Genomic DNA, 69,587 nt, shown 5'->3' with positions numbered 1-69,587 from the left:
GCAGTGTTTATTTTTAGCGAACCGCTATTTTTTCTTTCTCGCAGTCTTTATTTTTAGCGCACCGCTATTTTTTCTTTCTCGCAGTTTTCATTGTTTGTGTGCATGAAGCTAAGTTGGACTTTCCGAAGACAATAAAGCTATGTGGATGTTTTTAATGCACAAGGTGTGCCTCGCTTGTATCTCAAGGCGCTGATGAGGCCCGCACGAGTCACGAATTCGTTGTCGGTGCCGGGGCGTGACCTAATCGTGTTTCCAAAGGGTTTGAAGTCGCTCCACACCGTGCGATGCCGCTCAGTTACCGTGCTCCTGTACCGCTACCTCCTCAGCAGCCGCCGCTGCCTGATTGGCAAACCCTTCCGCTGGGGCTCGGCTGGCTGACAGGAAAGCACTTTCGGCGCACTACTGTTTGTTCTGCACTCTTCCTCATTTCAAGTCATTCTTGGCTCCTGTTTGCTCACAAAGCTTCAGGCTGTGCGTGTGCGTGCGTGCGTGCGTGTGTGCGTGCGTGCGTACGTGTGTGTGCGTGCGCGCGCGCGTGCGGCGCGCCTGCCGGCCACACCTTCCTCCTTGGCCCCACTGGAAGTACACGCACAAGCAGACGTCAGAATAGCAGCTGGAGATCACTGACAAAGTGGAGAAAGAGACAGAAGAAAGGACTTGACAGAGAAGAGGGCAAGACGTTCGTGAAGAAGAGTTGGAAAAGTTGCGAGCAGAATACAGAGGAGAGCCCATTTCGGAGGAATTAGAGAAGTGAGGAGAACAAAGTTGTGAAGTAGAAAAAAAAGTTGTTGAAAGTGGCAGAGTCAATATTGACGTGAAAAACAAGGAAAGAAGTCATTGTGGAGGAGGAGGAGAGGACGACATGAGAGGGGCGCCCAACTCGACTGCGGTGCCGTCTTCAGATTTTGAAAGTAGGTGGAGCTTCTGATCAGGTAATCTTCAAAACGTCCTCCGTCTCTCAAAGTTGTTGAACTCAGTAGTCACATGCTCAGGTACACCTGCCGGTCCAAAACTGGTCTCCTTGGCGACAACAACCGTGGGCCTCGCTCAAACATGCATCCATCCATTTTCTGAACGGCTTTGTCACCACGGTGGTCGCGGCCGTGCTCGAGCCTATCCCAGCCGTCATCGAGCAGTAGCCCGGGGACACCCTGAACCGGTTGCCAGCCAATCCCAGGGCACACAGAGACGAACAACCATCCGCACTAGCACTCATACCTAGGGACAATTTAGAGTCTTCAATCGGCCTACCAAGCATGTTTTTGGGATGTGGGAGGAAACCGGAGTGCCTGGAGAAAATCCACGCGGACACGGGGAGAACATGCAAACTCCACACAGGGAGGGCCGGAGGTGGAATTGAACCCACACCCTCCTAACTGTGAGACGGACGTGCTACCCAGTGCACCACCGGTGGAGCCGCCCTCGCTCAAACATCCCTATTCAAATCTTTTTGTGTCTCTTACTCTTTCCGCCACTGTTTTCTGAGCTGAAAAAGTTTTAATTTTCTTCTGCTTTCTGTCGGCCATTTGTTGTTGTGTTTGTGCGTGTGATACGCCATGTGCGTCCGCGTCTAGGTTGTCTGTTTGTGTGGTCTGATCAGTGTGTCATTGTGTGTCCCCTCTTCCTCTTGCAACCAGTCACGGCGGAGGCGGTGGGCTTCCTGTCGGCGGTGGGCATGTTCATCGTCGCCCTGGCACTCGTTTTCCTCTTCATCAATAAGATGTTCTGCTTCTCCAAAGTGGGCGGAGCTCTGTGCATTGAGCAGCAGCAGCGCCGGCGCTCAGGGAGCCAGCGTCCGCCGAGGGTCCGGCGCGGTCTCGGTGAGATGCACAAACACCACGTGGCTTCTCATCTGCTGATTTCTTCACGTCTTGGCATCATGCAGACTCTGCAGCCGACTCCAATCTGCGCCAATCCAAATGGCTCCTATCAATCCCTTCAAATAGAAATAGATGTGAAATCACGTGATATGTTTTGGTGTCATGCCTCAGTGACCAAAAAAACTTTAGCACCGGTGACAACCTTCTATCTTGGAGGACTCTAGTGATTTTGCTTGCTTGGCAAGGAGAAGACAAAATGCCAAAGAAAAGATTCAAAGAATAAAAAGACTGTATGAAAGAAGAAGAAGAAAAAAGACCTTTGTTGATGTTTTGATCCTGACGTGGATCAACATGAGCCGTTGTTAAAGTCAACAACAGGTTAGAAGCAAACACGCTGCCAAGACACGCCAAGACCGGTCCCAGCTCAAACATGACACTAGCTGTTAGTTCGCGTGTTAGTTAGCCGGATTTCCCATGTTTGAGCTAACAAGACTTCTTGTTGGCAGGCGAAGCTCTCATCCGCGTGAGGCGTGGTACCAAAACGGTTCCAATCGTTTTGTGTTTTGTGTGCAACCAGTCAAGAGCCGGATTGTGGATGGCAGCCAATCGTCCTCAGACAGCGACAACGAGGTGATGAAGCAGTTTGAGATCTCTGTGTCACGAGCACACAGTTTGCGTTCGGAGCGGCTGCCTCAAAGAGCGGCCGGATGCCGCGACAACTTGGCCGGGTCGTCGGAGCGACGAGATGCCAACTCTCGCCTGTCCGAATATGAAGGTAGACGCTTGCCAAATTGTGTCCAGCTGAGGGGGGGGGGGGGGCAGGATGACGTAAAAAAGATGCAGTTGTAGACCAGGGGTGTCAAACTCGTTTTTTCACAGGCCGCATTGAAGTCATAGCTTCTTTCGGAGGGCCATTATGACTGTCAACCCAAATAAATGTATGAGCGAGCACCTCATATATACAATAAAAGCCACAAAACAAACTGACAAATAACTCGTTTTCAAATATTTAAAAAATATATATTATTCAAAGTGAAGACAATTTGCAATTCTAGTCATGACACACGAATTTGATGCACAATTTGTCTTCGTGGGCCACATAAAATGATGTGGCGGGCCGTATCTGGCCCCCGGGCCTTGAATTTGACACCCGTGTTGTAGACGATTTCCCATCGGCTGTTACGGCGGCGACCGCTCAACGCAGCTTTCAGGAGGTGACGCCAGATGGAACTCAGTCACCACTGCGGCACTCAGAGAGCCCAACCGTCTGTGAATCGTTCATGTTGGAGGACGTGCAGGTGGGGCACCGGCAAAGGTCCAACGGCTCCACCGCGTGGATGCCTCAGGTACTTACAACTTGCCGTTGCCGGGCAGACTCAATCACTCTGGCATAGCTCATTTGTGGACAGGCCTGAAGCCATCATTGCGACATGTGACAGATTGTTTATGAAATGTTCGTGTGTGTACTGCGCATGTCATCTTTGATGAACGGAATGTTAAGCTAATATTGAGCGTCCAACATTGAAGGTCCTGTCGCGGTCAACCAGAGAAGAGCCCCGTCCGCTAGGGGCCGGTCCAAGTGTCAGCTGCGGTCCCTTTGTGTTGCCCGCCCAGGACGAAGACACCGCCCCGCCACCGCCCACCTGGCCATCCCCTCCACGACGCGTCTCCAAGTGCTGCGACCTGCTGGTCTCCCTGGAGTACCGAGCAGCCGGCGAGAAGCTGCTGGTCACCGTGGTGTCTGCACGAGACCTTCCCGCCCGACGGCGGAGCGGGGCAGACAACTGGCAGGTGCACGTCGTCCTCATGCCGGCCAAGAAGCAGAGACACAAGACCTCGCTCAGGCGGGTGGGCTCCGACTTTGGTCTGGACTTTGGCCAGACCTTTGCCCTGACGCGGGTGGAGACCTCCCGGTTGGCGGCGTCGGCGCTCCGCTTTCGCATGTACGCCCTGGAAGGCAGGATACTCCGGCGGCGGATGATGGGCGAGAAGCTTCTGCCCCTAGCCGGCCTGAACCAGATGACGGGATCTGTTGATGTGCAACTGGTGCTGGTGCCTCGCGGCAACATGGAGGTAGCCTCTGGCCGTGCTTGCGGGACCCTCTGGCGCGTTTGCTGACGTTTGCTCTGGCCAGAGCGTGGACTCGGAGCTGAGACTGGCCGGCGATGGCGCCTCGTCCTCGCACGAATGCGCCGAGCTCCTGATGGGCTTGTCCTACAGCACTGCCACTGGGAGGATGTCGGTGGAGATCATCAAGGGCAGCCGCTTGGGGAGCATCGCCGCCGGCAGACCTCCGGGTATGTTGGCCTCCTCCTTGGCCTCCCTGGCCTTGCTCTCTGACCCCTTTGTCTTGTTTTTATGCTCCGGGTCACATCCATCGTCACGTTCTTCACGGTGGTCTCACGGGTGTCGTCGGTGATGGCGATGGTGTTATGACGTTGTTCTCGTTAGACACGTTCGCCCGGTTGACGCTGCTCAACTCGGTGGGCCGGGAGATCTCCCGCTGCAAGACGTCGGTGCGGCGCGCCCAGCCCAACCCGTTGTTCAAGGAGACCTTCGTCTTCCAGGTAGCGCTCTTCCAGCTGTCGGACGTCACGCTCATGGCATCTGTCTACGGACAGCGCAGCCTCAAGCGCAAGGAGATGATCGGCTGGGCCGCCCTGGGCCAGAACAGCAGTGGCAAGGAGGAGCGCCTTCACTGGAGGGACATGAAAGAGGCGCGCGGGACGCAGGTGTGCAGGTGGCACGTCCTTCTGGATGCCTGACCAATGCAAGCTCCTTGCCTTTTGTGTGCTGAATGTGCTCGGGTGGCTTCGGGCCAAGAGTAAAGTTGCACTTGCTCAAGAATCCTCTTGGATATTTAAAACAAAAACAAAAAAACAAGCTTTTCCACATTCGCCATGGAGTGTATTCCGATAAGAATGTTTCAAAAAGCCCAAACGGAGCCAAAATGCCGCAAATCAATCAATCAATCAAGTCAAGTTTATATAGCCCTAAATCACAAGCAGTCTCAAAGGGCTCTGTCCTCTGCATTTAACCCATCCCCATGTGATTTTGATCCATCCCCTGGGGGAGAGGGGAGCAGTGAGCAGCAGCGGCGCCGCGCTCGGGAATCATTTTTGGTGATCTAACCCCCCAATTCCAACCCTTAAATGCTGAGTGCCAAGCAGGGAGGCAATGGGTTCCATTTTTATAGTCTTTGGTATGACCCGGCCGGGGTTTGAACCCACAACCTTCCAGTCTCAGGGCGGACACTCTACTACTAGGCCACTGAGCTGAAATATCCTAATTTCCAAGCAAACAATGCCAAGAGAACGCTAACGTGTCATGCATGTGTTTTGGACTGGCAGGACGTTTTGTATTTGAACAAGTATTGCTGGGAATGAGCGATCTTGTGCAATCGTTGTACATATGAACCACTTGACTGGGGCCTAATTCTTGTTTCCTGTTCAACTGCCCCAGAGGCAAATATTTCAACTGTAGATAGTATCATTTTTCTATACAATTGTAAATATACCTCTGCATGACATTGTATCCCTCATTGACATGAAATGAATCAAATAAAATAGAAGACTAAGACTGCTAAGAAGACCTTTATTCACCATTTTTCGACTCGCTGCCTTTCTTTTCATTCCTGTTGATTTCTCCGCAGTGTCTCATCTCCTGATCTGTGTTGTGGTTGCACACCTCAGTGCGAGGAGGGATAGAATCCCCCTGCTCAAGGATAAGTGTAGCTCCGCCACTGGTAGAGAGGGTGAGTTGGAGAAAGAGGAGAGCGAGAGAGAGACCGAGGTTTGCGAGAGAGAACGCGAGAGTGAACGCGAGAGAGAGAGCGAGAAAGAGAGCGAGAAAGAGAGCGAGAAAGAGAGCGAGAAAGAGAGCGAGCGCGAGAGAGCGAGAGCGAGAGAGAGAGAGAGAGAGATTCGCCACTACTGTTGTGCATAGGTCCCTTTGACGTCTGGCACATCCCCCGTGTGGCCTGTGGGAGGCCCAGTCGACGTTTCGTCGGACGCAGCAGCATCCGCAGCAGTTCAGGCCGAGCGAGTGAGCCAGCTAGCGAGCGCCACCCCCGACGCCCGTCACTGCCCCCGGGTGGAGCGTACGCCAGGACAGCGCCGGACGTGGAATGAGTGGCTCGAGGACGCGCTTTTTTGGTTATTTTATTGATTTGTTTTTCATTTTCCGCGGGGTTGTCTCTCTCCTCTTTTGTGCTTTTGACGTTTTTTCGACGAGGACGCTGGAGCGACCATGTTGTTCTTACTACTAGGTGGGTACGGAACGACGGGAATGTCTCCTGGCTGGGATTTATAAAGCTTGGGGCGCTGGGCTGTCCGGGCCGGGCCGGGCCGGGCCGGGCCGGGCCGAGCTCCTCTGATGAGCCGTGCCGAGCGGCTCGAAGTCGATCGCGCGTCGTCGTCGGACTGCTGGAAGCAGCGGCAAAACGAGCCCCGGGTCGACGAGCTCGCTTCCTAGGCTCCTGCTAAGCTAACAAGGTTAGCAGCTAGCGCCTTGCTAATGTTAGCTATTCGCCATCGCTTGGAAAGGTTTCCACTGCCAGCCCGCGGTTTGTTTTGGCCACGTTCGCGTGGTAAGAAGGAACTTTAGGAGCAGGATCGTGATTTTTTGGGGAGGTTTGTTTGTCCGTTTGATTGTCGGCTGCTTGAAGGCTGCCCCGACTGTGCTTAAAAAAACAACCTAAGTAGGACATGATGGAAGCTTGTTCGCGGTGTTTTGACGTATTACCGGTGTCGCCCGAATTCTGCACCTCCTCAAATTGTCCCCGTCGCATAGCGTTTGATGTCATTTGTACCAAACCTTGTGGCAGCCAGGAAACATTTGGCCATTTTGTGCATTGAAAACATTTTGCACATTGACGACCTCACGCTGAGCTCGTCGTCATCGGTTGCCTTTGGTGCTTTTGGGGCTATATGTACCCACCGACCCTCGAGAGGTATCATCGGTACCGGCACTGTAACTGCGAGGCCTCCCACATTCCAGGGAAGCAGGAAGTCACAGTTTTGCCCTTTCCGAGTTGGTCTTTGAACTTTTGAAGCGCGATTAACATATCTGGCATCTTCTCATCACTTTGAATTTAGATGTCCAAGTTGGGGACAAAAAGTAGGAAAGTGGGCTTGCAAAATAACAAATAGCTTTCGGCCATGGTTAAAAAAACGACTTGCATTGTAACGAATGTGCAATTGATCCCAATACTCCATAATTTATTTTTATTTCAGGCGTGGCGCCAATGATGCTTCGGTAACTGTCTTTTTTTTTTAGCTTCCGCACGGTCCAACGTTTACCGATAGCCATACTGGGGAGGAAGTGTTAGGCTACCCAAGGCTGTCTCCTACGGACGCTGGCCCAGTACAGTATACAAAAAAGGAAAAACAGATGCCAGTTTGGAGATGCTAAAAGGGTCGCAGAGGTTTTGCGGCTCTACCTCGGCCGCGATTGAGCTTGGTGCGATCTGAAGGGCACCCACCGGTGATTGAGTGGCTGATTGTTTGCGTTGAGCTAGCTCCAATGCTCCAATTGTCTTCCAGGCAGTTGATAGGAGGGGAAGCACGCCAGAGGACAGGAAAGGCGGGCGGGAGCAGCCGCTCGTCCAAAGCCACGCACGAATGATATCCTGAGCTCTGAGCTGGCGGCGCGCCAGTCGGTGACTAAGATGGCCAAAAACAAGGAGGCGCGGCCCCCAAGCTTCGCCGTCAGCGTGGTGGGCCTCTCTGGGACGGAGAAGGACAAGGGCAACTGTGGCGTGGGCAAGTCATGCCTCTGCAACAGGTATGTGCGGCCCGACGCCGACGACTACTACTCGGAGCACACGTCTGTGCTGAGCACCATCGACTTTGGGGGCCGCGTGGTCAACAACGACCACTTTCTGTACTGGGGCGAGGTGGCCCACCGAGGGGAGGAGGGGCCCGACTGCAAAGTGCAAGTGCTGGAGCAGACGGAGTTCATCGACGACCAGACCTTCCAGGCGCACCGCAGCACCAACATGCAGCAGTACGCCAAACGGGCGGCGGCCATCAAGCTCCAGTCAGCGGAGAAGCTCATGTACATCTGCACCGACCAGCTGGGCCTGGAGCAGGACTTTGAGCAGAAGCAGATGCCGGACGGCAAGCTGAGCGTGGACGGCTTTGTGCTGTGCGTGGACGTTAGCAAGGGCTGCAACCGCAGGTTTGACGACCAACTCAAGTTTGTCAGCGGCCTCTACTCGCAAATGACCAAGTCCAAGAAGCCCGTGGTGGTGGCCGCCACCAAATGCGACGAGCTGGTCGAGCAGCACCTGCGGGACCTCCAGGCCTTTGCAGCCGGCAAGAAGAACTTGGTTCTGGTGGAGACGTCGGCCCGCGCCAACGTCAACGTGGAGCTCTGCTTCAACACACTGCTCCAGCAGCTGGACAGAAGCCGGGCCAAGCCCAAAGCCGTGCCCTATGCCGAGGCCCACAAGGTGCAAAGGCAGGTGGTTGCCGCTGTGACGGACCGGTTTGAGAAGCTGGTGGTGCAGACAGTCAAAGATTACCACAGCACCTGGAAAGGCGCGCTGAGCGGCGGCCTGAGGGGCCACTCCGACTTTGAGGACTTTGTCGCCCTGGAGGGCTCCAGGAAGGCCCGCAACGCTTTTACCAAACACATTGCGCAACTCAAGCGGGAGCACGTGGAGCGCCGGCGCGAGGAGTACCTGGCCACCCTGCCCAAGACGCTGAGCCACCTCCTGGGCCGGTTGGACGAGGTGGAGCACCTGACGTGGGGCGAGGCGCAGAACCTCATACGCCAGCGCCCCGACTTCCAGTGCTGGTTTGTGGCGCTGGAGCGGACGCCTTGGGACGAGTCGGAGCACGTGGACCACAGCGACCGGCGGATCCCCTTTGACCTCCTAGCCACGCCTGACGCCGAGAGAATCTACCGCAACCACGTGCGCCTCCTGCTGTCGGAAAAGAGGAGGGCGGACATGAAGGAGAGGTTCAAGAAAACGCTGGAGAGGCTCCACTTGATTGGCGCCGGGCAGCCTTGGGAGGAGGTGGCATGCTTGCTCGCCGAGGATGAGGCCTACAAGTTCATCACAGAGTCGGACAGGAGGGACGTCTATGGTCGCCACCAGCTGGAAATAGTGGAGCGGGCCAAAGAGGACTTTCAGGAAATGCTTTTCGAGCACGCCGAGCTCTTCTACGACTTGGACTTAAACGCCACACCCAGCTCCGACAAGATGAGCCAAATCCACAGCGTCCTCAACGAGGAGCCCCGGTACCGGGCGCTGCAAAAACTGGCCCCGGACCGAGAGTCTCTCCTGCTCAAGCACATCGGCTTCGTGTACCACCCCACCAAGGAGACGTGCCTGAGTGGCCCCAACTGCGTAGACCTGAAAGTGGACCAGGTTCTGGCCAACCGGCTGCTCCAGCAGCAGGAGCACGCCCGCTCCGACCTCTACCGCAACGGCACAGACGTAGACAAGGTCAACCTCTGCCTCCTGGGAAAGGAGGGCCTGGCGCAGGAGCTGGCCAACGAGATTCGAGCTCAGTCCACCGATGACGAGTACGCCCTGGACGGCAAGCTCTACGAGCTGGAGCTTCTCGCTGTCGATGTCAACTCCACCTTGCTCTTCAGCCACACCTGGGTGTCCAGCTTCAAGCCGCACGGCTGCTTCTGCGTCTTCAACTCCATGGAGTCCCTCAATTGCGTAGGTGACTGCGTGGGTAGGATCCGAGCCGAGATGGCCCAAAGCAGAAGAGACAAGTGTGCTGCTCCCCTCCCCTTCATCCTCATGCTGGCCAATCCCAGGGATGGCGGCGCCTGCAAGAATGTTCCCATCCTTCGGCACCAGGGCCAGCAGCTGGCCAACAAGCTCCAGTGCACCTTTGTGGACGTCCCTTCTGGCACCTTTGCGCGCAAGTTCACTGAGTTCCAGGTCAAGCAGGGCCTGCGCGGCGTGTTGGACGGACTCAAGCGCCACTCGGACGTCCTGGTGCCACCAGCGCTGGCACCGTTGCTACCCTCCTCCATCAAAGATGCGGCGGCGGCGTCCGAGGCCCACTTGCGGGTGGTCATGTGCGCCATGTGCTGGGACCCTTTCAGCGTCGACCTCATTCTCTCCCCTTTTCTGGAGTCACGCTGCTGCAGCGCCGGGCAACCGGGCCGGGCCAACACACTGCTACTGGACAAGATTATCGGCGAGAGCCGACGCAGGATCCAAGTCACCGTGCTCTCCTACCACTCCGCCATTGGCGTCCGCAAGGACGAGCTGGTACACGGCTACATCCTGGTCTACTCGGCCAAGCGCAAGGCCTCCATGGCCACGCTGCGGGCCTTCTTGGCAGAGGTCCAGGACGTGATCCCGGTCCAGATGGTGGCCGTCACCGACAGCCAGGCCGACTTCTTTGAAAACGATGCCATCAAGGAGCTGATGACGGAAGGCGAGCACATCGCCACAGAGATCGCCGCCAAGTTCACGGCGCTCTACTCGCTGTCGCAGTACCACCGGCAGACAGAGGTCTTTACGCCTTTCCTCAACCAAGTGCTGGAGAAGAAGGCTCACATCGAGAATGCCTTCTTGACGGACGGATCGTTGCGTGAGCGCACCACCGAGCTTTTCCCCAGCTCGCCGCTCTACGACGCGTACTACCCAGAGTCAGACGATGACAACGAAGCCCCGCCGCCATACAGCCCGATTGGTGACGACGTCCAGCTTCTTCCCGCGCCCAGTGAACGCAGCGCCAAATACCGCCAAGTGGACCCGGAGGGCAACGAGTACCCGCTCCACGGTGCGCCAGCCAGCGAGCACGAACGCAACCACAAAGTGCCGCCACCTGTTCGGCCCAAGCCGGCTCTCCCCAAACCCAGCGTGAAAAAGTTGGACCCCAACCTGCTGAAAACCATCGAAGCCGGAATGCGAAGCAACCGTCGGATGCCGCGCGCTCCCACCTCCATGCACCCCAACGACGCCGAGGCCTCAGACGACTACGCTGAGCCCGCAGATGCCCCGCCGCCCAGGGCCTTCCGGCCGGACGACATTTACGTGGAGCTGGATGACTCGCGCGGCCGTCCCACCAAGCTCCGCGACTCAGAGAACGAGAACGGCTACGAGCGCAAGTCCCGGCCCGGACGGCAGCCCTCCAAGTACAAACACCGCTCAAAAATCCTCTTCAGCAAGACCAAGGCCTACCAGAGACGCTTCCACTCAGACAGCGACGGCGAGGAGGCAGGCCCCGCCATGCAGAAGAAGAAGAAGGGGTGGGCCCATCGCGGCAGCGAGGAGGACCCTCTGCTGTCTCCCACCGACCCTTGGAAGGGCGGCATCGACAACCCCGCCGTCACCTCTGACCCTGAGCAGGAAGACAAGAAGATGAAGAAGAAGAAGACACACAAAATGCCAAAGGAAGCCAAGAAGGTGAGTCAGAGGGGTTCTCTGCCAAGCTTTTTCCTTTGGTTTTTGTGCCATCCGTGCCGAGAGCGGGAAACGCAAAACACAACTTTTTGCGAGGTACCCACTATGTCGAGGCGAGGCGCGTAATAGGGAAACGCGATGCTTCCTGAAAGCAAGACCCCTAAATCACACAAATTCATCAATTTGATGACAACAAAATTCTCTCCTTGCTCGTCTCACCGTTTTAAAAACAAATAACAAGAGACGCTTTGTTGGGTCATGCGGTTCCGTACAATAGGCGAGAACTGATCTGGCGACAGTGGACGTGCCGCGCTGTAGTGACCCGAGCCTTGAGTAGCGTGCAAATTGTTGGACAAATTTTGCCCCGGGCGCTTGATGGCCGCCATCAATGAGCTCCATTCCAAATAGCGTCCAGTACATCGGCAATTGTGCCATGGGAGTTGATGCGCTTGTATGGCGGCAGCAAACACTTCACATTAAGTGGCCTTTTTTTTTTTTTTTTTATATAGACCTTGCGTTCTCCAAACCGACCACGGTGCCTTTCCAACGGCCCACTAGCCGGTTAGCGTGACTAGTTGCGAGAGACAAATCGGTGAAGACAGACGCTGACCCCTAATATCAGGACGGATATTAAACAGATGTGGCCTCGTGATTGAAGAAGAAATGCTGTCGACATTTTTTGAATGAGCGGCCCTTCACCCGAGAGAGAGAGCGAGCTTTTGAGCATTTGGTGGCGCAGACAGTAAAAGCAAAGGTGCGCTCGTCTGCATTGCTCTGCTCTTCATCCTGTGGTCCCAAGGCGGCAAGTGCATTTGTTGAGCTCCAAATGGGTCCGCAAGGTGTTCGGGGACAGCCAATCGTATTGTGGTGTCAGCTTTTGGTCATTCTGTTGTCCAGGGCAAGTCGGCCAAGGCCCCCAAGCCGTTGTACCCACCCACGCGGCGAACATGGGAGAGCAACTACTTTGGCGTCCCACTGCACCACCTGGTCAACCCAGAGCGGCCCATCCCGCTCTTCATCGAGAAGTGCGTTGACTACATCGAGCGCACAGGTGAGCCAGAGCCCACTTGAGGACGCCTTCCTTTCTTCACATGAACTTGGCTTGATGTTGAACGCGCACGTGTGGGTGTTGGCAGGTTTGACCACGGAAGGCTTGTACCGCGTGAGCGGCAACAAGACGGACCAAGACAACCTCCAGAAGCAGTTTGACCAAGGTAATGTGCAGGCATTATGTGCACACATTTGGACTCGTGCATCTCGAGCCGAGGCCTGCGTCCGAAGTCGGGCGGGCCCTTTGCCGCCCGCGCGAGTCAATGGTGGCGGCTGCAAGATGTTGAAGGTGTGCCTTTATAGATCAGAGCGTGGACTTGCTGGAGCTGGACGTGGCCATCAATGCGGCAGCCGGCGCGCTCAAGGCCTTCTTCGCCGACCTGCCCGACCCGCTCATCCCGTACGCGCTGCATCCTGAACTGGTCCAGGCCGCAAGTAAGTAAGCATGCATGCTCTTTGGCAGCCACTCAAGAGTTGCGCCCAAAAAGATGAGATGCCGCGTCACATCTTTGTAACCTGGACAAACACATCAAAAGGAAATGCACGTTGATGTGTGAGGGAAGTGCTTCAGATGGGAAATAACGTGAATAAAATGTGTTACCAAGCACTACTGTGCATTTCATCGATTTTCAGAAAAGAATAGAATTGTATTTGCCATTTGCACAGGTCCATTACAGCAGAGGTGCATAGGAAATCTTGTGCGTTTCTCAGAGTCAAGAGTCAGTCATATAAATTACAATCAACATAGTAATACAGAAATAAATGAGCAAAACTCACAATAACAAAATAAGAAGTTAGAATAAATAAAATAATACACAAGACTATCATAATTATTTGATGCAAAAATTGATGGTCAGTGAGTTTTTCATGAATGGAAAATGCAATTTCAAATCATTCTTTGATCAATTGTAATTAAGCTGCAGGTGCAGCAATCGTATTTCATGTTCAGTTTGGGCGCGTTTGACAAAATTGGCATTCCAAATTGTCTACGCGCCACCGAACGATTAGCCTCGAAACGTTCCACCGTCGCTCTCGTCGGCTCCAGATGGGTTACTGCCTTTGAGTCTCTGACCTTAGGGTGTTTGCAGAGCTGACAGACTACGTGGAGCGCCTGCACGTCCTCAAGGAAATCGTCAGCAAGTTCCCCTCCGTCAACTATCACGTCTTCAAGTACATCATTACGCACCTCAACAGGTAAGATGCGCACACAAGCCTTCTCGGACGAGCAGGCAGAGGGCACGCACGTGCGCACACACACACACACACACCGGCGTCTGTCTGTGCAGGGTGAGCCAGCACAGCAAGAGCACGCTAATGACGGCCGACAACTTGTCCATCTGCTTCTGGCCCACGCTCATGCGGCCTGACTTTGAGAACAAAGACACGCTGTCCAGCACCAAGCTCAACCAGGCCGTGGTGGAGGCTTTCATTGTGCAGAGCGACTTCTTCTTCCACGGTGGCGACCTAGCCCGCGACAGCAGCAGCGACGACAGCGGGCCGCCCCCGCCCTGCCGCGACATGGTGGAGGCCCTGCTGCCCTTGCAGCTGCCGCCCCCCCTGCAACCGCAGCAGATCCAACGTGCGCTCCCCCCTGAGCCCCTTGTCTGAGCGAACCTCGAAAAAATTGGTCATGGGTGCTTTTCTGCCGCCGATTGAAAAACAGGCTGCAGGACTGGTCCAATATCAGATGGGCCGGAATCTCGTATATTTTTTATGATTTTAAAACAATTTGAGGGGGGGGGCTGCTTTGGAGCAACATGCTTTGGAGGGGCCAACCCCCGGCTCCGGCAGTGACCAACACCTACTCCCATTCCCCCGAAAAAAGGTTCAAGTTGCCTGTAGATGGCAACAAGGCTCTAGAGTTGCCGAAATTAGGCTCCTCAACTCACTTCATCATAGTTCCTGGGCACCAAGATGACACAAAACAACGCCAGGTTAGTTTTGACTTTTTGGAGAAAAAAATGAAATGGACGTGCAGCTTTTAACACCTGTAAAAAGAGCAACATTGAGATATAGGTGTTCAAAAGGAGGCGGAGCTTTCATTCTTCAAAAGCAAATTTCCCAATATTGGATGTTAAGAAAATTAAAAAGTCAACATAAATGGTTCAGTCGTCGAATAAAAAGTACAGCTGTCAACACGTTGTTGCCAAGGTCTAACATTAAAATGCACGTTGGTACCCGAAGAAGTTTATTCCCATGCATAACAAATGCATGCACGAATGCAGTCTTGTGGCCTGAGTTTCAATTTCCTTCGTTTTTTTTCCTGAAAGGCAGAAATTGAGCCATGACTAATTGAGACTTATTTTCTTACTGAATTTGTGTTTTTCGGGTTTGCTGACGCAAAAGGTTGCAAAGGAACAGTATGTACATGGAGAACAATGACATGACTTCACGTTTTTATTTTTCTGCTTGGGGGGGCAACTATATGACTTACGTAACCCTTACGTCCGCCACTTCTAAAGGCTGAAAAAAAGACTGCCAGTCTTCCTCAAGGTCGTCACATTTCTGCACAAAAGCCTCATCTTCATCGCTCGCGGCTTTTCAATTGCTTTTCATTTTGATATCTTTCTATCTGCTCTTATTTCTACCCTGCGTGTTGCGCGCGGATTTAGGAGGGAAAATGTGACATTCATTGTGTGCTACATGTAGAGAAAGGGACAAACTGACAAACCACTACAGGACACCGCGTCCGCATGTTTTATATCGAACGAAAAGCAGCCAACCATTCATGTTATCGTCAGTCATTCTCTCTCTGACAATGAATTATTTTGTTTCTTTTGCTTAAATGTATAGGTTTCCCCTAAATAGAGGAAATAAGTTTATAAAAGAATCACTATATAATATTCGCTTTGCTCAGCACAAACGCTGCTGGTGGAATTCAGCAACGGGGGGGAAAGCCCGCAATTCCCTACGGTGTTTGGCCGCAGTACGCCGACCGGCGGTGGGGTGTGATGCAGGGGTCGTGAAAGCGGAACAAATGTCCCACGTTGGGGTGCTTGTAGACTTCATTTGCGTTCATTTGGGCAGCAGGAAGACATCAGGTTCATGTTGGAATTTGGGAGCTAGCCAAACGGAAATATGAAAAGGCGGAAGGGCTGATGCGAGGCTGGCTGTTTGGACAACAAGCGGCGCGCCCAAAGTTTAGGGGTGTTGTTGCGCAAGAATGAGTGGCGAGTGAATGTCAGTGAGCCGGTGCGTGTGAACACATCAGAGTTGGAGTCCAAGCGCGAGCGAGTGACGGAGTGGAGAAAATGTGTGTGCGAGGGTTTGACTAACTCGTCGCACGTCCCGTTTTGTTGATCGCATATCTTGATGCTAACAAGGTTTAGAAACAAAACAATTTATCACTTTTTGGGGATTTGCTTTGGACTCAAATTAAGAGAGTGGAAAAATAAGCAAAGGGAAAATGTAGCAATTCATGTGGGAATAAGTCGTGTTTTTTGCTTTGACTTTATTCCAAGTAGTTGTTGACGCGTCTGGCGGGAGGCGAGCGTGGCTGGCCCTTTTCTTCCGAAGGCGTTAAAGGGACAAAAACATTGCCGACTGCATGGCGTCTGTAAAGATTTGGCATGTAGACCAAGAAACCGAGCGTCTACTACACCGAGAGAAAAATAAAAAGAAGTTTGTCGACTTACCTACCACGTGTCAAGCTGCCGGAAACTCCAAAAAGTTTATCCTGTTTCCAAATAAATAAAAAAAATCCCCCAAAAACAATGATTGTTCCTCGTTGCCGTCCAATTTGTTTTTGGTGGGAACCATTTGGTGAGTTGAGCTCATTCAGTTGCAAGAGATAACCAGACTCCATTTCTACTTTGAAATAGTTTTTTTAGTCAGGTGGGAACTTGTCACATGACCATTTCATTCCTGGGGCGGGAACATGTCACATGACCAGTTCGTAACTGAGTGTGGGGGGGCCACCCCCCCCAGTGTGTGCGTATGTGTTGTATTCGTGTTCTGATTGAGCAGTTATGTTTGCATGAAATGATAAAAGAATTGTACATATATGAGCATCATATTGTACTGACATTGTCCACCCTAATAGAACATGTCCACATTCCTGTTGCTCCCTCTTCAGGACCAATTTTCAGCTTTGACTTGCGATCACAAATTACAATTACTCATTACAGTACTCGAGTAGTTGTGCAAATACTCTTGTTTTTTCCCCCTCGTGCGTGCGTGTGTGCGTGCGTACATGTGTGTGTGTGTGTGTGTGTGTGTGTGTGTGTGTGTGTGTGTGTGTGTGTGTGTGTGTGTGTGTGTGTGTGTGTGTGTGTGTGTGTGTGTGTGTGTGTGTGTGTGTGTGTGTGTGTGTGTGTGTGTGAGAGGCGGCTTTTATCCCCCCTCCTCCTCCTCACAGAGTGGAGTGCCGCAGCCTGTCAACCAATCAGAAGGGACTACCACCCTCTCCATCCCATCCTCTTCAGTTACCAAGACAACAAGAGGTACCGTCTCCCCCCTCTCTCTCTCTCTCTGTCTCTCTCTCTCTCTCTCTCTCTGTCTCTCTCTCTCTCTCTCTCTCTCTCTCTCTCTCTCTCTCTCTCTCTCTCTCTCTCTCTCTCTCTCTCTCTCTCTCTCTTTCCTTCTCTGCTGGTGTTTCCCGTCCTGAAGCTGCTGCATCATCGCTGAGCTTGGCTTTAGCATTAGCATCGTGGCTGCTAGCGCCGCAGAGGGACCAACCTGACCACCGAGGGAGGCGCCTCCATCCGTTCGTTCGTCCTTCCTTCGATCATCCTCCATCCTTCTCGTCTGTGTGACCGCAGATGAACATTACTCGTCTTCTCGCTTAGGGTGAGAGGAGCCAGCAGCACATGCGGTACGTATTCCTCGTCTGCCGTATTGGCCTAGGCGCGACGTTGCCTCGGGGAGCTGGCGGAACAGGCGCAGAGAAAGGTCATGAAGGCCGGCGCCGGGCCAAGAGTGGGGTGGGGTGACGCCCTTACTTTTTCCTCAGCCACCATTGTTCCAGCATCACGTTGACAACGCCCGCACGAGGTGACACCTTGCGATTGTGGCCCAGTGCTCTGCATGTGGGGCAAAAGTTTTTACCGCACGCGTTGGCTCCTATCTTGACGTCGCGTGCCGTTTGTCCCTTCTAGCGGTACCTCCATCCGTCCGACTGCCACAGGGTCACATTAGGCCCACTAGGGCGGGGTCGGGGCGCCGGACTGAGGTTATCGTAGTGCAGATCAGAACTTAAACGAAAATCAAAGACAGTTTTCTCAACAAAATTTGACAACAAAAAATGCTTTAAAAGGGAAAACAAATAAACATTTGCGCAAAAAAATATTTAAGATTGAGGGACCATGTATTAGTGTTACGTGATGAGACAAAAACGAAAGCAAGGCGAGATTTTATGGTGTAAGAAGCCATCGGTTGCGGAGAGTTTAGGATTGACATGGGACCAGTCGGCGGGCAGTGGGAGAAACCTTGAGGGGAGGGGTGCGAAAGTGAAGCGGGGTGGAGCGCGGACTCGTTGTTGGTCACTCGGATGACGTGCGCAGACGAAAACGGAAATTGTCTGTTTCCATTTAAGATGCTTTCAAACGTGCAGCCATGAACGGAATCAATGACACAAAATCTGAACATCCCAGATGAAGTCACGAGTAGGACCAAGAATGTCATCAATTGGAGACAATTGGGTCACGTCATTCTCTCATAGACTAGATGACCTTAGTCTAGCCTAGCCAAACCTAGCCTAGCCCACCTCAGGGGTGTCAGAAACAAGTGGCAATGGAAGCACAAAATGGCTGCTTGTGCTTTGTTTACTTGCCGCAGCCGAGCATTAGGGCGTGGCTTGAGGTGTTGACATCATACGACGTCCAGCAAAAAGATGCCGTTAAAGCATCAGCGGTCACGATCTTGGCTGAGCTCACAGACCACTTTTGCAGAGCCGGTCTCCGTTGTGGGCGTCGCCGTGCTTGTGTGAAGTCACGCAAGGTCGAGGCCCAAATTCACTTGACTGTGGTTCCCATCACGCTCAAAGGAAACATCATCATTTTCCTCTCGCTGCTGTGCGTCCTTTTGCGAGATCTCATGCACGTGTGTACGGCTGTTTTTGAGATGACAGCGATGTCACCTGAGACCGCTTGGCGAAGCCCCCCCCCCCCCCCAATAAATGCTGTCATTCCAAATCCTCCTTTGAAAGGATTGGACTGAAGCGACACAGTAGCATGTCATTCATCTGTGACATGGTGTGTTTGCCCGTCTCGCCGTGCCCGCTCACTCTCAGCAGTTTGTTTCGCTGCAGGCCCGCCCATGATCGTCATCCATCCTTGCCCCCGTCAGTCACCTTTGTCACCATGAGCGCGTTGGCCTTGTCGCCTTTGAGCCCAGAGCCGCCATCCTCAATGCTCACCGCAGCCACACCCACTCTGGACCAGGAAGGCCTGTGGTTAGCGAGCCCCGCGGCGGCCAACGTCGCCCACAGGTAAACGAGACTCGAGGGGATGAGGGCGATGAGGATAACTGTAGCCTCCTGATGATGATGAAAATGAAGGTAGTGGTCGGGATGATGAGGAGGAGGGAGATGAAAAAGAAGATGCGATGAGGAGGATGTGAGGATAAGGATGATGAAGGAAAAGACAGTGAATGCAGCCGTGATGATGATGGTGAAAAAGGCAATGCTATAGCAAGGTAAAGGTAGCGAGAATGATGGTGCTGACCCCGCCCCTTTTCCCGCAGGCCCGACGAGAGGCGCCCGCCGCCCGTGCAGGCGTGTGCCGACTGGCAGGTGCTGCTTCACCTGCCGCAGACGGAGGCGTGGCTTCGCACCAGCGGCGCCCGGGTGACGCGACTGACGCGCTCGGTGGCGCAAGACGGGGACAACAGACACGTTGACGCGCACCTGCTGCAGCTCAAGGTAAACAGACTTCATAAGTCTCGGGACTGTCCTCGTGCAGACATGTTGGAGAGCGTCTTTGGGATTTGGTCAGTTCATCCAGCGCAACGTGGAGAACCGACCAAAAGTGTGACGCTACACGACTAAGGCCAAATTGGCTGTTTGGCGCTGCCTGCTGGTCAAAGTCAGAATGTCGCAAGGGAGGGAGCAGAAACCGCTCTGTCAAGCTCGCGGGCAACAAGGCGGCGCCCCATCTTTCATATACACTGAGAAAAGCAGTAAAGCACGGATCGGGAAAATGCTTTGGCGCTTCGTGTACGCTTTGAATTTGACTATAACAATCATCATCGCGACCGAGAGAACAAAATGCAGAGTTGAGTTGACCAGCGCTCTTGCATTAGTCATATGGCGCCGCTTGGTGGTTCTTTGAATGAAATGCCTTTGCTCGTTCCAACAGCTGCATGAGTGAGGAAAGTCGCGGTCGCTCTGAGAGGACGAGGGGTCCCACGGTGACGCAGCAACAATAGGAACACTTTCAACGTCAAAGTTTATGTCCTTCACTTCCTGACCTCGCCTTCTCCACAACTTGTGCGCTGCGTCACAGTCTGTCACGCGCAGACGCTCGTGTTCTTGCTGCTGTTGTGCGAGTGTATTTTAGCACTCGATGTTGTGCTTTGTGTGTGTACTGTACTCATATGTGACTGTGTTTGCGTGTGTATTGTTTTAATGCAATACATTGTGTGTGTGTGTGTGTGTGTGTGTGTGTGTGTGTGTGTGTGTGTGTGTGTGTGTGTGTGTGTGTGTGTGTGTGTGTGTGTGTGTGTGTGTGTGTGTGTGTGTGTGTGTGTGTGTGTGTGCGTGAGTGAGCGAGAGCGCGCTGCAGAGTTTGTGTAGTTTGTTATATTGTGTATTCACGTTGGAGGGGTTTCTGGGTGAGACGGGTCCCAAAATAACTTGCAACTGTTGCCCCCCCCACCACCACACACCCACTCACCCAAAGGCAGAAGCAGGTCAACACGCACACACTGTAACACGGAGTGAGTGCACGGCGGGCACGTGCTCTGCGAGTTTGCAACGTGGTGGCAACTTCTCATTTTCGACGACAAAAAAAAGAAAGGCTCACGGTAAGAAACGCAGGTTGGAAGGAGTCGTTGAGTGGACAATGGTATGAGGTCAAACCTTACCTGACATACCTTGTCAGTATGGAGCCTGGTTGCTACGGTTACGCTGGGAACAAAGAAAGATGCGATTGCCCTTTGGAAATTCCTGAGGCACAACACAACGAGGATTGCATTCTTTAGACGCTTGTCCCTGTGTGCGTGTGTGTGTGAATGTGTGTGTGTGCGTGCGTGCTTGCGTGTGTGTGTGTGTGTGTGTGTGTGTGTGTGTGTGTGTGTATGTATGCGTGCTTGCGTGTGTGTGAAGGTATATGAATGTATGCGTGCGTACTTGCGTGTGTGTGAAGGTATATGTATGTATGCGTGCGTGCTTGCGTGTGTGTGTAGTGAAGGTATATGTATGTATGCGTGTGTGCGTGCGTGCGTGCGTGTCTATGTGTGCGCACACGTAAGCCATGCAATCTGGATATTGCTCGCGTTTGAAAATGTTAAGTTTGTATTAGTTTTAGAATTCGATTTTTTTTTTTCAAATGAAAAATGCTCTCGTTGCAGGCGTAAAGCTCGCGTGTGTGGTGTCAGTTGACGGCGAAGGCAGCACACCTTGTTGGTTTGACTTTCTTTCACAAACATCACGATGCACCCTTTTGGTTAGTTTTTGTGGTTCGCCGTTGAGCCGAGTTCCTGCGTTTTGGCTTTGGCTTTGACCACGTTGGCGCTGTTAAAGTCCAATTTCCAAACGGTTCCAAATTCAACCTTGGGCTTGCTGCCTTTGAAGGGCATGGCGGTTTGAAGCTTATTGGCTGAAAAGACGTCTGGCTGTCTTTGATGTTGACAAGGAGGACGGCAATCGGACCTGAAGTTCGCCCGCCTTAACGCCGTAACGGATGGGTTGCTGCTGTGGCTGTGCAAATGCATGTGCGTGCGTGCGTACATGATGTGATTAGCAGTCAGCAGATATGAAATCCTACAAATGAGTTGCGATGGAATGGAGAGACTCGCTCTTCATTGAAAAGGATTGAAAAGGATTGGCTTCTTGACGTCGTTTTAATGTTTGTCCCGGACCCTGGCGCGCGAGGCTTTGATGCAACGGCTTGCGAGCGCTTTAGTTTGATGCCGTCACAGCCTCCAAATTGGTTTGACCCTGAGCAACGGCAGGCCAGGCTGAGGAGACACATCTTCCGTGACCCACATCCCGGGCTGGCCTGTCTCATGTGGCCGCAAAGGTCATCTAATTTTGCTGCTCGCCTGCCCGCCACAGTATTTTTAGCCGCTTGACCCACTCGGCACTTGGCCAGAATTTCATGAGGACCGTGAGCCTCTATGATTCTGGGGTCTGAGTTGGCCATATCAAAATGAGAGCAAATCTCAACCCCGTGTTCGCTGCACTTCTGCTTGCCTGTCCACGCCAAACTGAGTCACCCTTTGATTTGGGAACAGTGGACACTCATATGCTGACGTGGACGGTTCCGCAGAATGCATGCTCGTGATGACTGACCGTTAATTCTCGTCTTTGTCTCATTCAGGACATCTGCGAGGACATCTCTGACCACGTGGAGCAGATCCACGCTCTTCTGGAGACAGAGTTGTCGCTTAAGCTTCTGTCATACTCTGTTAACATCATAGTGGACATCAGGTAAGCGACCCCCCCGATGCCCCCGACTGCCCCTCTCCCCCAGCCTCGGATATATCTTCTCCATGTGCACTCAGGACTGTGCAGCTTCTGTGGCACCAGCTGCGGGTTTCCGTTCTGGTTCTGAAGGAGCGTCTCCTTCGGGGTCTACAGGACCCCAACGGAAACTTCACCAGGCAGACCGACATCCTGCAGGCATTCAGACAGGACCAGGACCAACACCAGGTGCGTCCAACAGTCTCAAACATGCACTTGTCAGATGTCAGTGGGAACATCCAAAAGGGTTTAGACCACAAGAAAGGAGGCATGGACAGAAAAAGTTGAGGTGGCATGTCCATGAAGGAAGGAGTTATTCAAACAAAATGAACCATGGTAAAAAGTGGCTGAGAAGAGGCGCTGTGTTGTGAACCATCGGTGGCAAAATGCAAGCTCGGCAGTTCGCCCGCCACCTGCTTCTCACCGAGTTGCTCTCATCTTTCAGACTCGGCGCCTTGACGCCCTGACCGACGTGGACGATTTCGGTCAGCTGACCATCCGCTGCAGTCAGGACTACTTCTCTCTGGACTGTGGCATCACGGCCTACGAACTCAGCGACGACAGTCCCGGCAATGAGCCTGAGTCCCGGCGAAAGCAAAAGCAGGACGCTGCCCCGGAGCCCGAGGAGGTCGCCGCAGCGGACGTGCAAAAGAAGCAGGAATCCCAACGGCCAAAGTACCACGACCCGGGAACCCATCCAAGCGAGGCTGCAAAGTCAAAGAGAGCCGTGCTGATCTCGGACGACAGCGGGCTCTCTGAACTACAAATCCAGGCCCGGCTCCACCCTCTCATGGATCTTCTGATGGATCCTCTGGTGGATCCTCAGGGGCATCCTCGGATGGATCCTCGGGTGGATCCTCACATGGATCCTCGGGCGGATCCTCTGCCAGCTTTCCGCACTGACCTTCCGGAACGCTCCGAGCTCTTGCTGGAGCTGGACTCTGTTTGTCCCGAAAATACTTCAGAAGATGTCCAGCACCTGAAGGTGATTGTCCCTTGCAGCTTTTACATGTGTTTGCAATCTGCTGCCGTGTGCCAGGTTTCATCCCATCGCCTTTCGCCAGGTCGTAGACGTCGACAGCATCCAACGAGCTGGCGCGATGGCAAACGGGAGGTTTTTGGAAGTCTCCCCACTTCCACAGAGAAACAGCGTAGACCCTCACAGCGACTCTGATTGCCTGGCGCTGTCCCCCACTGGGGATCGGGTCCTGTCCTCTGAGTCGGAGCCCAGAGCGAAGGTGAGTGACGGTTTATTTCTGAGTGGTCTGTCTTTGGCTCTGTGGATCACTCACGCCACACCCCACCACCACCACCAGGAGAAGCTGCGGGCATCCTCAGAGGCCAGTCCATACAAGGAGCACTGGTACTGCTCTGACGAGTTCCTGGCGCTACCTACTCAGATCCACAAGAGTGAACTGTTGGCCCTCAACCTGGAGAGTCTGTCTCAGGCGCTGGTGTGTGGACATTTCTTCTCTTGGTGCTCTTTTCCATAATCCTCAATTGATTTGTGTTGCTGTTGTTGCAGGGACCCAGTGGCAAGGAGCTTGGCCCCGGCGCTTTGCAGGACGTAGACGACTGGGATTTGACTGAACTCAACCAGGACGCCTGGGATTCAACTGAGAGTGGAGAAGATGTTCCTTCTCCACCGCTGGTATGCTTTTTGCTGGACTCTGGAGTGGAATTTGTTCCGTTGCTAAGCTTGTTAGGCAATTTTCATGAAATCAATTTTGACATCCATGGAAAAATATGAAAGGAAGAGTCAAGAATTTGAGAATTCATCAAATGAAGTCTAATCAAGTCTTGCTGACCCCTCCCTCCATCCATCCTCAAGGGTCCGGGCGGGCACGACCCCCTGGGCCGCCTTAGCCCTGCCTCCTCCGGCGACTCACTGGACGAAAGTATTCAGTCCGGCCAACTGAGCGAGCCGCTGTCCAAAGAAGGGCGGGAGCCCGCGCCAGATGGACGAGGAAGTGCCACTCTGACGCGGCAGCTTCTGGAACACATGGACCAGTACAAAGATCCAGACGTGTGGAACAAGATGGAGGTCAACATGATCATTATTGTCAAATTGTATGATTGTTTGCATGTTCTCCCTGTGCTTACGTGGGGTTTCCTCCCACATTCCAAAGACACGCATGGCAATTTGGTTTCAAAAAGACGACGGCAACAATCGTGATGGATGGGCACACCATTCCCGGACGGTCGCGGGCTAATCCGTCATCGTCATCCGTGTTGGCCGCAAAGGTCACCTTTGATTGGCAGTCACCTGCTCGACAAGGCCGCGCACTAATCGCTTGTATCCGTCCTATCGAATGTGGCCAAATGTCAAAATGCCGAGGATTTACTGCATCTCGAACGAAAGCGTGCTCACTCACTCACTCACTCACTCACTCACTCACTCACTCACTCACTCACTCACTCACTCACCGATTTTCATTTGCCACTCCTTCATATTCAGAACTTCCTCTTCATTTCTTTGGCATTTCACTCCCCTTCAGAAGAAACTGACTTTCTCCTTTGAGCGAATGGCACACTCTCTGACAGTTTTCTTGCTGCTAAAGGATTTGCAATCACTCTGATCATGAGTATTCTCAACATCATCTTGTTCGCCTTGGGCAGTGAAAAAACAAGCAAAGATCAAAACAAAAAGGGCCAGCGCTCAAAATCCGATGAAGCGAAATGACCCGCTTGAGCAAAAAAAAAGATCACGTCCAAAGCAACAAAAGCGGAATCGGCCGCCTATCGTCTTTTTTTTTTTTTGCTTCCTCCGCTGCATCTATCTGTACTTGAGCAATTCTATCGAGCCATTTTAGCTTACTCCTTTGCACTTGGTCAAAATAGATAGGCACGTACAAGAGCACTTGAGCATTTCGCAAAAATCCTCAACAACATTTCTGTCACTTTTGTACTTGCAAACACGCCGTTTCAAGTTACGGGATGAAGCTTCTGTTCGTTTTGTGCCTGCTAAAACGACCGTGCTTCTTCTTCTCAAGTTAGCCAGCAGATGACGCTGCGTGTCCATCAAATCTTCCCGTTTGGGCGCTTGAGAGCCGACTGCTTGCTCTCAGTGAAATTGTGTCTCACTCTGTCTGGTTGTTCGCAGGAGTTCGTGCGACGGCTGGACCGGTTCATCGGCTGGCTGCAGGGAGCGCTAGAGAGCACCGGCGACTGGGCGCCGCCCGCTGCCCGCTTGGACGCGCTCAAGAGCTACCTGGACACCCACCTGGTCAGCACGCACGCGCTCGCGCACACATTTGTGAGACTGCTCAGACGCAACCGCTAAAGAAAAGAAAAGAAAAGAAAGGAAAAAAAAAAAGAAAATGTTTCCCGTAGCCTCTCGTGGCAGGCAAATCAACAGTTGAATCGCAAGCATTTTTGAAGAACAAAAACAAAAGTTTCGGGCTGCATCGACTGATGAACCGGTTTGCATTTTGTTGATGAATCATTGAATGGGATCCAATCCAAACCATCCAAACGTGTTTTCATTTCCATCCCGTGATGACGATACTCAGCATGACAGCCTGAGCGATGTGCCAATCGGAATTCAACAAAAGAGTAAAATTTCCAAGAAACCAATTCGGACGACTCGTCGTCTTCAGCTTTTTGCTTTTCTTATCTTGTTCTCATTTTGTCAAATGTTTCGAATCGGATGATGCATTCCTTTGCACTTTTCAGTGGTGATTTTCTTCTTTGACGTCTTCTCCTTTATCATCTTGCCATCTTGAGGATGGTCATTCTCCCCATTCTCCTTTTGCACACGCTGCTGCGTCACATCTTTCCTGATCACTCGTCTCGCTCTCCTTCAATTTGCATCACGTTCCTCCACCTTCTCTTGTTTCTTTAATGGCACATTTGATCTGCCTATTTAGGGGACCGCCTGAACGCACACTCGCACTGACGACGCTTTCGCATTTGATTTTACTCTATCTTCATTTTCTAGAGAAAAAAAAAAGACAACAATCAGCTACACTCATCCGGACGCACGTCGAAGCAACGACACCAAACATTCCTCATGCAAAATTGGAAACGCAAAAAACATTTTATTTGCATAGTTTAAAGAAAATAGATACAAACAGCCCTGTTTTCAACACAGACACACACGCAGAGCTATTTGCATATATTTGCATGTTCCTGGACAGACTTCCAAATGAGCATCTATCAACGCACCAGAACATCACGCGCGCGCACGCACGCACGCACGCACCCACCCACCCACCCACCCACACACACACACACACACACACACACACACACACACACACACACACACACACACACTTGGCTTACGTGGATGCTTGTTTAGCTGTGCGCATGTGTTTAGGTGTTCGCTTGTGGTGTCTCTGCCCCCGCATGTTGTGTTTCAGCAGCACACCCCGTCAGCGCCGGTTAGCTTTGTTGCGTGTTGTACGGGAGGGACGTCCGTTGTTGAGCCAGGAAAGCAAAGGTGTGGAGTTTAGAGTTGGTTCTTTATTGGCAAGATCTTGGGCTGTTTAATGGCGGCCAATACACAAGGCACGGCAGCAGATGAAACAACAACTTCTCTCTCCAGGTCATCTTGTTTTATACTGTCCGGAAAGGCGGGAACTTGTCACATGACCATTTCATACTTGGGGCGGGAACTTGTCACATGACCAGTTCGTACCTGAGTGTGGGGGGTTACACCCCCCAGTGTGTGCGTGTGTGTTGTATTCGTGTTCTGATGAAGCAGTTATGTTTGCATGAAATGATAAAAGAATTGTACATATATGAGCATCATATTGTACAGACATAGTCCACCCTAATAGAACATGTACACATTGCTGTTGCTCCCTCTTCAGCTTCAATTACGAAATTTTAAGAGCCTAGCTAAACGGCTAGCAGCGCTTTGCGGCACCACGCTGTGTCACTGTGCACGTGTCTGATCGTCACACTTGCGCTTTGTACTCGTTAGCGTGCGCCCGCATGCTTAGTTGCTTGTTTGACTTGATGTCGTGTTTGACGCACACGCCAGCGGTGTCGTCGATCGCAATTTCCTTTGGGCCGTTATTTGTTGGCACAGGGGATGAGCGGCTCTTTTGACCGAGTTGACTCGGTTGACTCATTTGACCCGGTCTCCACGCGCTATGGTCTCTTTTGAGGAGCGAGAGCCCATTTAGCAGAACTTGGTGCAGGATTTGGCGCCTTGCTGTTGAGCGTCTGTGCGTCCAATATCTCTGCCCGTTTTGTCCCTTTGAATGTGGACGGCAGCCTCTCATATGATTGATGTGTTTGCAGACGTTCAAAGTCAACGTGGACAGCCACGACACACTGCAAGAGCGCATCATGGAGGATGGGAGGGCATTGCTTGCCATCATACCTGCCCAACAATCAGGTACACGCTCATAGTGCAATAACGAAAATTCTATTTGGATGAATCGTGATGGCGTTTTTTGCCCTCAGAATTGCGCGGCATCCTGCGCATGGTCTCAGGTCAGTGGGACCAGCTCCAGCTTCAGATCCGCCGCCAGCATGCTTGGATGCTGCGCGCTCTGCGCCAGGTTTCTGCGCACCTGCTGCAGCACGCTGGCCCGTCGCAGCCAGACGACGACCTGCGGGTAAGAACGCCGCCGTTGACAGCCACCGTGCTTTTGTTTGTTTTGCCTTACTGTTTGCTTCCTTGTCGTTGTCTTGCCCTCGTGACTCGCACGGTGAGTACTGTATTGAACGTGACCTCAACGAAACAGCGGAGCCGTTGTCCGCTTGCAGTCAATGTTGGAAATGATCAAAGCGCTTTTGAGATTGAAAAATGATACGACGACTTGCATCGCTACATCTCGCGTTGCACGCAACGCGCGGAAGCCGCCGGACGCGCACACATGAGGATCGACTCAATTAAAGAAGGAACACTTTTCCCTTCCATCAAGCCACCAGCAGTAAGATCTCCGTCCGTCCATCCACAATCTGAATAATGGCCTGGGCACCAAATTGTTGCTTCCTCGGCTCTCGCCGTCGCGGTTGCGTCTCTACCAGCGTTGCTCCGATTCATGTAAATGTCAGGAAATATCACAGTCGGGGTTGTAGGATTAGGCGCCCAGGAGAAGATACACTCATGTCGGCAAATAGAGCGCTCCGACAAGACCACCGATGTGGGGATTAGCACGCACACGCAAGCCATCGACAGCGTGTCGCCGCATTTGAAGGATTTGCTGTGCGTGCGCGACCGTCACCGAGTGACATCTGATGTGTTTTGTTGCATATTGAAGACGTCGGTAAAGGTTGGGTGAGAGTGAGTGAGTGAGTGAGTGAGTGAGTGAGTGAGTGAGCGAGCGAGCGAGCGAGCGAGCGAGCGAGCGAGCGAGCGAGCGAGCGAGGTGTTTGGTAGCCGCAGCGGTCTCATATTCAACAGCTTAGTGGGATTTGTCTGGCAAGGGGAAGGGATGTGCTCGGCCTTCCGAGAGGAGAGCAATGGCTCATCCCTAGAAAACGACGAGCAGGGTGGCGTGATGGCTCCGTTGCAACACATAAAAAAGACACACACACCTGGCTTTTGTTCAACAGTGCACTGTTCTTTGTTGAAGGAGGGCAGCAAATATTGAGGGAAAAGTGACCCCCCGGGGTGGCACTTAACACAGCCTGAGCTGCGTGTGCGCGCTTATCAGTGTAGCTGGTTAAAGACAGCATGATGTCCTTAGGCTTCTATTACCCCACAGACCACAATGACTGTGTGCGCGCACGTGAGTGACTCTGTGTGTGTGTGTGTGTGTGTGTGTGTGTGTGTGTGTGTGTGTGTGTGTGTGTGTGTGTGTGTGTGTGCGTGTGTGTGTGTTTGTGCGTGCGTGCGTGCGTTCGTGCGTGCGTGCATGCCTGCATGTGCGTGTGTGTGTGTGAGCGAGAGAGACAGATACAGTTGAGAATGAACTTCAAACAGGACTGAGTTGACTTTCAAGTGAGGATAAGGCGAAAAGAGTGGCAAGATTGTTTGCGTACGACTCATTTCAGTCATGTCCTGAGGTTATTGCAATCTCCCAAAAACCAAATTAGGTCCCGTCGGACTCCTGGCTGATACCTGCGACAACCAGACGCCGGCACTTCACTTTCCATCATTTAAGATTAAACTTGGAGCTGGGTGTTGCTGTCAATTCGCGTGCGGCGTGTGCCATGTGCTGGCGGCAACAGTGCAGGTATGCATGCGCAGACACGCAAATGAATACGAGAAGGCCATGCATAAAACATCATGTTCAAATAGTGTCACGCAAACAAACCTTTTTACGAAAGATGATTTTAGTCACACTTGACTTTGAGAGAACGCGCTTGAGTTAAAAGCACCCGTGACGCTAAAAAGTGTCATTCGGACCTCGCAAAACAATTCTGTCCGAAGGGCCCGTTCGGACTCGGGCTCCCCTTGAAGCTAACTCGACATGACATCATGAAGTCATAGCTGACGCAACCCCAAGTTGACGACGGATCCCACAAAGCGTCCCGACTCTCACCATCGGAACACGAAGCCTAAATTGGGAGCTGCGCAGCAGCCGGGCTGGGCCGAGCCAGGCACGACGACTGTCTGCCAAGCCCTTGCCTGAGTCCAATTTAAAAAAAAAAAAAAAAAAAAAAAGGGAGGCGCTTTGAGAAAAGCAGAGCTTGGCTCAGTCCTCACCAATGCCTCTGTGTGCATGTGTGGAACATTGGCTTCTATCTATTTTTCATTAGGGAGTGTGGAGAAATAATTCAACCCACCACGATAAAACGCATACGCACAAACACACGCACACACACACACACACACACACACACACACACACACACACACACACACACACACACACACTCGTTTGTAGATGTAAACATTCGCGCACGCCGATGCGCACGGACACACACACGCGTCCTCCTGACGACTCAATTACGACTCCCCGTCGTCGTCCTCGCCCCAACCTCCACCCCTCGCCGCGCTCAAAGCCAATCAAAAGCACATTTCAACCTTGTTTCACTTCTTTGTATTCACACATGCTTGGTTTCTGGCACACGACGGTTGATTTGCACACTTTTAGAAATCTACACAAATCTACATGTTCCTTTAAGCTAACAAGTCAAAAGTCTACGATGGATGGATGGATGGATGGATGGATGGATGGATGGATGGATGGATGGATGGATGGATGGATGGATGGATGGACGGATGGACAGGCGGGCGGGCGGGCGGGCGGATGGATGGACCAAGACAAGTTAATTGAAATGGATGGAGGGATGGGTGATGCCGATGTCATCTCGGCTCCCAGGATCAGCATAAGGGCATAGATGAAGATGTGGCTATTCCTATTCAGAGCGCATTTTGGAAAAGCGCCGTCAACGTGCCGGATGGAGCGTGATGCAGGCGGGCGGTACCCTCGCTTGTGCCCTCGCTTGTGCCCTCGCTTGTGCCCTCGCTTGTGCCCTCGCCTCTGCCCTCCCTCACTTGTGCCATCGCTAGTGCCCTCGCTTGTGCCCTCACTTGTGCCCTCGCTTGTGCCCTCGCTTGTGCCCTGGTTGCCATCTCAGGAAAACTTAGCACGTTGGTGATCCGTAAACATGGGAGAAGTGACTGAGGAGGGAAGAAGAAATGACGTGTTGGATGAGTGGATGAAGGGATGATGGAGGCAGGCGTGCGTGCGTGTGTCTTTGCACCTGAGAGGCGCACGAATTCAGCGCTGATGAGGTCATTGAGGCATCGTTCGTTATCGACCACTTCAGAACGCCGCTGGGGACGCGTCTCAAGGGAGCGTGCGTCATTCGGTGGACACCAAAAAGGTCCTCACGGCGCGTTTCATCGTATATACAAGTTTAGGGGGTCCCCGACAATCTGCTAGTGACAAATGGCAATCGCATCTTTGGTTGCTTTGAAGAAGCAATCAGTAATGTAAAACAAAAAAGTGAGCAAGTTCCTCTAAAAAGGACTGATGGTGAATTTGATTGAGATCTGCGGCGTCATCGCCACCCACCCAAGCGCGCAACGACTGACAAAGCAACCTACCGGTCTGTCGAAAGGCGTCTCGGCTGTAACCGCTGAGCGGTCCGTTTGTGGATCTGGCGACCATTCCTCACCTAGCGCACCAACGAAGAGATGTGTTATTTGCCCATTCTGCCCAGCCGGCTCTCGCAAGAAGCCACCTCATCATTTTTGCTTCCGCTAACTGTTACCATCTCGTTTAGAATCAGAATCAATCTTTATTTGCCAAGTTTGAGCATGCAAAACAAGGAATTTGACTCCGGTACATCTTTGCCTCTGAACAACATTTAGGACATGTGCAAAAATTGACACTTATTCTCAAACATCCCCTGATCTTAAACTCCCAACCTTGAGAAGAGACCACAGATGGGAGGATCCCTCTTCCAGGATGACCAGGCTGCAATGGATGCAGAGGACAGAGTACAAACAGTGTAGACAATTCAAAAAAGGTGTGGAGAGCAGGATGTTATTGCACAGCAATGACTCTGAGACTCTATGAGTGGTGTGAGTTCATCTGAGCGACAGCCTGGGGGAAGAAGCTGTGTCTGTGTCTGCTGGTTTTGGCGTACAGTGCTCTGTAACGCCGTCCGGAGGGGAGTAGTTTGAACAGACTGCGACCTGGGTGAGAAGGCTCTGTAGAGATGTCTTGCACGTTTCCTGGTCCTGGACAGGTACAAGTCCTGGATAGATGGGAGGTTGGTCCCGATTATCTTTTTTGCCATCCTGATTGTCCGTTGTAGTCTGTGCTTGTCTTGTCTGGTGGCCCATCCAAACAAGACAGTGATGGAGGTGCAGAGGATAGACTGGATGACAGCAGCTCCTGTGGCAGGATGAATTTCCTGAAGTACAGCCTCTTCTTCCGAACAGAGTCTATGTGGCTGGTCCATTTCAGGTGTCTGTGGAGAGAGTAGTATTACTGTGGCTAGTGAGGGGTGGAAGTGGTGAAGGGTCTCTGCTGAAGTCCACTGTCATCTCCATGGTCTTGAGCGGGTTCAGCCTCAGGTGGTTTTAGCTGCACCAGTGGACCAGCCGCTCCACCTCCTGATTGTAGGCAGTCTCGTCACTGTCCCAGATCAGTCTGATGAGAGTGGTGTCGTCCGCATACTTCAGGAGCTTCACAGAAAAGTCGCCTGAGGAGCAATCGTTAGTGTAGAGAGAGAAGAGCAGTGGGGAGAGGACGCACCCCTGGGGCGCGCCAGTTTTGGTGGTCTGGGTGTCGGATGTGATGGTCCCCAGCCTCACATGCTGCCTCCTGTTGGTCAGGAAGCTGGTGATCCACTGACAGGTGGAGGCAGGCACCACGAGCTGGATAAGCTTCTGGTGGAGGATGTCAGAAGTGATGGCCCCTCAGCAGCGATTGGCCCGGCGACCTCTCCTGCTTCATTTTAATGTCACTGCCACACAAAATGTACGCTTACGCCTAGCCTTCCCTAGCCTAGCCTGTCGTAGCTCGGCCTGGTTACTACTGTATGTGTGAGGCTCCTTGTCAATTGTGTATTCTGTGCTTCATCATAACGCCCCCCCCCCCCCCCCCCCCCACACACACACACACAATCCACCACCAGCGCAACGCACCGCTGGCCACGCTGCGAGAGCGAGGGGGGAAGGATGCCTATCGCTCCATCAGAATCCTTGTTAAATATTCATTGACAATTATTCCGCTTTGACCGGCGAGTTTGATTATGACGAGGATGAAGGCGACCAAGACGGCGCCGCCGCCCCAGAGAACAGCAAAAAGAAAGGCCCATCCATCGTCTTGAAGTTTAATTGACCGCCGAAACGTCAAAAGCAAGCTAAGCCTCGCCCCCTGCACCTTCGCCATTTAATCAAATTAATCCGTCGACACTTGAGAAAGTAACGTCTCCAAACTGATCGCCTCATGTTGCCTGACTATTTTGGAAGAGTGTGTGTGTCACGTGGTTTTCTGGATGGAGGGATGGAGGAGAACAGATGCTTGGATTCATTTGATCAATTTTGTTGGAAAGCCTTCATGTTCTCTCTCGCACACACTCATTTGTTTCCTCCAGTTCTCCAGTCTTGTGTGTCATAATTATTTCCTAATTAGCTTGCATGTTAATTAGCATGCTGGCTACTGTTAATTAGCTCCATTAATGGGAGGCGCTGCAGCAGCGCTCCCTGAACACCCACCGACGCCACTTTGCCGACACCTGACACGACTTCATCTGAAACCCAAAGCATGTGTGTGTATGCGAGTGTTTGTGACATGCTAGCAGGTCATTTAGCACGTGGGGAACAGCAGCGCATTGAAGACTGGCGAGCTCAAACGTGACCTGACAACACCCATGTGGGTGGCCTAACGTTTGACCCGACAACACCCATGTAGGTGGGCTAACTGGTTAGCCACCAACAAAGCTAAAAAACAGGCCAACAAGAGAAGCTTGCAAGTGAACACCAAAGGTCGTCCATCTTGTTCTTTCCATCCATCCATTGACATCCTTGCTTATATGCATATTTGTGATAATGTGTTTGTTTAGAAAAGAAACAAAACATGCATGTGGGTGCGCGCGTGCATGTTCATCTGGCCCTCATATTCATTCACTGTTAAAGTTAAGTCAAGTCAAGTTTATTTGTATAGCCCTAAATTACAAGCAGTCTGAAAGTGCTTCACATAGACAAATAATTGACAATTATTCTCAACGCTTCTCCTGATCTTAAGCTCCCAAAAAGGCAAGGAAAAACTAAAAAAAAACCCTACCAGGGGAAAAATGGGAAACCTTGAGAAGGGACCACAGATGAAAGGATCCCCCTTTCAGGATCACCAGGCTGCAATGGATGCAGAGAGGGCACATCAAATACGTAAAATCCATGAAAAAGTGGATGTCCAAGTCAAAGCGAAGAGCTGCCGGAGGTGCCTTGTCCTCTTCGAGGAGGGTAATCCGCTGCAGTTCCTTCATCCTGAATTGGTCCATGAGAATCCAGATAGCCGCTGTCAGCTTGGGTGTCACCTAACCACCTCCCCAGCTGGGGAGGGGTGGGGGGATGGGGAGAGGAAGCGAAAACAAACTCCAGCCAAATCGGCCACTACAGGTTAATTACAGGCCGTATCATACAAATGTGTCTTTAAACGTCTTGTCTTAAATGTTTCTACTGAGGTAGTAGTTCTAATATCCATTGGTAGGGCATTCCAAAGCTCTGGAGTTCGAACAGAGTTAAAGTCCCAATGATCATCATCACACACACACATCTGGGTGTGGTGAAATGTATTTAACGAATTCCCATGTGATGTTGATCCATCCCCTGCCCTGGGAGAGAGAGAGGGGAGCAGTGAGCGACAGCGGTGTCGCGCTCGGGAATCATTTGGTGATCTAACTCCCTAATTCCAACCTTTAATGCTGAGTGCCAAGCAGGGAGGCAATGGGTCCAATTTTTATAGTCTTTGGTATGACCCGGCTGGCCGGGGTTTGAACCCACAACCTTCCAGTCTCAGGGCAGACACTCTACCACTAGGCCACTGAGCTGGTTGAGCTGCTGAAGGCTGGCATCATCGAGCCATCTGATAGCCAATGAGGGTCGTCATGGTTACCAAGAAAAAGTCAGTGAAGAAGACGTTCTGCGTGGATTATCGACCCCTGAACAGTGTGACGAAGAAAGACTCCTACCCTCTGCCCCGCATTGATGAAAACCTGGACCTGGTATCTGGGTCATCCTGGTTCTCCTCGCTGGACCTGCAGAGCGGATATTGGTAAGTGCCTCTCGCCCCCGAGGCACGGCCAAAACCAGCTTTCTGTACCAGAAGAGGGATGTGGCAGTTCCGAGTCCTCTGTTTTGGTCTGTGGAACGCACCCGCTACATTTGAGCGGCTTATGGAAAAGGTGCTGGCTGGCATTCCCTGACAGGAATGTTTGGTCTATCTGGACGACATTCTTGTCCATGGGAACTTTTTCAAGGCGGCTTTGGGGGCCCTACGCCAGGTACTACAAAGAATTTCCACTGCTGGCCTGAAGTTGCATCCTGACAAGTGTTGCTTCATGAGGAGAGAGTTGGAGTTCTTTGGGCACAACGTGGGAGGGAAAGGTAGTCAAAGGAAGGTCAAAGTGGAGCGTTCATTCAACAGCTTCACACATTCAACTATTACTATGAAAGTATTGATGTGAGCGTGTGTGTGTATTTGCATGCGCTACGCCCTCATTTCCATTATTGATCCTGTATCATTACCCACCGACCGCTCTGCTCTATCAAGACAAAAACACCCTCTTATTGGAGTATCTCCCTATTGGAGTAGCAACAGGCTACAAGCCAGGACCAAGAAACATAAGCATAACTCTCGGGCCAACATAACACGTTTTTTTCCTTTTTGTCCTTTTCAACTTGCGTCTTTGAACTTTAAGATTGTGAGGCAGTTGGCAGTTGGGCCAACAATCTCAGGCCAACAATCAGGTTTTAATAATCTAGGGCCAACAATTTGGGGCCAGCAATCTCAGGCCAACAATCAGGTTTTAATAATCTAGGGCCAACAATTTGGGGCCAACAATCTAGTTTTAACAATCAAGGGCCAACAATCTGTGGCCAACAATTTCGGGCCAAAAATCTATGTAGTTTTAATAATATAGGGTCAACAAGCTTGAAGAAAACTCTTGTCCCAATCAACAATACAGAACCCACAAGGCAGAGGCCGTAGAACGTCAACAAGATGAAGCCCCGAAAAGCGAGCAAGCCTACATTGCAGGGTGCCGGCCGCCTTGCCGCGTTGCGATCTTGCGCTCTGCTCTCGGCCGTCCCCATCCTTCCACGTATCGTCGGAAAGACTACAATCGTGAGGAGCCGTGAGCAAGTCAGCTGGCTCACAGGTTGTTTTTTTTCGCCGCCACTCTCTGTATGTCCGCAGATGATTGCATGCTGCCGTTTTGTTTATTAGCTCCCTGATTGAGGCACTCCGCCTCCATAGATTGGATGACCTTTCCGGATCCTTTCGCTAAGTAGATGAGACGGCCGTCGACGGTGGCGTGTCTGCGCTGGGCTCATCTCCATACAATTTGTACGCAATTACACGCGAGCGCCGGCGAGTGGGCCGGATTTGTGGCGTGATGCGCGTGAAGGAGACTGCTGCTCGCGCTCTTCACGCTCAGCCGCTTGCTCGTACCAGAGCTCATTTGTTCCACCGAATGCGATTGGCGCAAACGGTGCGCCTGACTTATGTCAGCTCGCATGCGGGATGAGGCCGCAGCACCCTTTGTAGCTCCATCATAGAGGCTAATCTGGCACACTGTTCCAGATGTTGATTGCTTTTTACTCCAAACTTTTTAAACATGCTCAACGAGAACATTTAGATCCGACTGAGAAAACGACAGTGTCGCGATCTCCGCTCACAGTCACAAATTCTGTCTTTGCCTCAGGCAGAGCTGATTTTCAGTCACCACGACGCCCAGCCAGACTCCCTCCGGCAGTTAGCTGCCAAGCTCGCCAGCCTGCGCTACGCCTCGCCCGCCAGTGGGGGGCGCCACACAGACAGGTACGTGAACCAGTCCCACCGAGTGAGTCCTTCTCATATAATATCTTGAGCCAAATTGGTGAGGGAGCGAGCGCACATGCTAAATCCATCAAAGTCGTGCTTGACTTTTCTGAGAGGACGAATGTGTGCGTGTCTGACAGCGTTTAGGCTGAGTGGCTCCAGAGAAAGACTTGTCTTGCCGCCCTTTGCCATTTTGTTCAGAGTCGATTCCAGCGCGCCGTTACACGCCTCCTCTCTGGTCGGTCCACGTCAGGTGTGTTTTCCCTCCTTCAGCCAGCAAGACATTGAGCGCACCTACGAGGGGCTGCTGACGGACACGTACGCCGCGGCCAGCGACATCCCACGGCCGCCCATGTCGGAGCAGCATCTGCCGCGGGTAAGACCGCCATCCACTCGCCCCTCCTCCCTTGCTGTTGGCAAATGAACGTTGAACGGCCAACAAAATGACACCCGCCAACAGCGACTGGTTTGATAAGCTGACAGAAGATCAAACATCAAAACACGTGTGCAAAAACAAATGCACAAATAGCGAAAGATAAAAACACAAAAAGGAATGCTCACAAATGAAAAGATTCACAAATACACACTCTTAAAAAACGGAAAGACCATCAGAAAACAAATGAACACAAGAGACCTTCCCATGTACTGCACACGCATGCAGCAAAATGAATGCATACGAGAGAGACGCACAAAAAAGACACATACGCCTGCATTTCACAATTTTGTTTGAGATTCTTTCTTGTCGCATCTCCAACTTTGACGTGACTAATTCATGGTCCAACACACTCAACTGGCCTGCAAATTATTGATAAATGTAAAGATGAAGCTAATTCCTCCAAAGGAGACTGGCCAGCTCAAATATTCATCCGCGTATGAATATTCATGCCACGCATCAATTTTCCATGAGGGAGGGATCGCCGCTGCCGGCGCTGCCGCCGCCCATTGTTCTTCATCTGTTTTTCCATCTCCCATTTTTGATGCGTCAACTGCGCCACTGAAATATTGATGGTCCTCTCGGCCGGGTGCAAGGTCGCCGTCTTGTCGCACGTCTTGGCGGCGGCCGACAAACCTTGCCGTGCCTTATTAAGATTCTCTCTTCGCTCATCTTTCACTGCCGGTGCCATCGTCGAGGTGACGTAGCGCCGGCGACATAGCCGTGTAGCTTTGTGTTGCTTTTTTTTCATGAACCAAAACATACTACAAATCATGATTCCATTTTTCCATGATTAAATTAGTCGTTGTTTGTTTCGTCATGGATGAATGGCGGTGCGATGGATGGATGGATTTGACAGTTTTAATGTCCGACAAGACCAATGTTTGTGTGGCTCACTTGAAGCTTGTCTTCCGGTATGCTTTAGAAGAGCTTTGACCGTGTGTGTTCCCTCTGTGTGACCATTAAAGAACCTTGCTGTGTTCCCCTCAAATGCTGGGGGAATGCGACCTCGTAACCATAGCAACACCGGGGGCCAACAAAACCTTATTTTCAAGTGTGTGTTTCTTGGCAGAGTTCGACACGACTGTTAATTGTGAGCTTGCACCAAGGCACTTCATCTAGTGTGGGGGTGGGGGGGGGGACTGTGTGCATGCGTGTGTGCGTGTTGTCGACACCAGCGACTTTGTGGTTCTTGAATGCTCCTACAAATCTTGCCTGAGTTTAATCGAGTAAAGGGGCCAAAAAGAAAAAGGCAAGGTGTCTTCCGAAGCCCCGAGTGCATTGTGGGAGAAAAAAAAAACCCATCTTCTTCTTGGGGCGTTGTTTGCCCACTTTGATGTTTAAGATGATCCAGCAAATGTAAATGTCACACAATTAATTTGGGATTTAAGGGGTAAGGGACCTTCTCACACACACGGGAGGCAGCAGCTAGCATTGTCTTTCCCTTCATTAGTCTCCTCAACATTTCAAACGGCATTTTAGGTTTTGCTTGTGTTATCTTTGTCTGATACCCGAGCAAAACAACACTGCAAAGAGCAGCTGGTGGGAAGAATGGAAGGATGCAACGGAGGAAGGATGTTGTGGGAGCGAAAATGAGGAGGCAAAGAAAAGATGGAAGGTTGGAGACAAAGATAAGGAAGGAGGCAAGGATGGAGTTGAGGAAGAAAACTGAAATTGAGGAGGAAGAAAGACAGCCCAACCCCAGGAAAGGCAGAATGTTTAATGTACGGTGGCAAAGGCAAAGGCAGGGCAGGGCAGGGCCAAATGCCAAATGCCAAATGCCAAATGCCAAAGGCCAAAGGCCAAAGGCAAGGCGGACCTCATTCTTGTCTGATGTGGTGAAGGTGAGATGCCCTGTGAGGGCGGACAGCCCGCGAGCAGCGCTGGCGGTAGCCGCACGATTGTGAGCCATACAATGGTGAGCCGAGATCTGAAGGCCCAAATTGCGGGCCGTTGAGTCAGCATCTGTTCCCAGAGGCGCAAGAGCGACTGTTGGACTGCCGGCGTCCTCCGTCGTTGTCAAACGCTAATGGTGGAGATGAGACACGCACAGATGGCGCTTGGCGCCACAGCATCCGCACACTCCACGGGAGACTTTTTTTTTTTGTTTGTTTCTTCCGGGAAACAAAACGCCGCTGCCGCCGCCGTCTTTCATCACGGTGATGAGACGGCGCCAGCTGTGTGCGCTGAAATTAATTGACGCGGATGGGTGGCGTGAGCGAGACGCCATTCGGAGCAAACGCGACAAAACAAACATTGGCAACCGTGTTTACCTGCACACGTTCCTTCCTTCCTTCCTTCCTTCTTTCCTTCCTTGGTTCCTTGATTCACTGTGACGAACCCGTCATGAGAAATGTCCAGGCTGGTTTCTATGAAAAAAATGTCATAAACAAAAAAGGTTTTCTCAATGAACATAAACAGTTTGTTTGCATTTATTGCGATTCCGGGAGCGGCGTAGCAAAAAGTGTGTTGCTTGGCTTTGCTTTGCTCGGACAAACGACGTTCCAGGAAGATGAAACGTTGCGCTTGCACAACATGAACTGTCGACAGCATCAACGCTAGCTTTAGCCTGGACGAGAAAACGTAATGTTTTGAGTTGCACTTGAAATGGTGGTGACGTCGGCATTTGCCAGTCATGACGATTGACGGAAACCATTGTCTTCACAAGCAGAAGGTGCACTCACCGCCGCTGTCGCTGGGCTCGGATGTCCCAGAGCATCTGCGGGCCAGCATCGAGGAGCTGAAGGCGTGGCTGCGACATGCTGAGCTGCTCATCTTCAACTCCTGCCTGCGGCAGCCCCGACACCACGCCCGCCAGCAGCTGGCCAGCTTCAAGGTGGGTGGGGCCTCCCCTTCACGCTTGTTTCCCTGTGTCCCGCCTTCCTACCTTCCAGTCTTTATTTCCTCCTTGCCTTCCTTCCTCCGTTCACTTCTACCTCCCTTCCTTCCTTAGTGCTGTCCTGCGTCCTTGGCGATCACTTGCCATGTTTGGGCTATCTGTGGTCCATCCCGCTTGTCGGGTCCCTTCTGTCCTCCTTTTGTGCTCATTACGCATTGACTTGAAGTTCAATGGACTTGCGCCATGTTTAGCCATATCGAATATCTTTGACATTTCCTGAGGGGTAGTGCAGCCAACAAAGTTGTGCAAGACAAACCAACTTTAGTCTTGTAAACAATAAATAATAAATGAAGCTAGGCAGCGGCATCAGTGGCGTGCTGAGCATCTTGTGCGTGTGCTGGCCTTAACAAAGGCAAAGGACGTATGGCGGGAGGAAGGTAGGAACGGTAACGGGATTTTAATCATCTGGCGTCACACGGCAAACAGCAGCAAGCACCTGGCGATCCTGGGCGCACACCCACAATCTATGTATGTCAATAAGTGTAACATGCATGCAAATTAGGAAACACACAAATATTATGATGCCAAAAAAGATGAGAGGGAGCAGAGACGAGTCAAAAGTGCTCTGACGCAAACACGATGACCAAAAGGAGTTGAACCGTTTGTTTCCATCCCAATTTTGGTGCAGCGCAGATCATCGCAATTGTCGTGCATCACCTGATGAATTGCGTGTGCCTGCCATTTTTTTTTATTCCAGAGGAGCCCCTCCCCCTCTGATAACTCTTAATTGAATTAATTTAATTAAATCCCTCGTGCGCGTACACACACACACACACGCACACACACACCGGGACCCGTGTTATGCGTGTGTGTCGAAACGTCCCAATTATTGTCATCGTTGCCGCTTAGCGCATGGATGAAGTCAACTATCTGGGTGGAGTGATTGCGCATCCCGCCGCCAACAAACGATTTCTCCTTCATGAGCGAATATCTGGTTCTTGGGGCCGAGTGTGGTGACGAAGCAGCGGCGTTTTGCACCCTCGCCGCTTTTGATGCACAAACGGTGACGTCATCCGCTATTGCAACGACGCTAACGATGACAACGACGCCAAGGTCTTCGGGGCCGACGACGGCGGGCAGATCGCTTGTTGTCTTTTTGAAATAGGCTGTCTCTCGTCTCCTGCAGAGTTTGTGTTGGGACGTGTGGGCCCGGCGACGCGATGTCTCACGGCTTCTGAAGCTTTGCCAGAAGCTCCTCCGGCAGGACCAGGTGGGTACCTCCGATGTCAGACGGGACCTTGCTCCTTTGCGTCTGTTTGATTGGTTGTTGCGCAGCCGGGGCCTGAGGCAGAGGCGGAGCGGCGGCGCCAGGCCCTGCAGCTGCTGTCCATCAATCTGGAGCGGAGGTGGGAGGCCGTGCTCATGCACACGCTGCACTGGCACAACAGACTCAAGAGGGAGCTACCCGGAGAGCCGCGCACGCCGGGAGAGCTGGCAGAGCCAGAGCCGCACACGGTAAGAATGCCACGCACGCCAGGAGAGCCGCGCACAGTAAGAACGCCACGCACGGCGGGAGAGCTGCGCACGGTAAGAATGTGCACACGCCGGAGCTTTTTAACGCGTTTTTCTTAATGCGTCCAAAGGCTTTTCCAAGAGCAAGAAGCTTTCAAATTGGAAAACGGCCTCTCTAAACGCTCGGCACGGCCGATGACAAATGGGGATGACAAATACAGGTTTGGGGACGCCGTGACCTCGCCGAGGCCAGGATTGGTGTGACTTCCTGAAAAAACGTGACAAGCCTTTAGCTTCGGAATCTATTTGGCGACCTCGCTCAGCGCTTTGGTGTTGCAGACGATGAATAACGACAGTGAGCTAGCAAGGACGGCGCTAAGCTAACAAACGGGAGTCAATTCCGATCATTTTATAGGAGCTCGTTTGAGAAGCGCGATTGTTTACACTTTGCCGAGGCTCATGGGAGTCTGCGAGCTGAGGCGCATGGGAGTTTACAGGTGGCTAATGCTATAATAATAGGTGCTATACGCACGAGGCTATTTCATGTCAAAATAGGCTGCTCTGATCATCGATATGGAAGGGAAACACAGGTAAGCAATACCAATGTGTTAGATCGAACTTTAGTCAGTTCTGATCATTTTATAGGTGCTGGTTTGAGAAACGCGCTTGTTTACACTTTGCTGAGGCTCATTGGAGTTTGCGGGTGGCTATAGTGATAGCTGCTATACGCACGAGGCTATTTCATGTCAAAATAGGCTGCTCTGTTAATGTTTCGAGTAAATTTACGGATTGATATGGAAGGGAAACTTAGGTAAGCAGTACGTAACAATGCGCTAGATCGAACTTTAGTCAGTTCTGATCATTTTATAGGAGATAGTTTGAGAAACGCGATTGTTTACAGAGGGCTCATTGGTTATTGGCTAGTGGATGCATACCGCAACCCTAGTCAACCTCAGTTTGTTGCAGTATAGCTTCTATTTTATGGGCCTTAAAATCCAGTGCGCCTTATATATGGACAAAGTTTTAAAATGGACCGTTCATTGAAGGTGTGCCTTTATAATCCGGTGCGTCTTATAGTCTGGAAAATACGGTACACACTGGCGGCTTTAGGAGATTAATAGGCTATGAATACCTAATGTGCTCACCCCACCCACCCACACACACACACGTTCATATTAACAAGATGAGGAGCAATTTGTATAATTATGTCCGTGCAAGTGAACAATTCTGGCGTCTAAGCATATTTTGCCGCGCTGAAGATTTTTGGTTGCATGTTTACGTCCACTCTGAATTATTCATGGCTCTGTTCTACACTGGAATCTTCGTCTTGATTCGAAGGAGCGCTTTGGTCTTCTTTGTGCTAGGCAGCAAACATTCAATCGTCTTCCTGCTTTAATTATGCATTCATTTTCTGAACCGCTTAGTCCCCACGGGGGTCGCGGGCGTGCTGGAGCCTATCCCAGCCGTCATCGGGAAGTAGGCGGGGGACACCCTGAACCGGTTGCCAACCAATGGCAGGGCACACAGAGACGAACAACCATTCGCACTCGCACTCACACCTAGGGACAATTTGGAGTGCTCAATCGGCCTATCGGCCATGTTTTTGGGATGTGGGAGAAAACCGGAGTGCCCGGAGAAAACCCCCGCGGACACGGGGAGAACATGCAAACTCCACACAGGGAGGGCCGGAGGTGGAATCGAACCCGCACCCTCCTAACGGTGAGGCGGACGTGCTACCCACTGCACCACCGAGCCGCCCTTGCTTTAATTATATTATTTTAATTTTTGTAATTATCCAGCAATTGCGTCAATGAATAATTTGAACACTTGTGCAGCATATTTGAAAAGTATTTATTTGAATCATAAAGATATAATTGTTTATATTTAACTGTTGCATCAATTGTATTGTTTTAGTAAAATAGTAAAATAACACATTGTTTTATTTGTACGATTTATAGTTGATAAAGGTTAATGAAGCAAATGAAAAGGCTACATATGAAACTGAAACAACAACAAATTATCATATTGAGTCAAGTCACCAGTTATTTTATGAACACAAATGTGAAGATATTTACTTCTGGAGTGAGTCCCACGTTTTCGATTGTATTCTAAATGATACAATTGTAATGAGGTGACCTCGTCCAGGAATGTTGCATCACTTCAAATTTGTCTCATCTGAATTGGACACTAAATCCTTTTGTCTTTGTCTCGTCTGAATTGGAAACGGTATTCTTTTGTCTCGTCTTCAGGTCCCGGGGAACTCTGTGGAAGCAGGCCCATCGAATCCCCTCCGAGCTCCTCCCCACCAAGCTTGTCCCCACCAATCTCCTCCCCACCGGGCTCTTCCCCCGGCAGCCTCAGCTCCCGACGACTCGTGGGAATGGGACGAGACCGATCTGGCTGTGGCGGAATCTCTGACGCACAAGGAGGCCGGCATGACAACAAACGTCCCTCCTCAAACAGCGGTCTACCAGGTGTATGGCCTTCACACTGTGGAGTGGGACAGGCTTCCGGAAACGACCGAGAGGAAGCAACGCACATTTCACAGGAGCCTGAGCAAGGACTCCACCTTCTCGTCTATGGAGTCCCTCCTGGGCAGACTGACGCCGGGTGAGCCAGACCTCCTGGGCGAGCGAGGTGGCGAGAGGAGAACTGAGAGGGAAAGGGCCAACGACGGCCGTCGTTCTGGCAGCGAAAGCGGCATTGTTAGCGACGCTGGAGACGTCGAGACCGTACCGTGCCGCCGACTTCTCAAAAAAGAGGGTGTGAACGCGTCTACCGCACCCATGCTGCACCGAGAGGAGCGGAGAGCCCAACGAGCTGCACAAGAAGCAGAGCTCGAGAAAGACGATGGTGAGGAGTTGGGTGGCTTGGAGCCAAGTGCAACCGGGTTAGTCACCGGGCCCCGCCAGCCAAGCACCAGTCCCCTCTGGTCTCCAGGTTCTACTCTGGAGTCCCTCCTGTTGCCAGGCCATGAACTGTTCCCCTCCAAAGAGCACCTCCATCGCAGCGCCTCCCTGGAGAGCGGCCTGTTTGGCCTTGGCCGCAGCCTGGACGGCCACACCCGCCTGGACGCCGCCTCCGTCCTGCACACCGACTTTGGCCTGCAGGCCAACACCAGCCCGGACGGCCACAGCAGCCTGGATGCCGACACCGGCCTTGACCCGCGCTGTACCGGAGATGAGAACTGCCATCGTCTTGGCAGCAGAGTGCGAGGACAGCTGTTTTCGGGAGAGCTGAGCAGGAGAACTCTGGATCTCCTGAAGCGTCTGGAGAACATTCAAAGCCCGCCAGCCACCAAGATGAATCTCAGTGTTTCAGAGTTGACACTCGTCACCCAGACACTCGGCAGCCAGACTCTCGGCAGCCAGACGCTCGGCAGCCAGACGCTCGCATCCCCTTGGCTGGGGGGCCGACGCTCGCGAGGTTCCTGCGAGGTTCTACCGTCGCTTGTTCACGACAACTCTGCCTCGCTCACCGTGCTCCCCAAGCGCAGGAACCTCCTTCCAGAGGGGACCAGCAAGCAGAACTCCTACGGGAGAAGCGGCCACCGAGAGGAGGTGGATGCCGTTAGTCTGAGCATGGTGGTCAATGTCTCCTGCTCCGACGACGACGAGGACGACGGCGACCTCCTGTCCTCCTCCACCCTCACCGAGGAGGAGATGGGAGTCCTAGAGGAGGAGGAGGAGGAGAGGCTGATGCTCGCCTCATTCAAGGACGAAGACCGGGATGACGAGTTGGCTGCCGAGGAGGCCTACGTGTTGGGCTTGGACGACATGAAGAAGGAGCTCCAGCCATGCAGGCGACCTCCTCCTGCTTCAAAGACTGAATTTGGACTATGGGATGAACTCCAGTGTGGGAGCAACCCTGAGCAAGGACATCCCCTGAACTCCACCAAGCGAGACCACCAAGAGGAGGCGAACCGGAGGCGCTTCATGAGCCAGTTTGCGGATGATGTGGAGAACGGCAACGTGGAGCACGGCGCCTTGGAAGCTAAAGATGCGGATGACGAGCTCCTGCGAGAAGAGTCCGTTGTGTTCACCAAAAGAGGCGAGCCTCTCAATGTGCGAGCAGAGTCTCACACCTCGAGAGGAGTAGCTGTCCAACTCGTCAGGGACTCCTTTACCTTCTCAGCAGCCAAAGAGCTTCCTTCTTCACCAACTTGCGAGTATCTGCCGCCCGCTGGCGCCTCCTCCTTCGAAGGACAGCTTATGGGTGAGTTACCCTGCCAGAGTGCCTCCTTCTCCACCGACAGGAAGGCCATAACCATCCAGGAGAAGTTCAAGTTCTTCTCGCTGGTGACGGAAGAGAGCAGGAGCAAACTCCGGGACAAGCATTCCTGCCACCCCAGCAAAAACTCACACACTCCTTCGTGCTGCTGGCCCTCCCTGCTCTCCTTGCCCTCCCCGCCCTCCTCCGAGGAGGCCGTTCACGACTTTGTCATGAAAATCTTGGACTTGACTTCAGAGGCCCGCCAGAGCAAAGAGATTCCCGGACGAGAGCTAATGCAGACCATCGGGAAGTCAGACGTCGAACTAAGCCCCGCCTCCTTCCAGCACATAAGAGAAAAGGTAACGGACACATAAAATACAAACTTTATCAAATCATAAATCAAGGACCAAATATATCAATAATTAAAAATTCAGAGTTCTAAAATACACAATAAGACTAGAAAATCGTCATGAGTAAAAACATTTTGAAATAGAACATGAATAATGAAGGAATTTTGCTCACCGCCTTTTTTGTTGTTTGACGGGTAGCGATAATTTGCCCACAATTGAGATGGCTTTCTGTGTGTCACTCGTCGTGACCTTTGCATCCTTGTGTGTCGGCTGCAGGTGGCGCAACATTCCCATCGGCCCTTGTGCTTGCGCAAAGGCGACTTCTACGCCTACCTGTCGCTCTCGTCCCACGACAGCGACTGCGGTGAGCTCACTCGCTGCGCCGAGGACGGCAGCGCCACCGCGCCCGCGCCTTACCTCATCCCCACAGGTGCCGCCAGCCCCACCTCCTCCCCGCCACCCAGCCCGAGTGAGGAAACGCTTGTCCCAGCCTGCACAGAGGAGGCCTACCTGGGCCCGCCGCTCTGCTACAGCTTGCCGCCCACCGACAAAGCAAGGGCCTTCCCGGAGAGGGAGGTGCAGCTCCCATGCCCCCAGGAGGGGGTCACATCCGCTCCGGCCCTAGGCTCCAAACGGCAGATCCCCAAACACTCGCCCGAGGAGAGCCAGAGTAGGGTCTTGGCCCAACTGGAGGCTTCTCACCGCTCCTTGTCAAAGATCCAGTGGGGCTCGCCGCCCGGCAAATTACGTCCACACGGAGGCTTTCCAGAGGAGACAGGTCTCGGAGACGCCGAGGAAGCTGTCCCGGGTGAAGCCAGGCCGGAGGGGGCCCGGCGCCTCGCGGGCCGCCGTATGTCGGAAGCGCCTCGTAATGAGGCGTCCCCTTATCTTAATCCCCGGGCGCGTGTTGCCCCAATAGACTCCTTGCCGGCCCAGTGTTTGGCAGATACTAAAAGGCTTCAATCCAATATTGGCGCCGTAATGACCAAGATAAGTGTCAGTGGCTCCGCGACAAATCCCTCAAAAGAGCCGCCCGCCCCCACCGCCTCTGCGCAAATTAATACCAAAATTAACTGCAGGCTGATCAAAGAGCCTGATAGGGCGGCGGGGAGGCGGGGGGAGGCCTACAATCGCAACAGCAGCGAGTGGCCCCAAAACAGGCCGGCAGGGACATGGAGGCGGCTGGACGTGAAGAAGAGCGCATCGCTCGCGGCCAAGAAGAACCAGGTCGGTTGGACAAAGATCCCATGCTCGCAAGTCTGCTCTGTTGCGTTAATCTGAGCCCAACTGGCCATGTGGTCCACACACCTGGCTCTCCTCTTGCACCCTACACACCTTTGATTAAAACGAGCATGCTGTATATCACTGCGTGTCGAAAAGTGGAGGTGGGGGAGGGGGCGAGGCTGGAATGCAAGAAGATGGGAAGTACTGTGACGCCTTTCCCTGTTTCATAGAAAAGCATTAACAACATATTGGGATTCATTCCCCCCCACCAGCATTTCAATGAACGTACGCAGATTTTCTGCAAAGTAGACCGTGCTCTCTATCTGACTTTTATTCAAGCTTGATTTAGATTGCGTATGCTTCCTCCTCTCATTCACCCCCACCCAGCGTCCCTCCGAGGTGTTAATGCAAGGTGGGATTTGCAGACGTCTCACTTTCAGGTCCAGGGAACAACATCAGCATAATTACCATCAGTCGCATTTGATAAGGATTCATCAGCCTTGAATTAGCACTTTTTTCTGTCTCGTTTTTCTATTTCCTCATGCAAATCGGCAAGCAGCCTAGCTAGCACCGCACTTGAGCCACCGTTAGCGCTTTTGCTTCTTTGTCTGCTCGCATAACAATGAGCCTCTCCCAAAAATGGTGCACCGTTGCCTTTCATTTGCCGATTTGTCACACAAAAAGCAAAACAATCAAGGTTTGAGCGGAACGGCTCGAGTAACAGTGGCATGGTTTGAAATACAGCAAACCAATAAATTATAGCAATGGCTTTTCTTTCTCTGGCAGGCGAGCGCTGTCAATCAAGCCACACGGGGGCGGAGCCAAGTCCTGGATCGGCCGATCCGAGTAGGTTGCAAACGACAGCGCCGATCCGTCCGTCTTGGGTAACACTTGTATCAACAAGTTACCCAAGACGGAAGCGGGAGCCGCGGTATATAGCAGAAAGCAAAGAACAAAGACTGGAGTTGTGAATGTGTGTGCGTGTGCGGCTGGCCTCTGGGTGCCTCTGGAGCCAAGCAAACCTCAGTGCTGCGTACAACACACGCAGGCGCGCACACACGCAACCCCTCAGGGCAGGGCATTCGAGTTCCGCTCTGACAGCCCAACAACTGCACGTTGTCTCCACACGCACACACACCCACCCACGCACACACACATAAATGTGCTGCCGACCCCCATCGGGTCTTACCCACCTATTCACGCACACACAGACAGGCTCAATTAAAGTCAAAGTTAAAAGTCCCAATGATCATCGTCACACACACATCTGGGTGTGGTGAAATTTGTCCTCTGCATTTAACCCATCCCCATGTGATTTTGATCCATCCCCTGCCCTGGGGGAGAGAGAGGGGAGCAGTGAGCAGCAGCGGTGCCGCGCTCGGGAATCATTTGGTGAAAGCAATGGTGAATGTGGCTCAGGATGCGCTCTGTGACCCAGACAGCAATAGGCCTTTAAGCGTGTACGCGCATGCGAGCGTGTGTACGCAAGTGCGCTCAGGTTTCATCATCCACTGATACTCAGAAGGTTTCACACAAAAGAGCAGAAATCACACACACGCGAGCAGCAGCAGCAGAGAAGAGGTTGAGCTCCACAAGCTTCATGTTATCACACAATGCAAAATACCACCCGCAAGCTCAGGAAAGTAGCACGCTAGTTTCCACACCTCGCAGGGAGCAGATTTTTTGTTTTGTGTTTTTTTTGGACTCGTTGTTGTTCACAATTTGCCTCGCAGCCAGAAAAATATAGTATAGGATTCTTCTTCTTTCTTCTCCCATCCAGACCGGGCCCCCGAGCATCCGGATCCGTCCGTGAGAACAACCGGCGTGCGACTGAGACGAACAAGAGGAAGACAAAAGTTGAAGAAGATGAACAAAGAGCCAATTTAAAGAGAAGATGCTTCGGCAATGAGCTCGGGAACGCAGCTGAATAAACAAAATGGCCGCCTGCAAGACGCTCACAAACACACCGAAATAAATGCACTAACAGTGCACACACATGCAACACACACGCACACGTTTACGACACGTCCACAACAAAGAGCACACGCAAACACGTGCGCGCGACCAACGCGAGCATTCATTTTGTAGGAAAAGCTGAAAGTTGAGTGTCAAAAGGTGATTTGCTTTGTCTATGCAACGCCAGCGGTGGCCGTGGCCTGGTTGCGCGGGGCTTGCTTTAATGTTTTTGCGTTTTGCTTGGAAGAAGATCAAAACGCGTTTGATTCTGTTTGTGCCTTGCTACCTTTTTAGCCACCATCGGGAGGAGGCTGGACTTTTGTCAAGGTGCAATGCTACTTGCGTGTATGTTTTGCTCTGTAGGTCCCGACGTACAATCTGCTCGGGACCGCCGCACTTCTTTTTTTTGTGTTCTGCACGGAACTGGCGCGATGGGTGGCCTTCTTTTGTTTGTGTGGTGTGTGTCGGGACCCCGAGCCTTGGTAAAAGTTTGCGGAGAAACAAAACAAAGGTTCCTCAACAACCCGGGAGAGACGTGCTTGGCGATGCGCATCCTCAATAAACACTCGCAATTGTCATCACTCGCCGTTTGTGGTTTTTTGGGGGCTCCCTGTCACGCAACGCTCGACACCATGCCAATTAAGATAAAAATCGATTCATCAACTCTGGCTTAACTGCAAATATTCTTGTCCTGTCCTCAATCACATCCACTTTGCCGCCTCCTCGCGCCGTGGTTGGACGTTTTCCATCCTCGTCATGAGGTCGCCACCAGGATGGTGATGATGATGAGAATGGTGATGACGATGATGGGAATGATGGGATAGGCTCCAGCAAACTCGCGGCCCTTGTGGGGGTAAAGTGGTTCAGAAAATGGGTGGATGATGATAAAAGACGTGTTTGATGCGTATTTTAACAGTGTCCCAATTGAAGGACAGAGCAAAATGGACTTCATCTTCTTCATCTTCTTCCGCTTATCCAGGGTCGCGTTGCGGGGGCAGCAGCTTTAGGAGGGACTCCCAGACCTCCCTCTCCCCAGCCACTTCCTCCAGCTCATCCCGGGGGATCCCAAGGCGTTCCCAGGCCAGCCCAGAGACGTAGTCTCTCCAGCGCGTCCTGGGTCGACCCCGGGGTCTCCTACCGGTGGGACATGCCCGGAACACCTCCCCAGGGAGGCGTCCAGGAGGCATCCTGATGAGATGCCCGAGCCACCTCATCTGGCTCCTCTCAACGTGGAGGAGCAGCGGCTCTACTCCTAGTCTCTCCCGGATGACCGAGCTTCTCACCCTATCTCTAAGGGAGAGCCCGGACACCCTGTGGAGGAAACTCATTTCAGCCGCTTGTATCCTGGATCTCGTTCTTTCGGTCACGACCTATAGCTCGTTACCATAAGTGAGGGTAGTAGCGTAGATCGACCGGTAAATCGAGAGCTTTGCCATTTGGCTCAGCTTTCTCTTCACCACGACGGACCGGTCTCGCGCTCCATCCTGCCCTCACTCGTGAACAAGACCCCAAGATACTTGAACTCCTCCACTTGGGGCAGGATCTCATCCCCGATCCGGAGAGGGCATTCCACCCTTTTCCGACCGAGGACCATGGACTCGGATTTGGAGGTGCTGACCCTCATCCCGACCGCTTCACACTCGGCTGCGAACCGCTCCAGTGAGAGCTGGAGATCACGGACTGAAGAAGCCAACAGCACCACGTCATCTGCAAAAAGCAGTGACGCGATGCTGAGGTCCCCAAACCGGACCCCCTCAACGCCTCGGCTGCGCCTAGAAATTCTGTCCGTAAAAATTATGAACAGAATCGGTGACAAAGGGCAGCCTTGGCGGAGTCCAACCCTCACTGGGAACGAATCCGACTTACTGCCGGAAATGCGGACCAAACTCTGGCATCGGTGATACAGGGACCGAACCGCCCTTATCAGTTGGCTCGGCACCCCGTACTCCCGAAGCACCCACCAGAGAACCTCCCGAGGGACACGGTCGAACGCCTTCTCCAAGTCCACAAAACACATGTGGACTGGTTGGGCGAACTCCCATGCACCCTCGAGGATCCTGCCGAGGGTGTAGAGCTGGTCCACTGTTCCACGGCCAGGACAAAAGCCACACTGCTCCTCCTGAATCCGAGGTTCGACCTCCCGACGGATCCTCCTCTCCAGCACCCCTGAATAGACCTTACCAGGGAGGCTGAGGAGTGTGATTCCCCTGTAATTGGAACAGAGGACTTCCTCTTGGTAACAAATCCTCGGACATGCCAAGAGGACCGTCATGCCAGCCACGGTCATGCGCATTTTCACATGCATGGCCTACTTGTGTTTGGCCCCTCATGAAGTTTGCTTTGCATTCAAATGTGCACATAGATTGCTTTGCTGCTGTTTTGGGATGGCTTCAAAAAAACGCGACACAATTAGCTTCATTGATACACAAACAGGAGCAGTTGTCACAGGTGGTTTCAAACAGGAAGTGAGGGAAAAAGTAGCAGGGGCAGGACCATTTTCCACCCTCCATTTTCTGTCTTGAACATGTATGTGACTTGCTTCAGCTTATCTTTCAGCATTCTGGAAGTCCAATGACCTCATTGTCCTTACACATAAGCAAGTCTTTCCAAACCCCGTTAGCATCTACCTATGTTAGCTTCGCATTGCTGATGCACTTTATTAGGCTTGCGGCGTCATCTCATAAATGTTGGTTGTTGTTTGCTGATGTGAGATCCTCAGCATCGGCCAAAATGTCTTCGTATCTTCTACTGATTACTAATAGATGCTACTTGCTAACATTTGGTGTAGTAAAGTCAGCTGTTTGCTGAGGTTCTCTCTTATGCGCTCATTTTTGGCTGCAAATATTAGCTGCTTGAAATGCGAGCTCTTTCCTGCAGTTCAGTCATGTGAGTTAAGGTGGCTAATATTTGTCCATGTTAAATACTTACTAGCACTGGCCTATATGAGCGGCTCACTTGTGTGCACTCATGTTAGCTGTCTGCTAAAGGATTCTCATGCGAGTCGCCTGCCAACGTTGACCAACATGGACGGACCAACTGACAGACACAATGGTGGACGGACAGAGGGGCAGACAGACAGGCAGACGACTGGTAGATGGATGGACAGAGACAGAGAGAGAACATGAAGTAGATTGAAGGCGGGAAGGATCTTGTCTCACATGTTAATATTAGTCGTTACCCTTAGTTTTACCGTTAGCGCAAATGTTTACAAATGATGCTCCTCAGCTAACGGACTCACACATCTGCCTTTGTGTTATTTTTCAACTCGTCCTCAAGCGTTTGCCTTGCCAGCCGACGCCACGGACAAGTGGACTTCGTCCTGGCCTGCGGCGCACCGACAGGCTGCCGACTCAGCTGGACACAAGGTCAGAGTTCATGTTCTCTGCACACCCTTTTGGAGCACTCTGAGGTGAGCGTTTCATTCACACTGTCTCGACACTGTTGCGTCTGGAAAAAAAAACATCAGTTGACTACGTTTGCGCGAGGGGCGGCCATTGTCTGGCCCTCCGGCGCATCGTCATGATTGTAATTAATTGGTCCGAGCAGCCATCCGAAGACATTTAAAAACAATTTGATGCAAAGATGGCGAGGTGCAGCGCGGCGTCCGAAAGGCCAAAAAAAAAACGCTAAATGAAGATGACGGCGCCGTCCGAGCAACACCGTGACGGCGCCATCAATCATCATGCCGCCTATGCGCGACTGAGAGAGCCTGTGCACACACGCACGTGTGTGCGCCCGCGCGCTACAAAGACCGAGAGACGGAGACAGACATAAATTGATGTCTATTATCAATCACTTGCAAATTGAAAGTGTGCGTGCACGTGTGAGCGTGTGTGTCGTGGCAAGTTTGGTAAAGTGGGTCTCATTGTGTGTGCGTGTCTGTGTGTGAATGTGTGTGTGTGAATGTGTGTGTGTGTGTGTGTGTGTGTGTGTACAGTGCTAGTTTAAAAATTGTAGCGGCCCATGGAGTTGGGTCCCAAAAAACCCAGTTTGTTGGGTTCTTCTGTACCAAAAATGGGTTGTTTGATAAAAAACAACCTTAGAAATTGGTTCTAACTTTTACTCCCAATTGGGTTGCTTAGAACGCAGCATTTTGAAGGGTGTGTCAATATTTGAAGACTCGTGAGTCTGTGTGCCTGTGGGCTACAACAGAGATAACGACATGAGTTAATGTCCATTATCAATCATTTGCATGAGCACCAAAGATATGCGAGCTCGCGTGCGTGCGTGCGCGCGCGTCACCCGGCTCCGTGCGTAATTGTCGAGAGCAGTTCATTCATCACTCGCGGTCGCGCAGGCGTCGCTCTCACGTCCGGGCTTTCATTACGGCGGCGGGAAAGCGAGTCGGGCTCCGCTCACAACTTTGACCCCCGGCCGGCCGACCTCATCCATCAAGCGTCCGAGTGGCCAAATGTTCATCAAATATTAAGCCGGCGCTTGATTCAACGTGACGCCCCTCCCGCTCGTCCTTGTCGTCACGGTAACGCCTTTGGACATCTTCATTGTCCGCTTGCAGGCGATTGCAGTGGCATCAATTTGTTTTTGTTTTTTTTCATGATTGCGCGGTGAGATCAACGTGTGTGAGTGATGGCAACAAAGTTTGGAAGGTTTTCCTTTTTGAACGCAAGCTGTCGAATCCGCTTCTTGCATGCACGTTCCAGCCTGACAAATGCGCTCGACTCTTAGGTGCCGCTTCGATTTGTTTCATGCCGTTTTGGAATCCGCCGTTTAGTGTTTGTCACATGGAGTTGACTTTGCGCAGAAGCACCGGAAATCGGACAAGGACATTTTGGCCAACAAAGCATAAGCCACCTCAAAGGTGGCGCTTATTTCAAATCACGCCCCTCGTTTTATAGTGACTGCACTAGAGTTCAGAGAAACGGTTTAAAGTACACCCACTCCTCTACGTGACTTGGTTCCGTCCTTGTATGATTCACGACTTCCATACGTCACGTGGTATACGTGCTACATCGATCACCTGTGACATGCTCGCCACATGACTTTCGCATGACATAACTCCAACAAAGCTATTTAATTGGTCTCGTTCCCGTGGTGACCTTTTCAAAATTAGACTAAAGGCTTCGGGTCAATCTTGGCTGCACGTGAACCAGCAGCGTCATCACTGGCGCTCTCTCTCTCTGAGCGCGCGTGCACGACATTCCGTCACACATACGCGCACATGAGCGCGCGCGCGCGCGCGGGCGTGCACAACATCGACGTATCGTCGCGCTGCAGAGCTCCCGCGTATTGGCGCCGCTCGCATCTTGCGGACGGACCGGCGGCCACTCGGCAGGGAGGATGGCTGCACACCAGCTGTTTCCGTCGGCATGTAAACACAGACGCGGGCCGGACCACGAGACGACAACAACTACAGCAACCGGAACATTTGTAGCCCCTCGGTCATCATTTGTCGCTCCTTCATTCTCTAAGGCACTTTTATCCTCTTCATCGCTTGTTCTGGGACCGTGACCATGATCCGGACTTCCACAGCTCCGTAGGAACTTTGAAGAAGAAGATCGAGAGAAGCGAAGGCGGCGGTTGTGTGCTCGCTCGCCCCTTGTTCCAAGGCGGCAGGCACCATGATCCGGATCTTCCCAGACTTCAGTGTGCAGGTGACGGCGTCGGCTGGTGCCGCCGGGGGTGACGGCGGAGTCCCGGTGGGGTGCATGCCGGTGCCGGGGGCGACCAAGGGAAGCCCGCAGAGCTTGCAGGGACTGTCGGGCTACCAGCAAAGGTAGGCGGGCAACCGGCTGCAGGTGACCTGTGGCTCTTTTTCTAAATTAAGGCCGCGACGCTGCTTGCCGAACTGCCGAGCACCCGCAGAACTCGAGTTGCGGTGCACCTGTGCAATCACGTTTAGGCTCCACTCGCCGCTTTGCAAACGGTTCGAGGCAAGTGCACGGTTGTTGATCGAAGGAGGTGCGAGTGTCAGCAAAGTTCGATGATGTCTTTGGAATGGGAGCGCCCTTGCGTCGTCGTACGGCTTTGCGGGGAAAAAGTTCATTTTGGGCCCTCTCCGGGTCGCCACCAGTTTTTGGGTAGTTTTTGAAAGCTCCTCTTTTAGCTTTTTGTTGCACTTGACTGGTTTTGCTCGTCACTCCACCCTCGCAGGACGCTGGAGGGAGGTGCACCGCACAGCAGCAGCACGTCCCGTCAGCTCCTTCCTAGCTTCCTTCTCCAACGTTTCTTTCCTCTCCTGCCTGCGCTTGCACAGTGAATGATTGCATGCTGGTCCCGCACAGTGGGTTGTTTTTTTTCCTAATCATCGCACACTGTGGGGGGGGGGGGGGGGGGGTGACAAATACCCACGCATACTCTCACACACTCGTTCAGGTATTTCTGAGACAACTGAAGTGCAACAGCTCTGGGGTGGGGAGACATCGATCAGTGGCGGATCCCCCCAACGAGACCCCTGGTGGGCGCTAACGTTATTTAAATGCGGCCGACCGGGACAGATTTGCTCCTTGATGCCAAAGCGGCGGGAACATAGGCACGGTGGCAACCTAGTCGAGCGCTCCCTGTGGGCCTTCCAATCCGGCCCGTGACGTGGACATACAAAGGCTGCTTTGGAAATCTCTCCTGCTCTCTGTCTCTATGTCTGTCTCAGTCAGTCAGTCAGTCAGTCAGTCAGTCAGTCAGTCAGTCAGTCAGTCAGTCAGTCAGTCAGTCAGTCAGTCAGTCTGTCTGTCTGTCTGTCTGTCTGTCTGTCTGTCTGTCTGTCTGTCTGTCATTCTCATTCTCATTCTCATTCTCATTCTCATTCTCATTCTCATTCTCTCTCTCTCTCTCTCTCTCTCTCTCTCTCTCTCTCTCTCTCTCTCTCTCTCAGTCTCACTATCGTACACTAAAAACTTGGTGTGGATATGATGTCAGGCAGCATAGAGTAAATGAAGCACCTCCCTCACTTAAACACAGTTGCTTTGCAATGAGACGCCACAAGATAGCGCCCCAGCCACGTTATCCCCCCCCCCATGTTTTGTTTGGGCAGTTTTGAAGCAAATGAATGCAAATCCTGGCTAGCGGAGGTGCGGCCGTTGACCGTGTCATCGTCCACTATCATTTTTCTGTCTGTGAGATGTTTGCAATCATCAGCTTTAAGTTTGGAAAATAATGACAAACATTTATGCCAATTTTCAGATTCATTGATGAATTGTAAAAGATAGTCACCTAATGGCTTATTAAACAGCTGCAGCCCGAGTTTATTCAGTTGTTGTTTGCTTAGTTGAACTGCAAAGACGTCATTAACGTTGGCCCAATCCAATAAAAAAAATAATAATTTGGCGAATGATTCAGCTTCATTCCACAAACTTTCCTTACAGTGATTAGGGCACACTCGATTAATCGTTTCAGTCGACTATATCGTTTGCTACCTAAAAATCCTGTTTCAGTAAAGTAACTCGATTGATTGTGTCCTCGGGTTCAAATACCGTATTGGCCTGAATATAAGACAACCCTGATAATAAGATGACCCCCTCTTTTTCAAGACTCAAGTTTGATAAAGACTTTTTGAACACAAAATTTAATTTTTATACAGAAGATAATTACAGTACATCTGAAACAAATGATTATAACAATATGTTTGAGAGAAAAAGCATCTTATTTTGTCACATTCAAATCATACAAAAACTGTCTGTCACATCTTCATATCTGAACATTTAAATATGTAAACTAAAGTGCAATCCCATTTGTAAATGAATGGCTTCTGGTTTTTGAAATGTAAATACACCAATCTACTGTGATAAAACAACAAAATTGCAATAACTGCATTAACCATCAAAGTGAAGTCCAACTGTAATTGTAGTCTTGAAACAAATCTGAATAAGGAAAAACATTGCAATAAAATCATGCAAACTCTCTTATTTTCTTCTCTTTTCTTTCTTAGCGCTATTTTTTATTTTTCTTCTTCGTGCTACTGCTATTTTTATTTGTATTTGTTCGCTTTGGCCTGGGGAGTTAAGTTCAGCATTTGCTTTAAAGATATCTGGCGTCATCTAGCGTTGTGAATGAGTATAATGTCTAGAACTCAAATGTAAGACGACCCCCACTTTTTTAGTCTTATTTTAATGCAAAAAACACTGTCTTATATTCGTGCCAATACGGTAATATAATATGCCATATACTTTTTCTTTGACAGTAATCGGAGCACTCAACTGATCATTTCAGTCAACGATGTCCACAATATAAAAATCGTGTTAGCATGATTAGGAAGTAGTTCCCATCATTGTTTTTTCACCATCAACTCTATTGTTTTTTTTTTCTGAATGATCTCCTCCACGGTGATGAGGGAGGGAGCACCTGATTCATCGTTTCAGCCCTCCAGTCAACCTTGCGGTCTGTGTAATACAATTCCTTCTCTGGCCGCGTAGGATTTAGTGTTTTGTAGTGATTGGGCAAGCTTTTTTTTTGGTCAACATTTTGGTCAACTTTAGACGGCTTCATTTTTTGGTGTTCCTCCCGCGGCCTGCTTGGCACCTCGCCAACTAAGGCTCCTTTGACCTTGAGAGGTCGTCATGGAGCAAGCCAGGGAAAGACTCCTCATCACACAAAGCTACGCTACGCTACACTAACAGAATGAGATGAGCTGTTCCCTTTCCATTGCTCTGTGTTCATTTGAGAAGTGGCCCGCGCGCGCTGTGCAATTTTCCTAACCGACAATGATTTGGTGTCTGCACACATTGACCCGCCATGGAGCATCATCGCTTTTAGAGGATTACAAATATGCAAGGGTGCTCTTTTCAGCAGTGCTAATGCTTTTGCTCCAAACTATTAGCCCGCCCCATGTTTCCACTAAACCCTTCTTTCGCATTTCAACTCACCAACAGGTTCAATGAATAGCGAGCGGAAACTTCGTGAGAGTGCATGTGAAATTTACAAGCGAGTCATCCAAAATCCTTCAACGCGCCCCCACATTGTGCTGACATTGGATGCAACCTGTAAGACGCCACGCGGGGAATTAAACAAAGTGAACGTGCACGTGCGTGCTTCCACGCACGCTATAGCATGCATTTAGGCTTGCACACGCACGAGGCGAGCGGCGTGTCTGCGGCACGCAGGCGGGCGGGCGGGAGAGAAAACACCGCCAGGGGAAGAAGAATTGGAGGGGAGGGGGACACGCCGCTCCCCGACTGCCCATCGGCGTGTCGTCCACTTGTTTTTCTTTGGGGGGGGGGGCGGGGGTGTCGTGTTTTTTCTTGATTTGGCTTGTCGTCCCGATTCTGCGCTTGGGAGAAATCTCGGCAGGCTCGGAGCTCCGCCGCGGCTGTGATTGACGCGGCGCGCGGACGACGGAGGCGCTTGGCGGGGGACCCCTCGCCTCGCTCGGCATGCAGCCCGCCGAGTGCACGCGCGTGCACGGGAACATGGCTTTGTCTTGCACGGCCGCTGCCGTGACGCATTGGCGCTGCTGCCGACGTCTGAGAGGAGAAGCTTGAGCAGGCGCCCCCCCCCTCCACCTCGCGAACCCCAAGCCCCCACCCCGCGACGACAACCACCGGGAACATGGCGCCCACCAAGACCACCATCCAGCACGAGCACGCGCGCACACAACGGTAAAGCAAGCGATGCATGAGCATGCGTGAGACTATTTAGGCGCGTGCCTCCGTGGCCGTCGGCGCGCGCGCGCGCACGCGTACATGTGTTGGCAGTGTACGCGTGCGCGTGCTGTCTGAGCAACAGGCCCGCGTACACGCGCCTGCTCGGCAATGCTTGCATCCGCATGAAGTTTTATATAGCAGCGCATGCACGCAAAGGCACCTGAGAGGAGATTATGTGAGCGCGCTCGAACGTCACTGATTCGTCTTCAAAAGCTGTTGTTGCTCTGTTGAATGTGACACGTGTTGACTTTCGTGGCCTTTTTGGTTAATTCATAAATAAGACGAATTGAGTCTTTCCTTCCCCTCCCCTCTAACTCAAGTTGTTACTTGTTGCTCACATGCTCGTTTGACAATGATGACGTCTTATTGTTGGGGCAGTTATTGTGATGCTTTCCTCAACCTGATCCAGCGATTGCACCTTTTAATGACTGAAGCGCTTCCTTTCAGGTGTAAAAAAAAAAAAAAAAGGGGTCAAGATGTGTAACATAAAAAAACATGTACATAAATATAAATATTGCTAATGAAAAAAGTCAGATTTGTGGTCCGAGTCGTAGCTTCAGAGCAGCAACTAACGATTCTTTTTATCGATTGAACTCTCTGTTCTGTTTTAGAGTGATGAATGGGATACAAATGTTAATTTCCAGGCTTCTAATTATCAACACGACATTATATTCAATTGAGAGTGCGAAACATAAGTTGATGTCAGCAAAAATGTCTACTTTTGAAAAACAAAACCCAAATAATTTGTCTTTTGCAAAAATGGAGAAATCTGTGAAATTGCAAAGAGCAACAAAGAAATTCTCCAATCATTCAAATAGTCGTCAATTACTCATCCGGTCGTCGCCGATGAAGCGAATCGAGCAATCGTTGTACCTCCATGAAATAACGATAACGCAAATGCGTGCGAGTGTGAGTCAATACGGGGGGGCAGTGCTAGCACATGACTGCTGATTGGTTGCGTGTGCGAATGTTTGCGCGTGTGTGGCTGATCATGATTTCAGCTAAGATGATTGCTGAGGCGGATCCATCAGCTAGCGTGACTCGCTTGCCCACCGCTGCACCGTGTGCTGCCACGACGCGTGTGGCTGGCACAGACAGCATTGCGGCGGCTGCATGGCTGCCTATGCCTCTCGCCCAATGTCTAAGCCAATTGTGCACTGTTGAGTCGTCAGCAACAAAACAAGACAGGGGAGGAGCAAAAGAATTCCAAACAAGTACGCTTTCTCATGCGCTTTCTGTCTTTTCTCAGATTTGCTATGTGAAAATCGGTATGTACCTTGAAATCTGAATGTTAGCATCCTTCACCTTTGGGTGGCGCTCGACTACAACCTAAGTGCTTAGTTGGACACTTGCGCTTTTTTCATGGCACGCCGGGCTTTTAGATCACGACGGGCAAAAGTTGGCAACATTTGACTTTGGGTGTTTGGACCTCATCATTTCTAGAAACCCCAAGATGTTTCAAAATGTGGCACAAGTCGTGCGTCAAGCATTGTTGGGTGCAAAACGTAACATTAGTTATTTCCCAAAAATGCTTTCAAATTTTCTTTTGTGTCAGCAGCCGTAAGAAGTAAAACGAATGCCCGAAACATTGCCGCCCGCTGTCACAACTCGAAACGGCAAGGGCAGCAACTCGCTTTATTGATTGGTTTCCCAATGTCTGATTTTGGATACAAAGCAACCCCCCCCCCCCCCCCCCCCAATGGTCAATGAATTTGATGAGCTGTCGAGTGTCGATTCATTGACCAATGGCTGCTGTGCCCAAAGGTGGCCGTCACTTACTCGCCAGTTAGCCCATACAGCCGTAACCATAGCAACAGCAAATGATCATCACACGCACAAGCCTTGGCCATCTTCCTCGGATCCTCGGCTTGTCGTAGCTTTCCTTCTTCCTGTTTCCTTCCTTCCTTCCTTCCTTCCTTCCTTCCTTCCTTCCTTCCTTCCTTCCTTCCTTCCTTCCTTCCTTCCTTCCTTCCTTCCTTCCTTCCTTCCAAGTGAACGCGTCACTGCTTGCAATACAAGTTTACGATTGCCACGCGATTGAAGCGCCACCGCCGCGACCCTCCTCCACCGTTGCAACCCTCTGCCGCCGCTGCAACCCTCCGCCGCCACCTCTCTCGTTGCCGCTGCCCTCGCGCCGTCACCCTCGTGCTGCCGCCCTTGCGCTCTTTGCAAACGTAGAACACATGAAGCCTGACACAAATGCGCACAAAATTTACAACTTGATGCAGTCCAAAAAAAGTCTCAGAAAAGCCAAACTTGAACAGGAAGTCGGCCATTTTGATTGGAAGCTTCCCAATCCAGGCTTGACGTCATTTGGCCTCCGTCCATCTCCTGGATGTCATTTAACGCCCCTCCGTTCTGTACACGGCCGCAGTCCATGTGTACGTGACCTTATTGGAGACGCGCCTTGTCCCATCTGCTGTCACGCCACCTTGTGAATCCCCACCCTCTCCCCCAAAAGTTTGGATGTATTCAAGTTGTGAATGCAGAGCTGACATTTGAACTCCAAATGACTAAGGTGACACTGGTGACATTTAGCGCAAAACAACACGTGTCGTCGACACACACACACGCACTCATCTCAACTTTGCAAAGGTTAAACGTAAAACGAGTTGAGTGAAGCGCTTTGGCGCTAGTGCTAGCATCAGGTTTGGTAAGAATATAGCAGCAGCCTCATTAGCGCAGTGTTAGCTTAGCCTTCCAGATCACATGAATTGATGTCCTTGCTCAAATTTGAGCAAAACCAACAAAATGTCTCATTCTCGTTCATGCAGCCCAAAATCCGTTCAAGTGTTGCTTGTGCAGAATCAAATTTGTTTGCTTTCGCTTGGCTGATGTAAGGATGGATGACGAGCGCGCACACACACACACACACACACACACACACACACACACACACACACACACATGCACTTTGCCTTTTCTCGTTCTCTTTCAATTACATCTGTCCCTCTCTTTCTTCAGGTCATTCTTTTTCCTTCCTTCCTTCCATTGGGGCTTCTTATGTATGTGGGTTAATGGCAGACACAATGCACACACAATGCCCCCCATCGTGCTAAATGAAATGTCGAGCTATATGTTGCCAACATTCACGTGACAAATAGCGCGCCGTAATCGTTTTAGCGATAGTGGCCCGAGCTTACGGTGACGCGCGCGCGCGCGCACTCATGCACACCCGCAAATATGCTCTCATCTGTGTGTGTTTGTCCTTCAGTCTATCAGCATCCTTGACATATGTTAGCAAGATCTGCGTTGCCGTGCGTGTACTCTTAAGAGGTACAAGTATGTGATTTTGCCATTTCCGTTTTCATGCACTTGTTGCACTCAGACGCATTTCTTCGATGACTCGTGTGTGTGTGTGCTTGTATGGTTGCGCGTATATATGCATGCGCGCGTGTGTGCAGCGGTGAGGAGAGGCAAATTATTTATTTATTTATTTATTTATTTTCCCGGCCCAGATAAGAGCCCGGTGTAAGTTTGGCGGCTGTTTATTTACATTTTAATAACGTTCATCCTTCATACGGACTGTCAAGATGGCCAGCGTTGGGAGCTAACGTGAGCTGCGCGTTTTGGCGCTCATGTTCGTCCTTGTGTTTCCTGTTTGGAGGTATGAAAGTTCACGTTTCTGGCTTTAAGGGCCGCGGTGGAAAATAGCATGCCAATCTAGGCATGCCAACGTTGACTTTACTTCCTCTTTGTAGCTCTCCGATTTGCCTTTTAAAGCGCACTAATCGAGCGCGCTCAACGGCCGTCACCGCTGACGTAAGCAGCAATTGTTTGTGGGTGGGGTCCGTGAGCCTCAATTTCCACTCTAGCCTGTCAATCGGCCACTTGTTACCTTGGCAACGGCTACCGTGACAAGCTGTACCTAAAAAGTGAGCCTTGCCAGGTGATGTCACGCGGACTGATGCACGGAAACTCCTTGGAGAGACGGAATGATTGCGCTTTCTCTTCCTCTTGCCCACCTAACGTGTCTATGGAGACCGCTGACACCTCAGGGTGACACTTGCACTTTGACACTGTTGCGTCAAAGTTGTGCGGGAGGGACGGCCGTTGTTGAGCCAGGAAAGCAAAGGTGTGGAGTTTAGAGTTGGTTCTTTTATTGGCAAGCTCTTGGGTTGTTTAATGGCGGTCAATACACAAGGCACGGCAGTAGATGAAACAACAACTTCTGTCTCCAGGTTGTCAGCTTGTTTTATACTGCCCGGAAAGGCGGGAACTTGTCACATGACCATTTCGTACCTGAGGCGGAAACTTGTCACGTGACCATTTTGTACCTGAGTGTGTGTGTGGGGGCGGGGGGGTGACTATGTATTATTTCTCAAAAAATGTGCTGTTAACTAAGATGCTGAACTAAGATCATTAACATTGTTAGCATCATTACCGTTGTTAGCATGTTTGTTGTTATTGTTAGCATGTCTGTGAATTGCAAGTAAACTGTGTTGTTTGCTTAGCATCATTAGTTTTGCTCGTAGGTCTAGCTGTTGTTTATGTTTGTGAGTAAAAAGTATTTGCATCATTAGGCTAGCTCTGCTGTTTTTTCCAACATTTTATTTGTGCAAAATGGCTTCAATTGAATAATACTCCAATACGCCCCGTTTGCCTAAACCTGTAAATTTCCAACGAGCGGTCCATGCACACATAGGATGCGTGCCGGCATACAGGTGCCGGCGTTCCTACGTAGGCACGCGTGTTGTCAGCGATCAGCATCGCACTCTAGGATGAAACGAGCCAAGCTCCTTTTTGAAAAGTGTTGATTTGCATATCTGAGCTCTGCTGAGTGGCCGCTACATAATCATCGAGACTAAGAAATCAATTTTTTAACTTTTAGTTGAATGTCAACGCCATTTTGTGTTCACTCGTTTGTCCAAATGTTTAGCTTTAGCTTCGCATAGAAGTCGTTCCAAAAACGGAGAAAGATCTTGTTTCACATAGTTGCCCTTTTTGTCCCCTCCCACCTTCTCTGGTTTCCTTTTTGGGGCCTCTGCTTTGATTTGGTCACTTCGGAGACCCGCTTGTGACGGGCAAAGCACCTTTTAAATGTGCATGCGACCGCAGCAGGCGCGGCGTCTCCGACAGGCGTGATTGGGAGGGCGTCATCTGCTCTTGTTTGCACAATTCTTGCCATCTCTGTTTCCCACCACAGCTGCCTTGCTCGCTCTTTGGTCGCCGTCGTCCTAATCTGGCCGCCATCATGGCGCCGTCCGTCCGACAAATCCCCCGTTATTTGAACAAATACTTGGGAATCCATTGTGCTGATAAATTGCCTCTAGTTAGCATTTAGATTACCCGCAAAAACTGAACAATTTACTACTCTCCCTCCCAGCGTCAAACCCCCTTTGCCGCCATCATTTTCTTCTCCTTCGTAACCCCCCCGCCTTTCCCACCCCCTCGCTTAGCCCCCCCCGGCACCCTTCAAGTGCGTGTTGCGCTTTGTGCTCTGCCGCTTTGCTGGCAATTACACTGACGACTCTGTTAAGAGGCGAGCGGGGGCTAAGGGCAAACGGTGGGAAAATACGCCTTTGCGTTGCACTAGCTGCACAAGGCTAGCTCTTTAGCCTCTCCTGCCTCTCTCCTGTGCCTCTCTAGCTGCACTGCATCTTGTCCTCACTTTCCCCCACCGGGCGCCGGACTTTTGATTTGCTGTTGGAAGTCAGCTGGGGCGGGCCTTCGTGAGCAAGGAGAAGCGCTTGATGCCACTGATGATAAGTGAATGAATGATTTGCTGCCAAACTTCGCAGAGCCAGCAAAGCCTTCATGGGCGTTGACAACATCTGCCAAATGAGCTCCACCCCATCCAAGTCTTTGAAGAAGCGCAAAATACAGCTTGATCCAAAAGCCGGCTGGCCGGTAGCATGCGTGCGTGCCTGGGTGACATCATTCCAACGCCATTTCTGTCCTTTTCCGTTGGCTTTGTGATATTCATTCATTCATTCATTCATTCATTCATTCATTTTCTGAACCGCTTAGTCCCCACGGGGGTCGCGGGCGTGCTGGAGCCTATCCCAGCCGTCATCGGGCAGTAGGCGGGGGACACCCTGAACCGGTTACCAACCAATGGCAGGGCACACAGAGACGAACAACCATTCGCACTCGCACTCACACCTAGGGACAATTTGGAGTGCTCAATCGGCCTATCAAGCATGTTTTTGGGATGTGGGAGGAAACCGGAGTGCCCGGAGAAAACCCACGCGGACACGGGGAGAACATGCAAACTCCACACAGGGAGGGCCGGAGGTGGAATCGTGAGGCGGACGTGCTACCCACTGCGCCACCGAGCCGCCCCCTTTGTGATATTCTTTGTCAATATTTGACATTGGCCATAAAATTTTGCCAGTGACTCGACGCGGTGTTTTAGGAAAATGATGGACAATTCTGCTCCAACGTGAATGAATTGCCATTTGCGTTGTCATTTGGGCCAGATCAGAAGTGGGACGAGTCAAAAGAAAGTCAAAAGAAACAAAAGTTGGCATGAAAAGACGGCCTGCAGGCAAAATATGTAGCCCTTCCTGAAAAAATGTACCTTTTTTGAAACTCTTTTATTTTGGGAAAAGAAAAATACATTACGAATTTTTTTTTCAAAAGATGGATGTATTTTCGATTGCAGCCTTCTCTTTCCTTTGTGGGGACCTGTTTCTTAATCAAATCGAGGTCCGCGTCACGTCCTTAACGCGCGACCGCTATCCTGCAGCCGAATGGTGGTCGCTGTGGCAACGGGCCACGCAGAGCGACATCGTTGTCGACGTGACTGTTTTTGTATCTTGGACGTGTGTGAGATCTCCGCCGAACAAGCCGCAGCGACCTTTTGTGTCGGCCGTCGGCCTAATTTGCAGCACCGCCTCCTCCTAATCTTCCTCATCGTCTTCGTCTTCCTCCCGGCCGCTGCCACCTTTATCCCTTCCCACCACCACGCTCGCAATCCTTCGCACTTGCACGACAGGAAATGAAAGGATCGGCAAGCCAGCGGCAACACGTTTTGATTTGTGGGAGGCGCTATCGCTAATGAAAATCACTTGTTGACTGCACAACAACAATGCGACAAACTTTATATATGCATCACTGGTTAACACGTCCACCTCACAGTTAGGAGGGTGCCGGTTCAATTCGACCTCGGAGCCTCCCTGTGTGTAGTTTGCATGTTCTCCCTGTGCCCGCGTGGGTTTTCTCCGGGCTGGTTCAGGCTGGCAACCGGTTCAGGCTCCAGCATGCATGCCTCCCCTGCCATCATGAAGAGGGGAAAAAACAAATTCAATAGTTTTTATTATAAAGTCATTTTCCTTTTAATTTCAGTAGTTTTGTATCATTTTGAACCAAAATCGCAGAATTTTTATAGTCATTTTAATATTATATATATATATATATTATATATATATATATATATATATATATATATATATATATATATATATATATATATATATATATATATATATATATATATATTATATATATATATATATATATATATATATACTGTATATGACTATGATACAATGACTATATAGTTTTGTATCATTTTGAACCAAAATCGCAGAATTTTTATAGTCATTTTAATATTATATATATATATATATATATATATATATATATATATATATATATATATATATATATATATATATATATATATATATATATAAATGGGCGTGGCTGTGTATACAATAAACAAATGTTCAATTATTTCATTCCTTTCATTTTTTTTTTGCTTTAATGCACTTTAGGGAAAAAAAATCAAGTCAGCATTAATTTCCCAAGATCCAGCTTATCAATGTTTCTCTGCAAAGGATGCCATAAATATTCATGGGGATTGCCATGCTTCCTGTGTGTGTGTTTTGTGCATGTGTGTGCGTTTGCTCATTTGCGTTGAGTTGTGAATGCAGGCAAATTCCATAGAGTCTGCACTTTGTTTTTTTTCACCTTTTGGGATAAATAGAGTGTATTAGCCAGCATGTGTGGAACACGATTCCACCACACACGCACACACAGCTGACATACGCTGCCGTTGTGCTGTTATTAGCAATTAACATGAGCATGAGCTGAGCTCAATCAAAAGTTTAAGCTATTGCGCTATGGGAGGAGAAAAGTCGGACGGGAGGCGAACGAACGAGCACGGCGCCGTGCGCATTGCAGGCGGTCAACCCAAGCGCCTCTTGCGGCCGACGGCCTGACATTGTCCTTCTCCAAAGCAGCGTGGGACGGCGACTGAACGACCTTGATGGTGGCAGCGCCAGAGTTTTTCTTTGTACCCGTTTGAGTGTTTTACTTGTAATGAAATGCGCACGGTCGCTAAAGGCGTGATTAGCATATATATTGTATTGACACACGCTTGCGCTTTTCTTTTCAAGTACGATTGGTTTTATCTGCGCCGCAGCGGTCGGTCATTATTTACCCTCCACCTCAACAAGGAATTACGGGCAAAAGCAAGACGTGTCCACCATTCTGCTTTCACTTTCTCACGTCACTTGGTGATGATGTCATACGCTAGAATTTGCAGCACTCTTTCATGATGTCGTATGCTCACCTTGTTGCAGTGAAAAGTCATACAATTGCCACTTTGGACTCATCAGACTAAATCAAAGAATTGCAGAAAAGTTTCCTTCCTTCCTTCCTTCCTTCCTTCCTTCCTTCCTTCCTTCCTTCCTTCCTTCCTTCCTTCCTTCCTTCCTTCCTTCCTTCCTTCCTTCCTTCCTTCCTTCCTTCCTTCCTTCCTTCCTTCCTTCCTTCTCTCAATTTTGTTCTCCATTCTGTTGCACACTGACATGCCCCCTCCCCCACTTCCTCTCTCTCTTTGCCCCCTCCCTCTGCTGTCACCCCCTCCCCCCTCCTCTCACAAATCAGATATGACAGGAAATATTGTCCTTGTAATGGAGACTCAGGGCACTCTGCCTCAATGTGTGCAGCTAAATAGGCTTGATATACATCAACACACGCGCACGCACGCACACACATGCACAGCGACACGCACGCTGCCTTTCCTGTGACACACAAATGCACACGCGGAAAGTGAATTATTGGGCCGCAGTGTGACTGTCATCTCGACTTGTTGTCGTAGCACAAAGCTTTTATATCGTTAGCCACTAATTGGACACCGCTTGATTAAAAAAGTGCCTGATGTGTTTGTGTGTGCGTGCGTGCGTAGTCGCAGAGGTCATTGCGACACAGTTGGCCGGGCGGGGCGTTGCCATTCTATTTCTTGTCTGGTTGAGTTCTAGCTTTTATTTTGAAAGTCACGTGACAGGAAGTCTTTGTTTATAGGACAAAACAAAGACTTGTCACTTTTGCCGCCTTTCGATTTTGGGAAGCTGCCGTGGCCGCAGAGGCGTCTGATCGTCCAAGGCCGCGACTTGCCAAAGCCCAATTAATTGGCGACGTTCATCACTTGCAAGGCTGAAATTCATCGCCAACTTGAAAACAAAATCTGGATATAGCTTACTATTATCAAGAATTCTTCTTCTTGTGTGCCCGATTGGCAAGCCGACACCTTTAGCATGTGCGATGGAAGGGCTGGCCAAGATTGCCCTGCGTTTTTCTTCTTCCTCTCCCTTCCTCTTCCTCGTCTAACCTTTGGCGAAGACACGAGGAGCGTTTGATTGACTCGATGCAGTGGCCGACACGCTCGCTCTCACGCTGCTCTCGAGGCGCCGGGTGGGAGGCTGCAAACATCAAACACACCGCCGGCCTGCACCTTAAACGCTTCTTTGGACGACCCCCTGCCTGTCCATTCTCCGATGGGGGGGGGGGCCCAATTGCTATTTATTTACATGGCCCAACACCCCCCGCTTGGAAAGCGAGTGTGTAGAAAGTCAACAGGCTTCTTCTTGAAAACGGTGTCGGAAACTTTCATTTTGCCTTTTGCCGTGTCACATCACGCCATTTGGATTTTGCAAAATCATTCTGACGTGATGTCGCTTTCACCCTAACCCCTCATTGGCTCATGCGATAAGACTGTGACATCATTGTGACCAGCTGATTTGCAGATTTCCTACATGAACATTCTTATTCTCATTCTTGCTGTGGGGACTTGCTCCAGTCCAAATAGCTTCATCTTCATCTTCTTTTTGTGTGTTTCACAGTGACCCCTACTGGGAACGTCCGGCCAACGCGGCGGGCAGCTGCTCCGCTGCCCGACCCAAGAGCCTTCACCTGGCCACAGGACAGCAGCATACCTCGTCGCCATGGTAACCGCCCACATGCCATAACAGCGGCCGTAATGACGCCCACACCGACCAATGCTACTGTTGATGTGCACGGCGCCCGCAACTGCTAGCCAACTTGCTAGCAGTTGCAACACTGTGTTGTCCACCAACTTGGAAGGCACAGAGAAAAGGGATTTGGAGTATCATAGCACGTATGAGTATGACATGGCTTGTGTGTGAGTGTGTGTGTGGCAGATGTGAAATAAAAGGAGGATTTGTGTCGAGTCAGGCGCAGCTAAAAGAAGACGGCGGCAGTTATTAGCTCATTAGAGGGCCGGCTTAACGCCACACGCACACACACACACACGAACTTGCGTTTTCCACATAAGGCAACTTGCTCTATTTGATGGCGCCGCTCAGAACCCAGTTCCTACTCCCAGGTTGTCGCGGCCATAGTACCCCCCAAAGAGATGTTTTTGTTCTTTTTTTTCCTCCGTCTTTGTATTTCCCAACATTTGAGCGTCTGCCAGCAAGCGCGTTAATAATGGATTGACGTCACTCACAAAAAGCCAAAGCGCGCTCGTTTGTCTGATTGCAAAGTCATCATGGCATGTGCCCAGTTTGTTTGAAGTTGCCTCCCTCTCAAGACCCCAACAGTTTTACAGGTGTTGGCTTGAGCCTTGCCTGTTTGTTTTTTTTCCCCTCATTAGCCTCAGTTTTTGCCACGGCAGGTGCGTCGCCATCAATGTTGTTGTTTTGGTGGCTCCATCTCCATGTTCTGTCTTCTCTGCGATGCGTGTTGGAGGCCAAAGGTGTGTTGTTGCCACGCTCTTGCCAAACTAATTGGTGCTGCTGTGGCGCTGCAGGCCCTGCAAGAGCAAACGCCGACGTCTGCCCGCCGTTTGGCAATATTCTTTCTCTTGTCAGATTTCCTGTAATATTTCATCATTGATTTCCCCTTGTAATATCTTGAGCTTGAAACGAGTGACCGATGACGTTTGAACGCAACACAGTAACGGCAAAGTTGCCAGGCTTTGCAACATTACC

At 51.2% G+C, this 69,587-nt stretch overlaps 4 protein-coding genes across 9 annotated transcripts in view; all 4 read left to right on the top strand.

Annotated features, from left to right (window-relative positions):
• The window catches only part of syt16 (synaptotagmin XVI), a 5,809-nt gene extending 412 nt beyond the window's left edge, over nt 1-5,397 (top strand). The window contains exons 1-7 of one of the 5 annotated variants that reach the window (XM_085932528.1): nt 604-911; nt 1,638-1,820; nt 2,398-2,595; nt 2,982-3,166; nt 3,435-3,893; nt 3,955-4,117; nt 4,272-5,397. In XM_085932528.1, the coding sequence (XP_085788654.1) occupies nt 863-911; nt 1,638-1,820; nt 2,398-2,595; nt 2,982-3,166; nt 3,435-3,893; nt 3,955-4,117; nt 4,272-4,585 (1,551 nt within the window). In that variant the 5' untranslated portion in view covers nt 604-862 and the 3' untranslated portion in view covers nt 4,586-5,397. Of the gene's footprint in view, nt 1-603; nt 933-1,637; nt 1,821-2,050; nt 2,199-2,397; nt 2,596-2,981; nt 3,167-3,347; nt 3,894-3,954; nt 4,118-4,271 lie in introns of those variants that run through there. The other 4 variants (XM_085932524.1, XM_085932527.1, XM_085932525.1 and 1 more) reach the window with 4 other exon arrangements.
• Nucleotides 5,398-5,664: 267 nt separating this feature from the next.
• arhgap5 (Rho GTPase activating protein 5) lies at nt 5,665-15,969 on the top strand. 2 transcript variants are annotated; one of them, XM_085932041.1, is made up of 7 exons: nt 5,665-6,087; nt 7,364-11,208; nt 12,103-12,256; nt 12,342-12,419; nt 12,559-12,690; nt 13,344-13,449; nt 13,542-15,969. In XM_085932041.1, exons 2-7 carry the CDS (start codon nt 7,489-7,491, stop codon nt 13,861-13,863), a joined length of 4,512 nt encoding a protein of 1,503 aa, XP_085788167.1. In that variant the 5' UTR covers nt 5,665-6,087; nt 7,364-7,488; the 3' UTR covers nt 13,864-15,969. The 2 variants fall into 2 exon arrangements, with proteins under 2 accessions (XP_085788167.1, XP_085788168.1); XM_085932042.1 differs by lacking the exon at nt 5,665-6,087 and adding an exon at nt 6,130-6,313.
• Nucleotides 15,970-18,554: 2,585 nt separating this feature from the next.
• Nucleotides 18,555-49,340, top strand: akap6 (A kinase (PRKA) anchor protein 6). Its single transcript, XM_085931768.1, is given in 21 exon segments — nt 18,555-18,682; nt 18,949-19,114; nt 21,735-21,844; nt 21,919-22,066; nt 22,323-22,862; nt 22,942-23,115; nt 23,194-23,331; nt 23,403-23,528; nt 23,676-23,921; nt 24,981-25,103; nt 27,131-27,227; nt 27,296-27,450; nt 36,170-36,285; nt 36,559-36,661; nt 39,390-39,554; nt 40,744-40,827; nt 40,893-41,072; nt 43,319-45,640; nt 45,908-46,858; nt 47,642-47,701; nt 48,636-49,340. Coding segments are annotated over 21 exon segments (6,165 nt in total). The 3' UTR covers nt 48,669-49,340.
• Nucleotides 49,341-58,126: 8,786 nt separating this feature from the next.
• Nucleotides 58,127-69,587, top strand: part of npas3 (neuronal PAS domain protein 3) — a 50,071-nt gene continuing 38,610 nt past the window's right edge. Inside the window, exons 1-2 of the mRNA XM_085931960.1 lie at nt 58,127-58,359; nt 68,478-68,582. Coding sequence (XP_085788086.1) covers nt 58,310-58,359; nt 68,478-68,582 — 155 coding nt within the window. The 5' untranslated portion in view covers nt 58,127-58,309. The remainder of the gene's footprint in view (nt 58,360-68,477; nt 68,583-69,587) is intronic.

The sequence above is a fragment of the Syngnathus leptorhynchus genome, chromosome 15, assembly GCF_054491065.1.
Source record: "Syngnathus leptorhynchus isolate UIUO chromosome 15, UIUO_Slep, whole genome shotgun sequence".
NCBI lineage: Eukaryota > Metazoa > Chordata > Actinopteri > Syngnathiformes > Syngnathidae > Syngnathus > Syngnathus leptorhynchus.
This window is presented reverse-complemented; position numbering and strand designations above follow the sequence as displayed.

Excerpts from the sequence above, each read along its gene's own strand:
- arhgap5 (XM_085932041.1), top strand. The coding sequence starts at position 7,489 with ATGGCCAAAAACAAGGAGGCGCGGCCCCCAAGCTTCGCCGTCAGCGTG. Across the intron at positions 12,420-12,558 it reads CCAGAAGCAGTTTGACCAAG|ATCAGAGCGTGGACTTGCTG; the intron begins GTAATGTGCAGG and ends GTGCCTTTATAG. Across the intron at positions 13,450-13,541 it reads ATCATTACGCACCTCAACAG|GGTGAGCCAGCACAGCAAGA; the intron begins GTAAGATGCGCA and ends CTGTCTGTGCAG.